This window comes from Phoxinus phoxinus (assembly GCF_949152265.1).
Source record: "Phoxinus phoxinus genome assembly, chromosome: 22".
In the NCBI taxonomy this organism is placed as follows: domain Eukaryota; kingdom Metazoa; phylum Chordata; class Actinopteri; order Cypriniformes; family Leuciscidae; genus Phoxinus; species Phoxinus phoxinus.
Window position 1 is genome coordinate 7341464 of NC_136897.1, and position 72089 is coordinate 7413552.

The window sequence follows — 72089 nt, forward strand, 5'->3', positions numbered from 1 at the left end:
GCTGGTGATGTCCTCCGTGGGCAGATGGTGAAAGCCGATCCATTACTTACCAGCACCCACTCCACAAACGCAGCGAAATCCTCTCTGGGACCATTCACTGGAAGACGTACCTTGGACCATGCGCTGTGGCTGGTGTGGTAAAAACACGCAGAGCGAATAGTCCGGATGAGTTAGGCACGTCAGACCTAAAAACTCCCTTGCACTGATGGGCAGTAACGCGTTACTTACTGCGTAATCCCATTACAAGCCGGCACAGGAATGTGAAACTTACTGAAAAAAAGCCTGAACCCCCATCTGACGTGACCGCTGCGGCTACATCCAATTCCACCGGGCGAACCTACGAGGGCACCTCACCTGCTAAACAGGTGAAAATAGACTTAAAAGCGACAGGGCTTAGTGCCGCTGAACTAAAGAAGCTCGTCGCTGGCTATATTGTCGAGGACATGCTGCCAATTTCCACTGTTGACTCTGAATCGTTCCGATGCAGCATCGTAGAAAAAATACTGACCAAAGTGTGTCAAGCTGCCGCAGAGAAAGTCGTTTGCAGGATACCTTGAGAGAGAATATGACATAATGGACGCTAATTTGAAGGCTGCACTCGGAGATGTAGACTTTGTTTCCACCACTGCTGACATCTGGACGGTGAATAACAAAAGTTTTATGGGTGTAACAGTTCACTGGATTAATTCCACTTTACAGCGCAACAAGGCCACCCTAGCATGTAAGAGAATTAGAGGCAGGCACACCTATGATGTAATTGGAGCAGAGATTGGACTGCATGGCAAAGTTCTTGCCACTGTAACTGATAATGCATCTAATTTTGCCAAAGCATTCAGAGTGTGTCAGCCCTATAATTTGGAGTCTGAATCTGAAAATGAAGAAGAAGGTGATGATGAGTGTGGCGAGCAGGACGTGGTCGAGGGACGTGAGAGAACGGCGTGAGACCGGTGGCGTGATTAATGACGAACGACACCTGCGCGAAGCACCGGTATCGTATCTCTCACGGAGGAGCGGAAGCATAAAAGGAGGAGCGACGACAGTGGAGATCGAGAGAGGACAGCCCTGATTTTATGTTCTGTTTTGTTTCTGTTTTGTGTGGCCAGCAGTTGTGCGCGAGGGGCTGCTGGCTTATACTTTTATTTTTGTATTTGTTTATTTATTTATTTATTAAAGTGTTGAATGTTCGCCGGTTTCCGCCTCCTTCCCATAACAACGAACCTTGTTACAATGAGGAACCGACTTTTACAGATGTCATAGAAGCTCTTTCAACCGCATCTGGTAATGGACAGTTTAGCCTCCCTTCACACTACAGGTGTGCATCACACACAATTAACCTCATTTCAACAAGCGATAAATTCCTGTGCAGACACCAAGGCTGTATATAGGAGTAGTATTGCAAAATGCTCTGCTCTTTGGACTAAAGCAAGTCGATCAACATTAGCATCTGAACAGGTGGAGGAAGTCAGCCGCAGGAAACTAATGGTACCCACATCCACAAGGTGGAATTCCCTGTACAAGGCCATTTCCAGAATCATCACAATTCTGATGAATGAGCTGAATCCCCTGTGCGTAAAACTGGGAATCAAGTGCCTTAAAGGGCACCTATTATGACATTTAAAATGTTCCTAATGTTGTTTAGGGAGTCCCCAACAACAGTTTTACGTGCATGCAATGTCAAAAAACACTTTTGTTTTCGTATAATATGCATTTATTTTTACCTGATTTGTTCACCGACTCCCAAATGATTCGTTCAACGACTCGTTTTTCCAAACCCCTCCTTTGCGCGACGCTAATCTGCGATTGGTCAGATGACCAGCAGTGTTTACAGAGATAATACTTATTGTTTAAATCGGAGTACAATGATGCTTTTATTAAATCGTGTTATAATAATGATTATAGTCCACTGCTTTGTAGTTTGTAGTAAAAAAACAAAAAATAAGATAAAGCATGTAATGTTATGTTAGCGAGCATAGCCCAGAGTTCATATTGTAAAAGCACAATCAGTCTTTGTTTGCATTAGCCCGATGCATAAACATAACGTTTTTACACAAAAAAAAAAAAAGCAGTTACGTTACTACGAGGTATTATTCTATTCTTTAAGACAACTCCAAAAACAACGACAAACACTTCACATATCTCAATACAATTGTCATTGAAGACCTAGAAGCTAAACGGTGCTTACACAACAAACAAAATAATTATTAAGCATGCTACATAAAACATAAAAGCAACAATTATTAATAACACTTACAGGTTGTGATACGGAGAAGGAAGCTGATGCAAATATACACTTAGAAATGAACCTTCCTTCAATATCGGCTCGCGAATCCAAGTTTGATTGCATTTAAAAAGCAATCGTCTTCAAAATGGCGCGAAACAAAGCACAAGGCTCGGACTACACTTCTGTGGTATAGTTGTATATATGAATTGTAGCCACTTAGTCTTCAAATGCTCCATCTTGGGCAGATGAAAAAAGTTTGCTTTTGAGTCGCACTTCAGAACACAGCGTCTCGTCGCCCTGATATTTTCCCTGGCCTTGGAGCGCAATAAGTGGGCGTATCGTATTCAAATAACTTGACAAGTTGACGTCATCTAGTCAGAGAAAAAGCTTCGGTCTTCTAACGATTCATAAAAATGACTCCGAGTCGACTCTTACTTTTGAAAGACAATAACTTTATATACGGTGCACTTTCATATTTCAAACTTTGCAGGATGTTTTTGTTCACTTAGATCTATGTTACACACTACATGAATGGTAAATTTCAAAATTCCATAATAGGTGCCCTTTAATGAAAGGGAGTACCTATTCTTACAAGAGTACTGTACCGTGATGAAGCCCCTGACCGTAGCACTAGACATCTTACAAGGGGATGAGTGCACCTATGGGGCTTTACTACCAACACTCACAAGCCTGATGTCAAAGACACTTGCCCTGAAAGATGACCTCTCTAGAATGACAGCCAGCCTTCCAGATGTTATTGTAAAGGTAAGATTATTATTTGATAATTGATTTGGGTGGATTTGTTGAATTTATTATACCATTCATGGTGGGCAGATCTTACAGTTAGTTTGTTTTAAGCAGTGAGTAAAATTATTCAAATGATAGACTATAATCAAAGATCAATTATTCATCCCCTGTTTAATATCAGGGATATTGATCATCATTAATCATAAATATTAATCTTAACATCAATAGAAGATTGAAATAAAGAGGTCAAAACAGCCTCAACCAAAATTAAATCTCATACAGTATTGATAGCACATGAGATGGTTTATGTCAGTAGAGCCCACAAAATAGTTAAAATAGCCAATTTATATAGTAAAATATATATTCTTAGTTATATCATATTGTATTTTACAGGCCATCAAGATTCGTTTTGATGCTGTACTGGATAGCAAAGAAAGACTTCTTGCAGCGACCACTTGACCCAAGTTCATACTTCAATGGCTGAGAGATGAGCGTAGGAGAGAGCATTTGAAGAAGCTTCTGACAACAGAGTGTCGTAAAGCTGCTCCTGTAGCCGACTGCTAATGTGTCCCAACTGGCAGCCAGCCCAGCTGAAATGGACTTTTTTATTTATTTTGAGAACCAGCCCACAGAAAGCTTCTGAGCAGAAAATGAAGTAACTGACTATTTAAGGTCAGGGTATGAGCTTGAGATTCTGAATCAGTTTCCAAACCTCAAAAAGATGTACATGAAATACAACACTCCAACTCCACCAGTGGAACGGCTGTTTAGTTTAGGGAATTGGTTTCCCCGAAAAGGAACAGACTGTGTGATAGGAGGTTTGAGAAGCTTCTGCTGATGCGATATAACCACTGTTTCACTCCGAAAGAAAACAAAAGAACATAGGGCCATAAAATGAGACTGGACTAACAGCCTAAATGTGGCATGCAACAGCATTTTCTGGTTTGGTAAACTCATTTTTACTCCTCTCTGCACTTTACTGTTAAAAGACCTAAATGTTAATAATTTGGAATACAGTCAGGATAGACTTTCATTTAAAAAAAATTTTATTGCTGTATTTTATTTACATCTATTCGAATGAAGGATTTTACCAAAAAAATTATTTATTTTATATGCTGGAATATGCAGAAAAACAGAAGGACTTTCTTTATTTCATCAAAATATGGTGGAATGTGCAGAAAATAGGTTTAAATGTTCCAACAATTTTCTTCAAGTCTGAGACTGTTGCATTTAATTACATTTTAGCTTGATGCAATGTGCATAAAGTTAAAATATTGAAACTAATAAAACAAGTTTTAAAAAAGAGAATGTTTAATTTGATTACATTTTAGATGATGGAATATGCAGAAAGAATAGAAATGGGGCCCTATTTTAACAATCTGAAACGCAAGTGTCAAAGCGCAAAGCGCAAGTAACTTTGTGGGCGGATCCCGGCGCTGTTGCTATTTTCCCGGCGGGATAAATTACTCTTGCGCCTGGCGCAAATCTAAAAGGGGTTGGTCTGAAGTAGCTTCATTATTCATAGGTGTGGTTTGGGCGTAACGTGAAATAAACCAATCAGAGCGTCCTCTCACATTCCCTTTAAGAGCAGGCGCGCTTGTTCCAACGCGGATCGCTATTATAACGGCGGATTTGGCGGCGCACGCCAGGAGCAGTTCACATCCGAGGAGACCGACGTTCTCGTCAGGGCCGTAAGACACAGAGAAGTGACATTGGGGATGATGGGAGACACCCACCCAAATCAGCTACGGTTAAACAGGCGTATAATTTGGGTAAATGTGTAGCCTAATCTAGATTTAAAAAAAAAAATCTAGATAGATCTTTTTCACATCTTCACGGACACAACAATGATTTCCCTCGTGTGTTAATATTTTTCCTTGTAATAATGATTTGCAAAAATGAAAACTGCTGCGTCTGTTTATAATTATTAGAGAATCAAAGTGTATGCGCGTTAACACGCTACATTATGGCAGAGCACGCGCCCTTAAAATACCATATCACTAACGCGCAACGCGCCACTGTCTTTAGACTGTTTTTTTCCTGGTCAGTGCCAGAATTGCTTTCTAAAACTGGAAAATAGCACCAGGGAAGTTCTGCGCCGGAACACGCCTCCTCTTTGCGCTCAACCGCCCCCGCGAGCGCAAATTCATTCCCTAATTTACCGACGTGCGTCTGTGGAGGGAAAAGTCCGCTGTGCGCGGGTGCAAAATAGGAATGATACATGCGTCGGTGTTCAAAGTCAATTGCGCTGGGTGCAAGATAGGGCCCTTAGTCTGAAAGGTCTATTGATTTATAGCGTTTTCAGGTCGTGCATCATGATTTTGAAAAGTAACTTAGTAAAGTAATTAGTAAAGTAACTAATTACTTTTGAAAATAAGTAATCAGTAACTAATTATTATTTCCAAGTAACTTGACCAACACTGCTCCCTTGTATGGTCCTCCAGTGAACGGGCCTTAAAGGTAGAGTCGCTGGACGGCGAGGTAGGTCCATAGTGAGGGGGAGAGAAGAAAAGAAAGAAAGAAAAATGCAGCAAAAATGTTTTTCTTGGGACGGTGGGGTGCACATAAAGGAGTATCCAAAATAAAGTTCATCCTCAAACTGAAACTCAGGAGATCGCCGGAGAAAACCTTAACAACTACATTAAACATAGATGATACCGGACACTGACCAGAAAGAACTCAAGGCTTAGGCCACATTTACACATAGCCGGGTATTTAGAAAAACAAATATTTCCCCCTTCTCCATTTTCAATAATAACATCGTGCACACAACATAGTTTTCAAAAAAGTTGTCATTTACATCAACTCGCATAAACACGCCGTCGAGTGCCATCATAACTATGCCAAACCTATGGGCGGCAGTGTAGGGAGAACGATAAAGCCATGCAAGCCAATCAGAACAACAAAGAATAACACAAGCGACTTCCTGACCCTTTCATAGGGCGCTCACATGACGTTAAAGAAGAACTCCGGTCAATTTTAACATTGAGCTCATTTTTTTGTAAATTTGGAGTGCTGTCAATACAGAGAACAACGACAAAAATAAATCCTGTTTTCGGTCGAAGTCCAAAGTAGTCGATTGTCGAGTTCACGAGCATAGGTTTAGTTACCTATGATCACGCGCGTGAACTCGACAATCGACTACTGGAAACAGGACTTCGACCGAAAACAGGATGTAAATACAGGTATGTGCGCTGGCTGAAATAACATCATTTTTATTCATATCTTTCACATCTACTGCAGTCAGATTCACTCTTGTTCATTCTGAAGTTATCATCTAACATGGCTGGGCACTTGTAATGACACAGGATGTTAAGAGGCTAAAAGCAGGTTTAAAACTTGCCCCATTGAAGTCAACAGGGTGCAAATTTTAAAAAGAGGATAACACGGTGTAGGCAACACTGATTTTGTCGTTGTTTTCTGTATTGACAGCACTCCAAATTTACAAAAAAATTAGCTCAATGTTAAAATTGACCGGAGTTCTCCTTTAAGCATTTTCTGGCGCATAATGTGACGTTTGAGAACCTAAAACCCCGCTTCTCCCAGTTGACACGGCAACACATAACCGATCATGTGAACCGATTATCAGAAATTTCAACTTTGGCTGGAGTTTTTAGAAATAATCGTTTTCTGTGATAAAAACGGGGGTTTTCGTGTAAATTAGAGGCCAAACTGCAGGGAAATATCTGCGTCTTCCCTTAGTGTAAACGGGGCATTAAATACACAGGGAACGTAATCAGGGAGAACAGAAACAGGTGTGTGGAAACTAATTAACAGCCAGGAAACCTACCTACACAGTGTAAACAAAACCAAAAATCGAATTATAAGTTTCCACTCTAAGTGGTTTAGTAGGCTATGCTAGTCACCAGACTCAACACATCAAAATAAGTGTACTACTTTAAAGCATGACGAAAGATTATTAAAAAACGTATTTAAAATGTACTTTAAAGCCCAACATTTTGTTTCTCATTATTACAAAGTACACTTTTTAAAAGAAAAAGTAATGTAGCCTAAGTGTCCTCTCTTGAACCCTTTCCCCGCCAAACAGGGAATTTTCAGGTATTTGTGAGAAAACGCTACCCCGACAAACACAGTTTCTGTTTTCACTGTTATTATACAGTAGGGGGGTGCTATGACACATCTTCTGAAAGAGTACAGAATCTGCGGATCAAATCACAGACGAAGAAGAAGCAGAATCAAGCGATATCATATGTAATCGTGTAAAATAACGCGATCACCGACATGAACCCATAAGAACCCGGAACAATTTCCCCTTATAGGAAAATTATGGGGGATATAAAACAGACCAAATGGACCACTTAAAACATGTTTCTGCAGTTGTTTTTGAAATACAACCCCTCCTTGTCAAAGATTTGTAATGTTACATATATGTCACATTGGGCTTTTATGCAAAAAATTTTATGCTACATATATGTCACATTGGGCTTTTATTTCTCATAAATAGATTTAGTCTTCTTTGTCCTTAAATGGCTGTAATTCAAGAATGCTTGGAATATAGATGTAAGATTGGTCTTGTTTTATAGAAGACATTTGGCAGATTTTTGTAGAAGTTAAATAAATTAAGAAAGTTAAAAAGAAAAGAAGTTATAGAAGTTTGAGTTCATGAAAATGTACAATATTAAACATTTTATTATAACATTTTATATAAAATATATATTTTCAAAACCTGGTGGACTCTAAAAATGCAACAAATTCAAAGCCAAAAATATGAACAAGTTGTGTTTAAAATTTTAGGTTGATATCTCAAAAAATAAGCTTTCAGTGAGATTTAGTTTGGGCGCAGTATCAAACTTTTCCACTTGACATTACTGCCCATATAAGGGCGCCTCCATTTCCATATGTGGTTTGAGTGATCTGAACCAATATTTTTTACAATTTTCATACAATTTATGAAGTAGACATCCTATTCAGAAGTAGTATCTGGAAGATTTTGAAATGAATTCAACCTCTAAGAAACACAAAAAGATCCCATATGTGCATTATAGCTCGCTGCCACATCACAAATGCGGAATCTATTCTTGTTTTCTTTATATTTAAAACATTTTCAGATCTTTTTTTCTAAAATAATTGAATGGATGCTATCTTTTGAACTCTTGGCATGAAAACAAACTGAGGTTTCTACCATTTTTCATGTTCATCACTATTTCAAAATAAAGGTCTGAACACGCCTTAGGAGTATGAAAATATTTGTTGCAAATTGATAAATTACGGCTCCTCTGTAATTTATTTTGAAAATCAGTCACCAAATATGTAAACTAGAGATTGTAAGCTTTCAAATTATATATAGTTTGTCAAGATTAGTTTAGGTTTAGTATAGGATATTACTGTTTTAAATATGTAATGGCTGTGGGCCCGTGCCAATATAAAACAATGTTATTAATTTGGCTTTTTTTTTAAACATTTGTTAAAATATGCTTTGAAATGAGCAGCAGAACATATATAACCCTAAAATAATTTAATCAGCTAAATTATTTGAGCAGCTCATTACCATTTTTCTTAATGTGAAACAAAAACAAGCGTTATTAAAAATAGCTGACACTGCAACATGTGCAGACCAGACAGGCCACCATTTTGGAAATGTTGCCATGGCAACAAAAATGCACACATTGTCACATGACTGAACCTGGGTGTTCCTTAAATGTCACTTAGGGACTTCCTGGGTTGAAAGTGAGGGATAATGCTTTGAAAAGACCTTTCCAGATAATCACCAGTGTTTGTGACGCCCGCGTCACAGTGGGTTCTTATGGGTTAAGCAGCATATAAATCAAAACTGCCTAATGTTATGGAATGAAATGTCGACCCAGAACTGTTAAATTCTAGGTATGGGAAACAGGGACACTTCCTTCTGAGTGGAAACATGGGGTCATAGTGCCAATAGCATTGACATCTTATGGAGAGAATGGTAATGTCAAGGTTAGTATATTTTATTGAAAAAAAGGGGTTATTTTCACAATACCAGAGTGGTTTTATGAAGGGGCGTAGTACTACGGATTCTGTATAGTCTGGAGGCAGCATTATAAGGAAGGCTTAAGTAAATAAAGAGTAGTTGGAGTGTTCTTCGATATAGAGAAGGCTTATGATATGTTGTGGAAAGAGGGTTTGTTAATTAAACTTGTTCAAATGGGAATTACTGGAAAGATGTATGACTGGATCAAGATTTCTTATTGAATAGGACAATACAAGTTAGAATTGGGACAACATATTCACAAATATATTCAGAAAATTTTTAGAACATCTCCAGTACCATCTATTCAAGTAGAGATGGGAGAAATGCCACTAGAAGTTTGTAGGAGAAAGTTAAGAATGAGATACTGGATGAAAAGATGATGAAAGACATGGGAAAACTGTTGGGAGTATGAGTATGGAAGTATAAATAGTTTTGGCTGGGTAGCAAATAAGGAGGCACAGGAAACGGGTATAACCGAGATAGAAGTAGCTCCTTCTGTTATAATTCCATCTATACCCCCACGGTTATACCCAATGCCAGAAATAGACCTATTCATACATAAAGAGATACACAAGAATGAACCAAATATGCCATTAAAAGTAATCGTTCAACAATACATTAATCAAGCATACAACAACATGACTCAAATATTCACAGATGGATCAAAAGATCCAAAATCAGGTAGAGCAGCAGAGTACTGTATATTCCTCAGTACAAAATTAAAATATCAAAAAGAGCAACAGATCATATATTTGTTTAACAGAATTGATAGCCATATCCTTAGCCTTACAATGTATATACGAAAAGCAGCCTGAAAGTAGTGTGATGTGTACAGACTCACAATCAGCTCTGCAAAGTTTAGAAAGTGGAACATCTTCAGCCAGACAAGATATTTGAAATTAAACATTACAGAAGTTATATAGCCTAGTATAAAGCACTTAGGCGTAAAGGTGAGTTTTTTTGTGATCTACATGTCGGAGTAAAGGGGAATGAGTTCTGTCACTTCTGTCTAGGTTATATCTTGGTTTGGTGACGCTCTGACACTCCCGGTTTGTCATGTGTTTGTGTATAGTCTGGTTTGTTGAGAGCACATGGCTTGTCATGTATTTCCTTGTGCCATGTGCTCTCCTGTCAATTGTCTAGCCCCTCCATCTTGTTACCCGATTATTGATTTTTTGTCCCACCTGCCTTCCTTGTTACCCTCTTTTGTTTGCCTCCCTAGTCTCCCTATGTTTGCAGTCCTGTGCTGGTTCAGTGTCTATGTTCCCTTGTGTTTCATGTTCCTGCCAGATGCCTGTCTCGGTTTACGGGGAGTTTTTGTTTGTAGTTTTGTTTTGGTTATTTACCTAATAAATATCCTTTATCCAACACTTGAATCCTCGCTTCACTATTTTACACTGATAAACTGGCAAAGGAGTCGTTGAAAGATGCTGAGATCAACATCAGACTACAGATGAGTAAAGCGAAAATTAAGGGGCTTATTGGAACTGAAGTGAAAAAGGGGTGGCAGAGGATATGGGACAATGAAATAAGAGGAATACATCTGTATAGTATACAAAGAAATGTGGGAGTGGAAAGAACAACTGTTAATAACAGGAAAAAGGATGTGATAATGACAAGATTACGTATTGGGCATTGATACAACACAATCAAAGTTTATATAAAATTGGTAAATTGTGATAAATATGGATATCCAGAAACAGTAAATCATATATTACTAGAATGTACATACAATATGGCATTTCAGAATGTTTGTAAACAATAGGCACCAAGATATTTCCGGGTGGCAGAACGCGAGCGGTTTCTACTGACTAACTGAAGAGATCCAGCCGGCTACTGGAAGTGTTACATAGTTAAAAACATTGTTGTTGATCAAAGTTGAAACGATGATAAAAACGTGTTGTGTTTGGGGTTGCACTACCAGATATACAGCAAAAGGTGTAGGGTTTTATCGATTTCCTGTGGGTGAGGAGGTTATAGCGAGTGGACGTCGTGTCGTGTCGTCAAAAGAAGTGCTAAAAGTAGGAAATCTTAAAGTCCACATGATATAAAAATTTACCATTTTTACTTTGTTTGCCTAAATTGATCGTTTTGTGGTGAAAAATTCATCCATGCAAGTCAATCCACACAAAAACATTTTTTGGCTTCGTAATCTTTCATCAAAATCTGAAAATGCCCCTCCCCTCTGCATTGGAGGACCTTCCCTGATGACGTAGGTTTGACGGTTTTGGTGTCTGCTTAACATCCGTAACCACGCCCCTCCAACTGACAGTAGACAGGCTGAATGAAACGCCTACTTTTCTAGATCCAATCAGGTGCTAGTAGAAAAATAAAGCCACGCCCACTATTTTTCCTAATTTAGTATTCCGTTTCTCTCGGAAATACGTCACAACACTGAGATAAAGTCGGTTGCAACTTCCGGTTCACGCAGACTTAAATGATTCCCTAACTTATATGATTCATCCAACGTTTACCTTTCTGCTGCCAACCCTGCTTGCCCTTCAACTCTGCTACCTGTAACGTTATTCTCAAAACGGTCCATCTACTGCAAAGAGGTCAATATAACAGCTGGAGAACAATTATGTCACATAACATTTACCTCAGGAAAGCCATTTAATGACCATGATATATAGCACGTTATTTTGGCTAGAAAAAAAGAGCTATAGAGAGTATTTTGCTAATTATGTGTAGGCCTAGTATATTACGTATTTATTATATTATTTACTTATATCATTAAATACAGTTGTTATTATGATAAAAAACGCATTATATTTAATTAAATGTTTTATTTTTATTAAATTTTTACTGCCGACGGTGGGTCTCCCTTCCAAGCAATTTACTAGCATTGCCATAGGAACGCTTCGGCTTTTGCCACCCGGAAGAACGTCTATTACTGTTGTGACGTCATGGTGAATTATCGCATAGATATCATATAATAAAGGCTAGATGTCTCGTCCACGCTGCTTGCCAATGCAGGTCGACGTCCGCACACGGCGGCCATCTTGCCACAGGGGGCTCGCTCACTCGTAACATTGTGTTTTAATGGTGCATGTACTTTTTAAATAACCATAACTTGGTAAATTTTCTACCGATTTTCAAACGGGTTGGTTTGTTATAAACGTCAGAGATGTAGTTATGACACTGCATACTTATGAATAATTATAATATTATATATTTCAACATGTTCAAGCATCCAGAATTATAGCCACGTTAATAATGTTTGTAAGAAACCAAACTGTTTGTAAATCCATCAAGATTTCAGCGAGATAAGAGGATTTGTGTTCATGCTGATCACTCACCTTACTTCAGATACCACAGAGCTCGCCAGAAAGCTTTCCTGTGACAAGATGGCCGCCGGTGATGCCGTTCGAGACTCCGCCTTAAGACATCTAGCCTTATATGGAAAGCACCAGCCTACCTCAATGTGTTTCCTCAACGCGTTTCCACAACGCGTTTTCGTTCAGAGTCAGCATCACGTGACTGAAACCAGCTGAAACAGACAAGGAGATCAGTGAAAGGCGCTTGTCACTGTCCTGGCAAATTTGAAAGGCTGCACTGCACGGTACTTCATAATGCAGGATCCTTATGCAGAGGCACAGGAGAAGGAATCCTCGTCGCCAAAAAAGTGTCGCTTTTCCCTACCGTTGAATCACCTGATGATGATATCTTGCACGTACATCGAAAAATAAACGAATAAAGAATGTATGTATCACTACTAATTAGCATAGTTCATGCTTTTTACAGTCTGTGATTCATACTGTAACATTCATTTGTTCGTTGTGTGTCAAGTTGCAGTTTGTTTGAAATAACGAACCTCATCACCCGAAAGAAAACTCGATGAAGTGCTATTGGAAGACATGTTGTCATAGCTTCTTGGTAGCTACTATTGTAGTTGCAACACGCATTTGAAAAAGCGAGGCACTAGAGAGCACTATCGTTTGAATGGAAGAAACTATTTCACCACTAGATGGGAGAAATTACACAGTGTACCTTTAAATTAGTTCAGTCACAAAATTTAGGCCCTGTCCCAAATGGCACACTTCATATGCACTTTCGGTCTTGTGGACTAAATGGCTGCTGCGTGCGTGTGTCCGTTAAGTCCGTGACACCGTATGGGTGTCCCATTTGTCATTTTAGCTCTCAGAAAGGTGATCGCGAGATTTGCACCCTCGATGCGCACTTTTGTGTGGGCTCCGCAGCAGACTTCTTCCTGACAGTCAAAGTGCCGTTATGTCACGAAAGTGCGGAATCAGAGGAAGACCGCGAGTGTTTAGGGTGCCCTTTGGGACAGGGCATATGTGCAGGCCCGGATTAAGAGGACTTTGGGCCCTGGGGCTATAGCAACACCAAGGGCCCCCTTTCATCTGATTGCCACGCCTTTCTAAAGCCCTATTCAGATGGTAATTGTTTCTCATTTTATTAATACATTTACACTGTATTTACAATTACATAAATGCTATGATTGTTCTTTTATTTCATATTTAAATATAAAATAATTAAAAAATAATAATTAAAGGGTACTTTAATTATGAAACTAGCGAGCCATTCATTCAACCGATTTGTTCACATTTTTTTACAGTCTATGGTTCAAACAAACGGCTGTTTGATTCAACGACGAAGCAAACGAGTCATTGAATCATTAAATGAACCCATTCGTTCAAAACTGCGCTTTTATTTGTGTGATATATTTATTTTATATTATGTAATATTACAATAAGACAAAAAATCATCGGGGAAAAACTGCCCATGTACCTTGGATATATTGGACCTTGATGTTCGTCAAAGACTGCAATAAAATCACCGACTATATTAGCCCCTATAAATATTGAAAATACCTCACGACTCCACGAGAAACAATTACCATCCAAATTATGTAAATCATTAACTTACTTAAACTGCTTGCTTACCCTTTTCGACGTAAAAAACACGCGGATCGGTGACGACGCAGGAGGGTGAAGTTAACTGTGGGCTGCTGCTGCTGCTGCACTCGGGGTCTTCCCGGTCTTCCACGGCACGGATGAAAGTGAACCAAAGTAGCTAGTTAGTTTAGGAATTTTTGCATCCCTTTTCTGCCTTTCGAGTTTGTTTTTGTTTTTTTGTGCACCACTATCACTTTTTTTCATCATTTTTGAAGACTCCAAGCCATTTATGTTATACATGAAAGCACAACGAAAAGAGGCATTTCCCTGGCGCAATTATTGTAGAGTCAATTTGATTGGACGGGGAATTCTATCAGTCAGGCTCATTTTCCAATGACTTCTTGTTATTTTATTTTACACAAATCAACCACCTATGATTTGACAATCTCATTTTCTCCAGCCAATCACGTACCCCCTAATCCCTTGGGCCCTGGAGCTTCAGCCCCACCTACCCTTTATGTTAATCCGGCCCTGCATATGGGCAGTCGATCTTTTTTTTTTTTTTTTTTTGCTTTAAAATCTTTTTTTTTTTTTTTTTTTTTTTTTTTTATTCTTATATTGCAATAACCAATACAGAGAACAATATAATAATACACAATACTAAACAATACACAGTACAGAGGGTTACATAAAAAAGAATATTAAACTAGCTTAAATGATTTACACCATTGTAGAGTCTTACAAGCAATAGAGTTTTTAGAGTTCCTCAAAGAATTTAGATATATATCAAAATCTTTCTTAAAAATAAAAAAAGAAGGAGTTTTCTTTGAAAATTTACACTTGTGAATATAAAATTTGGCAAGAAGAAGTAGCAAGTTAAGAACAAATTTAAAATGATAAGGATCTAATTTCAGAGAGTCACCAAAAAATACAATTTTCTGGCTTATATAGAAGTTTAAGGATATATTCCTTTTAACAAAGTTTGAGAAATCAAGCCAAAATATTTTACAATACACACATTCCCAAAATAAATGAATAATTGTCTCATCAAACTGATGACAGAATGAGCACAAAGGGGAAATACTATTATTAAATTTAGCAAATGTATAATTAACTGGGTAGCAATTGTGAATAATTTTGACAGAGACTTCAACCACTTTATTAGTTAAAAAAAAATTTCGCTGAAGAAACCAGAAATCTTCCCATACTATATCATCAAATTTGTTATTCCAAAAGCTTACACAAGCAGGCAAAGATATCTGATCTCTGCTTAGAATTGAGCGAATTTTCTTGTTTGACAAGCTGCTGAGAGGACATTGATCAACAAATATATTAGTGCTGTCAAAAATAAGTGGAGAGAATAAAGGACCATTAGGGTCAGGTTTGACTAAAGGTATCACACTATCAGGAATTGCACCAAAAACAATGGCATACTCTCTTGGGGGGACTGGAAAAGAGAATTTTTGCATAAAGTGTTCATAAGAGAGCAAGACACCCCTTTCATCTAAAAGTTGACTCACTAAAAGTATTTTTTTATCAAACCAATTATCTAAAAAAAGAGATTTATTTTTATATTTAATATTTTGGTTGTTCCATATAAAATATCTATGAGGAGAAAAATTATAATTATATATTAAAGACCAGCATAATAAAGCCTGTTTATGAAAAGTAGAAAGAGTTAAAGGTATTTTAGAGATGTTATAGTTGCAGCGCAATAAAAAATGCAATCCACCAACTGAATTGAAAATATGATTTGGAATAAAATTCCAAGAAGAAGTAGGATTGTTCAAAAAAGATTTTATCCACTTAATCTTGAAAGAGTTATTAAGAGTGGAAAAGTCCACTAAGTCAAAGCCACCCATTGTCCGATCAGCTATCATAACACTTTTTTTAATTAAATGCTTTTTAGATTTCCAAACAAAGTTTACTATCATTTTGTCCAGCATTCTACAAATCTCCACAGGAACATCTAGAGCCATTGCAGGATAGATAACCCGAGATAACCCATCAGCTTTAGAAAGCAACACTCTACCCGTTATAGACAGATCTCGCTGTAACCAAGAATTGAATTTGCGTTGAATAGAAAGAATAAGAGGTTCAAAGTTAAGTTTTGATCTTTTTTTCTGATCTTTACATATGATTATACCCAAGTATTTAACTTCGGATTTGACTGGAATGTCACAGACTTTAACATCCATGGACTGTTTAATAGCTAAGAGTTCACATTTGTGCACATTAAGAAATAACCCAGAAGCAGATGAGAAGAGATCAATTATCTTTAAGGCTACAGAAACTTGATCTTTATTATTTAAAAACAGAGTTGTGTCATCAGCCAATTGGCTTATTAATATTGATTGGTTTGTAACAGAGATACCTTTCAAATTACTATTTTGAATGTGGATGGCTAATAATTGCATAGGAAGCAGAAAAAGATATGGTGATATTGGGCAGCCTTGACGGATGCCTCTTTCAATATTAAATCTATGAGTAGTACCAAGCTGTAATTTAATTGAAGCATTGGCGTTATTGTACAGAGTTTGAATTGCATTGATAAAGTTGGGGCCAAAACCAAAAATATTCAAAGATTTAAGAATAAAAGGAAACTCAACAGAATCAAAAGCTTTATAAAAATCAAGAAAAAACAAGAAACCATCGTCAGGGATCATATCCGAATAGTCTAAAATATCAAGAACAAGTCTATGTTATTTGCAATTAGTCTGTCTTTCATAAAACCTGATTGAAAGTCATCTATTATATTATCTAAAACACATTTAATTCTTTTAGCAAAAATCATAGCTAGTATTTTGTAATCATTATTTAGCAAGCTTATAGGTCGCCAATTTTCAAGTTGCGCAGGGTCCTTTTGAGGCTTAGGGATCAAATTAATAACACCCTGAGTCATGGAGCTTGGGAGAGTTCCCTTAAGTAGGCTTTCTAAATACACTTGGAGAAGAAAAGGAGAAAGAATATTTGAGAATTTCTTATAGAACTCTGTGGTCAGACCATCATTTCCAGGAGATTTATTTAATTTCAGCTTATCGATCGCCTCAGAAACATCTTTAATTTGAATAGGAGCATCACACAGAGTTTTTCCAATATCATCAACTTTGGAGATACGGTCTGAGTCAAGAGAATTAAAAAATAAATCCAACTTTTGTTGGGCGTGTCTAGAACGATAAAGATTTTTGTAAAATTCTTCGCAATAATTAGAAATTTCTTTATGATCTTTTAAAACCACTCCATTAATGTTAAGACTATTTATAGAATTGAGATGATTACGTTGTTTCTCTAACTTAAAAAAATAATTGGAATTTCGCTCTCCCTCTTCCATCCATCTCCTTCTTGAACGAACAAAAGCACCCTTTGCTTTACCGATATACAAGTTATCTAATGAGTTTTGAAGTTCGGCCAATTCTAATTTCTGGACAAGTGATAAATTTTCAAAGGGGATGCAAGAGAGACAGACAATTCTTTTAACAATGTTAAGTTCCTCTGATTTGTATTGCTTTGCTTTTTGAGATCCAATTTTAAACAACATTAACCTAATATGGGCAGTCGATCAGCAAGGCTTGTCTTTCAGATTTTTGCGTCACTGCTACATTTTTTTTGTCAGTGACGAAAATGTTTCGTTTAACGCGACCTCTGATTCACCCAAATATGAAAATTATTTCATTACTCATCCTCATGTTTGCAAGAGCTCTGAATCTCCTGATCAAAACACTGGCGAAGAAACAGAAACCCGCGTTAAAGGAGAACTCCGGTCAATTTTAACATTGAGCTTATTTTTTTTGTAAATTTGGAGTGCTGTCAATACAGAGAACAACGACAAAAATCGGTGTTGCCTACACCGTGTTATTTCAGCCAGCGCACATACCAATACTGTGAAGATATTTGGGGTGATATAGCTTGTCTTGGGTTGTGGACTCCATCTGTGTTTTGAACACCGTTCTGAATCCGATCCAGACTTGTCAAAAACGCGATTTTCTCTGCTTTTTGCTCAAAGTTTTGCGTTTTAATGAAACTGACCCAAATTCAAATGTTGATAAAAATTAAGAATGCATAAATCTAGAATAAAACCTTTGTTTGTTTATTTAAAAGCAGGGTCTAGATGCTCTGTTCTTTATTGTGATACATTGCAACTTCAGATTGATACATAGACAGTAAGAGGATTTATACAGCAAATGAGCAAAATATTCTGGGGGCCATGAAAACTTTTGTGGCAAAAAAAAAAAAAAACGCTGGCAGGAAAATAGTTAAATACACTCAAAAAAAGTTTAAATGCGGAAGCGATAGAGCAACAACCTCTTATATACTATGTTTATATACTGTCTATGGCAACAACACGAGTAAAATACATACTGTCTATGGTAAAAGTACGATGAGTTGGGAATCTGTCGACCAATCAGAATGCAGTGGGAGGAAATCCAACTCCGCCCCCTGAATATCGTGTACTGCAGTGAGGTGCTACTGCGTTTTCACAGCAATTCTATAGAAGAACCCTTTTGGGCTCTTCAAATGACCTTTCAGTGACCAGTTCTTAAAAGAACATTTTTTTTCCTTGTGTGAAGAACTTTTTTTCCCCACTACAAAGAACCGTTTGTACAAATGAAAGGTTCCATGTAACCATCAATGACAATACAGAAGAACCATTATTTTTGAGAGTGTATCCTTGAAGAAAGATGAAATTAATTATGTTTGAACAAATAAGGCTTTTGCCCACACAGCAAGATTAAATGGATGCGATGACAGGTTTAGATCCAGAGTATTTGAATCGCAGCTATTTGGCATGAAACTGAGAAACTCTACTCTGTAATTTATCCCACCACAGCAAGTTTAGGCATCACCTGTCACACCTCAGAGTGATACTTACTTTGGCATTTGAAAGACACAGAGATAAGAATGGCCTAAATCAATCACAAAGATCTTAAGACAAGAACAAACACGTGCTAGTGGCATGGAACCAACTGGAAAATATGAGCATTTTCTTAGAAAGGCTGAGACCCTGAAAGGCAAACTTACATTATCAAGCCTTTCTCATTAATAAATTCATATTTATTAAGCAGTGTCTCAATTTTTGGTTGTTCAAAATAACCTAATAAAATACAAAATATATATATAATAATATAATTTATTTCGTTTATTATTGATATTATATGCTAGATTATTGTTATAGAAATACCGGTATTACAGAATATTGCACAAGAAATAAAAAGACATGCCAATTTACAATTGCAACACTTTATTATGTACTGAATGCCCTCTTACCCACCCAAGCGTGCGCGCACACACACACACACACACACACACACACACACACACACACACACACACACACACACACACACACACACACACACACACACACACACACAGAGATATATACAGATATAGGCTGCAGTTCACAGGTTACATGTATATTCGACTAAAACATCAATTAAAAAAAATGTATATACAAAGTATAAAAGGATTAATTGTGAAGAATGGAAACAGTTCACAGTTCGTACATTCATATTGCTAATACAATGGTCTGAAGCAAACCAATACAGTCCATTATTAACCTCGGGATGAAGATAGTAATTCAGTTTGAATCAGCAGGAGTGATGGTGTTATAAACTACATATTATAGTGTATTCTAATACACTTTTTAATTTTGTGGTTAAAAATACAAGTTTCGTCTGCAGTGGCGTGATCAAATCTGTCTCAGAAACTCGTACACTACACAGTGCTTTTGTATTTCTCATCTATTTTCCGCATGAGTTGTTGCACCCAGGGTTGTCTTTGATCAGCACAGATCGTCTTTGATTTCTTCAGCTTAAAACTGTTTGGAGACCAGAAAAAGAACAATCAAAAAGACATACATATCTCTGCAACCGTAATAATACCGTGTAATAGCTGCATAAGACAACCCAGTGTTACTGGTACCATGAATTCCAGCTTTCCAAGTGTTTGTGTTTTATGTGCTTGATTTATAATACTCACACAATAGCAGGAATGTTACATCCTCCATCTGTTTGCTGCACTCTGTAACCCACTACATTTCTTCTCAAGGCCTTCCTCACCCCTACAATGTACTTCAAACAGCAGTTTTCATAAGAACCTGAGAATAAATCAAAATGATATATGAAGTTTGATTCTGTGATTTTAAATAATATTCTTGGCTTATAAAACCAGTTAATTTTGTTACCATTTTTTTTTTTTTCAGTGTATCTATTTATGAAAAAGCACATTTCATCACTCTTTCTTCATTTATATTTGTTTATTTCCTGTTAAACCCTTAAAAAAAAAAGCTGAACTGTTTTAGAAACTGACCAGTTATTTGTATATATTTATACGTACAAAATGATTTGTAACTGTATATTTAATATTACTAAATTAATATCACATTATCAATGCATAATTGAAGGGATCTCACTTCATTAATACGTTCTTACCTTGTGCCACGCTGGGATACATGCAAGCCAACAGCAGGACAAAAAACAGGATTTGAAACTTCATGGCTGAATGCTGTGTAGAAGCTGCAAGAAAAGACAAGGACATGCTTAGTAAGCAGTTTTCATTTCATCTTGTGCATCCACCAGCCAATGTAATAAATAGCATGAGGCTCTGATGTGCTGAATAATAGCTAGACCGCATGTCTCTTTACCTCAGAGGTTCTCAGAAGAATGATGTTTTTCCTCACGGCTAAAGCTGCTCTTATCTCCTCCTCTTTTTAGTTAAGACTTTTTATAGCAGCAAAACCTGATCCTTTGCCCCTCCCCCTGTCACATTTTGCCTAGATTTTACATTCTACTGCATTAGACGCTGGGGAAAAGGGGATCCTATTGATTAACTTTCGGTATTGTTTTAACAAATCGCAATTGACTTACTGACTTACCTGCACTACAATCATAAACAGGATACTTAAAGCGATATCTCTAATATATTAAACCTCTATATTTGGTCAGTAGGGAGATGTTTTTGTGTGAGGGATTGGAACCGCTGGGAGTCTGGAGTTTTTTTAAAGCCCCCATTTCTCGCCCCTGTCATTATTGCACAATATAACATCTTTGCCAAATCCTTTTCCCCATCTGCTTTATATGGTTAGTGTGCCAATAAAACAGAAAAAAATCAGATGAAATGTACTATTGTGCAACGAGATTCCCCTAAATGTATCATACTTTTTAAAATGTCCAAAGTATGCTGACATGCTTTTTGATCACCATTCACTTTCTTGGTGCATCTTGGCCCTGACCTGGCCTTAATCTGACCTAAACTGCAGACTTGTGTTTCTAAAAGGAGGTTAAAAGGTTTAGTGACAGGCACATAGCAGCCAGTGATATCGTGCAGGTCTTTGCCAGTAAGACTGATAATAATTCATAGTGTGCCAAAATCTCACTGCTGCTTAGTTTGGGGGAATTCCATTTTAATAAACAACTAAATTGGTGTATCTTATCTTGATGTTTAGAGGCTGTTGTCTGACCTTTAATTAAACCAGAGATTCTGCAGAAAGGAGTTCACTTCACCAAGTCTTGAGGGTAATAAAGCGAGGGTCAGATTTATTTGAAAAGTTCACCACTATTTAAGAGATCTCTACATTTGCTTTCAAAGAATATTGCGTTTTTGTTCCCCTCAACCTTAGAAGACACTTCAGCCTCTTTGGGGACCAACCGGCAACACTGATGGCTGGAATGTTAATCAGTCCCATACGGAGAACTGTTGTTTTGATTGATTAAGTCTTGTAGAACTTTCTGTAAACATTTTTTGTTGTTGTCACTAGAACATTCTGACAATGTTTCTGCATAAGCAGCCTATGCTATTATACTACACTGAAAAAAGGGATATGCGCATATTTGATTTATTTATGACATGCCATCTTCCCCCTGACCACGTTTTTATTAAGTCATATTTCTAGCCCTATGTTACAGATGTTCTTGATTTCATCTCTCTTTTTTTCTGAGGCTTGCAGTAGAATTTATGCGACAGCTTAAACATCCCACTCTCTCGCATAGCTGTGAACATTCCATATTATTTTTGCATTGCTGAGAGTGGAAGTAATGCAGAAACGTATCTTATATAATTTATTTATATACAATTGGCTCATTCCTACTTCACATTTTCCTATTTCACTTCGGTTTCTGTTCTTAGACTCTTTAGTACTCTGCATGACTAATTCTTCAAGAATGAAAAACAGCCAATGAAATAAATATGTATATGTAGGCTACATATAGTAATCAAAACTATTCAACCCCCATTGGCAACATTTACAGGCTTAAAGCTGTTTGTAATAAATCAAATCAAACAAAAGTAATTGAAATAGCTCAACACCCCCAAATTCAACAGAAAATGCAACTTTTAATGACTTCTTCAGTCTCAAAAATATTCAACCCCTTCATGGCAAGCATCTTTAGTACTTGGTAGAACGCCCTTTTGCTGTTAAGACTTGCTGCAAAAGAGATGTAGAACAGAACAGCTTCTGGCAGCGTTTCTGAGGAATCTTAGCCTATTCGTCAGAGCAGGGGGTAGAATCATTTTGAGACTGCAGAAGTCATTAAACGTTGCATTTTCAGTTGAATTTGCGGAAAACACTTGAAGCATTTGTGTTGAGCTATTTTAATTACTTTTGTTTGATTGGTAAATTTTGCCAACCTGATTTGACACGGGGGTTGAATAAGTGTAAAAAATGTAAACAAAAGTGTGTTTACGCCATGTCGTAATTATCGTAATAATTCTGATATGCAAAAAGCCTTCACGTGCTTCTAGAACTTGTAATTACAAAACCTGAATTTAATTAAGTAATTTACAAGGTAATTTTCTGAGAGCTACGACCTGTACCACCGGACCACTGCAGATTTGATGCTGCCTTCACATGCTATTGGAAATTTCCTACTTCCCACTTCTGAAGTCTTGATTACGAGCTTGTCGCATTTAAAGGCTTTGTTGTCTGAAAGAATCATGGGGGACCCCAAGATTATTCATGCTTATTTATTGGGAAAATCTTAGTAAAGCCAAAATGATATTTAGCGTCTCATTCATTGAAACATTCACCACGCTATCTAGGCTAAACGCACGTGCTCCTCACTCATATACAAACAAATAGTCTCCTGAAGACAAGAAAGAGGGTGACATATTTCACAGGATGACCGCATGGTCGCACCAGTGGTGACGTAATAGGCTGCAGCCTGCCAATGCCAAGTTCATTTTCGTGTTTGACTCATGCTTCAGACACCGGTCACACCGGAGGCATTCCCCATAGTGCCCTTTAGGGGATGCAGCGCGAGTTCCCTTTCGCAAGGGAATAACAGACAATCTGCATTAATGGACTCCATTTTAGGTAATAGTGGCCCACAGCTGATTTGCATACATGTCTTTCAGTAAGACAGTAATATGTGAGTTAGCCGGTAAGCTGGAGACCTACACAATATAAAACACAAAACTACATATTTTGAACACCTGAAAATACATCAATAATTAATCATACTTACGGGTTGTGATTCAGTTGGTCAAAATAAAGTGCTGCTTTTGCAGAGCAGAAAACAGCGTCTTCTCAACATGAACCAGCAGCTATCTACAGAGTTTGAGGGCGGGTCAAAGTAGATGTTGTTCGCGAGGAGTAGAGCTTAGATGGGGCCCAAAAATTCAAGCCCAACCCTACCCGAGCCTGTGCACTTTGTGTCCGAGCCCGGCCCGGCACATTAACTGTAATTATGAGCCCGAGCCCGACCATTTTTTTTAATACGTGGGCCGTTATAACGGACGTTCTCAACTAATTCCGAGTTGTTTGAACTAACGTTACAGAAATCTGTTTAGAATTATCCTAATGAATAATGCAACAAGGACGAAGCATGTAAACTGCGTTGTTTGTTTATTCAGAATGGAATGGATCGCAAGTGGATCCGAATGAAGAAACGTAAAAAAAAATCGCAAACAATGATGAACACAGAAGATGAACAAGAATGAACTTTGGACCTATACTCTAATATAATTCAACAAGGTTTTAGAATATAGAATATATGTATAGGCCTATATATATAAAAATTGTCACTGCCAACGACTTAAATGGTTCAATACCTCTGACTTTCCTCCAAACTTACTCAAAGTTAATTCTCCTGTTTTTCTTTTTTTTCTTTACATCTTCAAGCTCCATATTGCACTTGAGCTACACAATACAGCACAGCAGTCCCGGTGTGATGCGTGCGAGTGGAGGAGACACTGCGCATAACACGTGACGTGCTTGATCAAGGGCCCGGCCCGGCCCGAGGATAGTGGCGGGAAATATCGGGTCAAGTTCGGGCTCGGGCAGCATCTGTTCGGGCTCGTAACGGAAGTGGGATTCCAATTCCTGACGACTCGTTTAGGTGGTTCAGAGTCCTTCTTTTGGGAGACATTAATTTTATTTATCGTGCACTTTTGGCTTCACAACTTTGCAAATCGTTTGCATTCACAAGCAGCTACATTACACATTGCATGAAAGGTAAAATTTAAAAAAGTATTGGGGAACTTTAATAACAAATCATATTAAAATATAATGAGCCATGCACAAATAGCCTAATTGTTTGCTAAATTTGTTTTTATGCACATGAAATGTAGCAAATACAATCATATTCACAGTAACTAATTGTGTAATTTCCAGGTAATATAATATCAACATATGGTCAAGAGGAAACAAAAATCTCTACAAAATCTTTGAGAGAAACAACAATCGCATAACGTTGTTCCGGCTCCTCTACGCAAAATGACTTTTCATTTTCATTAACCTCAACCTCAACCTCAACCTCAAGAACCAAAATAAAGAGATCCTATTTTTATCCAAGCAAACTGTGGGAAACCTGAATACACACGCAGAGCTTTCAGACACCTTTATATGTGCGATGTGGCGAGGCGACCCACAGTCAGCTGACCCGAGTCATGTGATCAAACGCGGAACTACAGACTGATAAACAGTTTCCTCCTGTGGTGGAGTTTGCGCTCATTGTTTTGTAATGTACTGTGTGACTAAATCATAGACTGACGGTGGATGATATGTAGTTAATCCGAGTTGTGTCTTTCAAACGCTACTGGACGTGCTAAAATTATTTACGCTTTAACAGTTACGTTTAGAGAGCACATGACTGAATAGTACTTTACACTCGTGTAAGATTATAAAAGCAATGTCAAGATGATACACACTGTATTATTTTTTCTTCTAACGCTTTCTGTCAGTGCGCATACGGCGTTTGATGGTGAGTATAATGTTTTAAATACAAAAATAAGATATTACACAAGGGGAAACAAATAAGTTATTATCATCACTTTATTTACAGATGCAGAAGTGACCATCAAAGCGCCAGCAATAGTGAATCTACAGGAAAAATCCTCTGGAAACATCAACATAACACTAAGGTATGATTTGTGTATTCACTATCACTGAGTAAATATGTGTTTTCGGAAATCATTTAAATTTGGCTTATCTTGTGTTTGCATTTCCAGTTCATCGCTAAACACATCTGTAACCTTTTATTTCAATATCACATATTCATCAAAAAACGTCTCTTCAATAATTCAACTGCCTGATGAGGTATGTGCACTTTTCTATCATATTTTAATACAAATTACCCTTCTGTTTTAATCATATTCAAAAGGTGCTGTTGAATACAAAGATTATGTTATTACAGGTCACTCAGATAGGAACTAGTACATTATTTTAGTTAATCATTTATTTTTGTCCATGTTCTAGCAAAATACTGTTTTATATGGAAGCCTGTTTCCATCACTGAATCATTTTTTTTTTTTAAAGGTAGTTGCAACATTTTTATCTTACAATTCTAAATGTCAGAATTGTGTGATGACATTTTCCCCTCAAAATTGGACTTTATAACAATTACAATCACATTACAAACAAATTACAATTGTTTATATCTTGCAATTCTGAAAAAAATAAAATAATAATCTGAATTGTGAGATAAAAAGTGTATTCCATGGCAGAAACGAGCTTCCATAGTTTTTTGTGCCAATTTACAAAAAAACTAAAGTTGGTTTTCTACTGCATATTATATTTTGACGCCTGCTTTTATATGGAATATGTAAATGTAAAATTCTGGATTGGAGCTTTTTATTACATCTTTAAATTTATATTATAACGCATCATATATGTCATAACATTTCAGTATAAAAATCTCTTTGTCTGTGCCATCCATTCATTCATAATCTAATGATCCTGTATTTTTCTGGCTGATTTATTCATGAATAATCACATTAACTACAACAATTGAATCTATGTTTGTCCTCCGTCATCTCGCACAGGTTGTTGTGCCAGCAGGAAACACGTCTGTGTCTTTTGAAGTGCAGACAAAAGGGGTCGGTCAGTTGACCGCTTACCTTTACAGCAATGACACTCGCATAAAAAGGTGTGTTGTAAGCTAAATTCTCTTAATCTGTCACCAATTGAACATGGCACTGGATGAAAATGAAACGAAAGTGATCTTCTCCTACAGCTTCCTATTGGTTTCTCAAGAACTCTTCATTCTACATTTTGTTCAACACATGGGCATTCTTTATAATGTTTGCATTTTTCCAATACCAACATTTCTTGCTGTCAGTTACGGTATGAAGCAACACGAGTGGATAGATTATAACCAGATTTAGAGACATTTGCATCATCACCTTGCAGAACCAGTTCTATTTAGTTCCTTAATTCAGGGGATTTCTGACTGGTGTTTGTGTGCCATTTGGTAATCGGTGAACTGTATTTAGTGTTAAAAGTGCTATGTAGTGTTAATTTTGTCAGCTATTTTTTTTATTTAGTCTTAGTCCTGTGCCGAATGCACTTTTTTTTTAGTTTTTCTCATATTTAGTGAACCTAGTCCTGTTTTTGTCTAGTCAAGTTTTAGTCGACTATTTATTTTGCTCAATTTTAATCACAAAAGAATTGTTGTCATTTGAGAAATAAATTTTTTACATTTCATCAAAATCGTTTAATCTATAAGCACAAATCAAGAGAAATTTCGACTCCTACGCATGGTGTTGTGGCAAAAAGTTCTCATTAAACATCACTGCGTAAGAGACACTCAGAGCCAAATTTATAAAAAGAGAAGTATTTATTCTAGCAAGAAGGTTCAGTCGCCACACAGTTGTTACGCTGCAGGGTGAGTGAGACATTAGACAGGAGGTAATGGGCAGCCTTTATACCATATTCAAGGTCTTTCTCCAGCAGGTTTCTTTCTGCCATGCCCTCTAAAGATAAGAGACCCATTGTTTTATACGTTTCTGTTTATCACTAAGTTGTCACTTAGGACCACCAAAAGTCAATACTAGGGTCAAAGGCCCTGTCCCATATGCTCCTAAAGTGTCACACTCAGCCACTTCCCCAGGCACCCAAACATATATTTTCTCGTTCACACACAATACAAACAATAGAACATGTGACTCCTTGAGAGAGTTATTTGACCACCTCATCTAGTAGTTTCCTGATTTATTGTAGGCTATTCATCACATGAATTAACGCACTCTCCTCATTATGAAAACAGGCAAAACTAGAAACTTCTCTCAAAAAATAAAACGGTGAAATTCCTAATACTATAGTAATTCCAAATTACATTAAAGGAGAACTCCAGCGCAAAATGAACCTTTGGTCTAATTACACATTGTTACCTAGTCAACCGTTATCTGAGATTTGTTTTCATGATTATCGAATGTAAATAGTTTTATCTCTAAAAACAGTTTAGCCTATAACGCTAGTATAACGCTAGTATATAGGGCGTAGAGTAATGACAAATAAAAATCTCTTGTTAATACCACTAACAAGGCTCAAAATAGCCCCACACTAACACTGTAGCATAATGAGGGTCCCTACCTTCAAACCGAAGCATTGAGAACTTTGACAGTGTCCAGACAGTTTAATAAGAAGATATTTTATACATACAGTCAACTTCACGTATACAAGCAGAAGCCATCTTTGAAAAATAGTCAAAGGCAGTCAATCTGCGAACGCCGATCCAACTGGTGAGATGTGAACGAGACCATATGAGATTCTATATGCGTTCGTAGATCGACTGATAGAGACTGTTTTTCAAAGATGGCTTCTGCCTGTATACGCGAAGTTGACTATGTATAAAATATCTTCTTATTAAACTGTCTGGACACTCTTAAAAGTTCTCACTGCTTCGGTTTGCATGTAGGGACCCTCATTATGCTACCGTGTTAGTGTGAGGCTATTTTGAGCCTTGTTAGTGGTATTAACAAGCGATTTTTATTTGTCATTACTCTATGCCCCATATACTAGCGTTATACTAGCGTTATAGGCTAAACTGTTTTTAGAGATAAAACTATTTACATTCGATAATCATGAAAACAAATCTCAGATAACGGTTGACTAGGTAACAATGTGTAATTAGACCAAATGTTCATTTTGCGCTGGAGTTCTCCTTTAATGTCCCCCTGTAGTCTAGCCTGGGAAAACCCTGATGAACTTCCGGCAAATTTGAGATTCGTCTGGCCAAGAGCCCATTCAAGCCCATTTCCAATTTTTCCAAATCTAGGCACCAATCACAAATGTTGAGGCGAGCTTTACACGATGCCGATAGCGCTGATTGGTTTTAGGTCTATCCAATTGACCCTTCGCAGGGAGCTTGATTGACATGTGATCTGACCAATCATACTTTGCCATCTGCCATTTTGTCCGACAAAGCAATCAGGAGAGTTAGTAGATTAAAGGATTAGTTCACTTTCAAAACATTTTTTGCTGATAATTTACACCCCGATGTTATCCAAGATATCCATGTTTTTCTTTCTTCAGTCGAAAAGAAATTAAAGGACAAGTTCGGTATTTTACACTTAAAGCCCTGTTTACAGATCGTATCTGATGAAATAGAACGGTTAAGATAAAAATTTGGACACATGCTCCTGCCCCGAGATAAACCTAAAATTCTCGGGACAGCAGCATGTGTCCAAATTTTAATCTTAACCGTTCTATTTTATCAGATACGATCTGTAAACAGGGCTTTAAATGTAAAATACCGAACTTACCCTTTAAGGTTTTTGAGGAAAACATTCCAGGTTTTTTCTACATTTAATGGACTTCAATGGCAACCATCTATTCCAGTGTTCAAAAGAAGGTTCAAATGTCCGTCTCAATGCAGCTTCAAAGTCTCTACACGATCCCAGTCGAGAAATAAGGGTCTTATCTAGCGAAACGATCGGTTATTTAAAAAAAAAAAAAAAAAAAAAAACGTTTTAACCACAATTGTTCGTCTTGTGCTGGTCTGCGATGCGCCACGCATTACGTCATCACGTTGGAAAGGTCTCTCGTCACGTCATCTATCTAAGTTATTTGTCTTGTGTACTCCGGTTTAAAAAAGTAGGAAAGGGTGAAAAACTCCAACGTGATGACGTAATACGTGGCGCGTCGCAGACCATCACAAGACGAAGAATTGTGGTTAAAAAGTAGATACTTTTTAATTTTTTTTTATAACCGATCGTTTCGCTAGATAAGACGCTTATTTCTCGACTGGGATCGTGTAGAGACTTTGAAGTTGCATTGAGACGGACATTTGAACCTTCTTTTGAACATTGCGATAGATGGTTGCCATTGAAGTCCATTCTGTGTAGAAAAATCCTGGAATGTTTTCCTCAAAAACCTTAATTTCTTTTCGACTGAAGAAAGAAAGACATGGATATCTTGGATGACATCAAGGTGAGTAAATTATCAGCAAACATTTTTTTGAAAGTGAACTAACCCTTTAACATGAGAGGATTTGAACTTGAAAAACGGAGTGTACTGACGCCTGTCCGCGGTTAAAACAACATTCCTTCTTAATGTTCATTCATGTTTATTTGATGCTATAAATCAACTAGAAGGAAGAGATGATCGGTTCACGAGCAGCTTTAACTGAGGCTCTAGTGTTTTGTCAGACACATTAAAGAGCCACAAAACAGTATTTATTGTTTAAATTTCTTTAAAAAAAATGACCAAAGGTGAGATTTAGTTTAATATCAAAAGTAACCGAAAAGTAACCTGGTATGTCCTGTCGGTCAGCGTATTGTCAGTGTCCTCTCTGCTCCGCGATGTATTTTTTACTGCGTGAGATCATGTAGTAGCTTGTCGGACATAGCGACAGTAGCTAAAGGTCTTTGCGAACGGTCAATTGCACCCAGAGGCATTTGAGTGACGTCTGTTGGTGACGCCCCTTTGGAAATGGGCTGTGAATGAGCCTTCCCCAGACCCACTCTCAGTTACAACTGAGAAGGGTCTGCTGTTACAAGGCTACTGTACCTATAGTCAATAATTGTATTTCTTAACACTCATCTTTGATCACCTAAATTACATATTTAAATGATTTTTCCTTGATTTTTTTTCGTGCCTTAAAATAGCTTGAATATAACTCTACACCCTTGCCTCATTTAGTATATGCGGTTTTATGAATATGCAAATTAGCCCCGCCTCCACTCACTCACACCAGCTCAGATATCCACTCGTTGACGATCACACGTTTGGTAGGTTTTTGACATCAGAAACCGCCAGCGATTTCAAACCGCGTTTTTGAGACTGTCTTTGGTTCACTGCAGTTTTAAAGAGAGAATATTCAGTAATGGTGTTGACTTATTAATTTGCTCATGGTTTGTCTTAAAGCACATTAAAAACACCACATAGACATATAAACAACATTAAAAACACCACAGGGGGACATTGTTTTTAAAAAAAAAAAAAACTAAATTTTGTATTTTTACAAAAACAAAAAGAGATTTTGGTAAAGTTTTTATTTTGTTACCTCATTTTAGTCTCATCTTTTTTCGTCACTGATATTCCCTGTTGATATTGTCACAGTTATCATTTAATGACATTAGTGTCGTCTCGTCATCATCTCAGTCATAGAAAAAAAGGTAATCGACAAACAGATTTCGTTAATCAAATCAACACTAGTGTTATACAAATACATTTACATTGAATTGAAAAAGGTTCTATAATTTCGAATTCCAAACAGCAAAAAAAATATTTTTTGTGAGGGGGAAAAAAGTGCCCGTATTGGGCTATATTTCCTAATGTTGTTTTGGACTTAGCCAGGGTTCTCTCTAGAAGAAACTCTAGGTTGCAGTCTCTATAAACTCCTCCTTTCTGAGAGCCTATTCTGCTCTGATTGGCCAGACGGGCCAGTTTGTTGTGATTGGTCTACTGCTTACTGCGGATGTTGAAAACAAAATGCACACAGTGATACAACAGTAACGATGGCCTTTGTTTTACCATATCAAATCCATCCCGAGACCCTTTGGAATAGCATGACTGCATAACTCCATTTATTGTGATATTTAAAACTTTGCAGACCTTTTGCATTAACAAACAGCTATAATACACACTACATGAAAGGAAATATCTGCAAAAGCATAATATGGGCACTAGATATTTTCCAGATAATATTTTAATAATTTGTTTTAGCTTTAGTGATAAGTAAAAGCATATGTTGAATTATTTGAGAAAAAACAGCTTTAAAATAACGGCTAGCGGGGGTTCTCTTTTTTCCAGCTCTGAAACACGAATCAGATTCCTGATTGTCAGAAGCAACGTCCTTTTTATCATCAACCAAATCATTGGCTGGATCTACTTCCTGGCCTGGTCCGTGTCGTTCTACCCACAGGCGTTTGAGAACTGGAAACGACGAAGGTACAAGATTATCTTTGAGATTTAAGGATTTAGACTAAATGAAAATATGATGAATAACGTGTGTGTTTTGTTCCATACAGTGTGGTAGGCCTCAATTTTGATTTCCTCGCTCTCAACTTGACTGGATTCATTGCTTACAGTGTGTTCAACGTTGGCCTATTCTGGGTGTCTTATATACAGGTGCGTGCAACTGACAGCTTTTAGGTTGTCAAATTTATTTGTAAAAAAATGACACACCTAATGTTTAAAGGTCTTATTTAGTGCTAGTTGTACTAAAGCAGTATACTGTCTTTAGCTATTGTCTGATTGTTTACTAGCAGTTTTTTAATGGAGATGATAAATGCTGCATCTACAGGAGGAGTTCTTGAAGAAAGATCCGAATGGAGTCATTCCGGTCGATGCCAATGACGTCTTCTTCAGTCTCCATGCAGTAGTTCTCACTCTCGTCTATATTTGTCAGTGTGCCATCTATGAGGTAAACATTGAAACACTAATGTGAAAATATTAATATTAACAATATACTATCACACACACACACACACACACACACATACATTAGAGGTCTGCACAGGCTTTAAACTGAATCCCGAACCCGGCCCGTACCCTTGATCGCTTAAAACCCGAAATCCGAAATCCGTTTCTCCTTTTTGAAAATACCTTTTTGCAATATGCTGTATTTTAGAAGTTTTCATGCAACAATCATTAAACCAATACATGTAAACAAGCACAGTTTCATCACATAAACAAGCATCATCCCCCCCAGCAGTCAGCACACCAGAGGAAAATGAAAAGTGATCAAAGTTCTGAAACTTTGCAGGGTGAACGGGTGTAACACTCACATAAATCCCTCTGGAACTCAAACGTCAAAACAAAGTTCGCTCAGTGAGTGTTGACTAAGAGGAAAACACCTGGACATCTTCCATGTTGTGTTTTTCTTGCCGTCTGCTGGGTTCTGACCAAAATAATGTGCGAGAGCACACGCGCAAAACAGTTTTGTATAATTTTTTTATTTGTGCACACATGCTCTTTCTCGCCTCTCGCTCGCTATTTCGGTCACAACACTTTAGACAGGCCGCACACCTATGTACATGCATACAGTATATGTAAATATATAGTTTTAACCCGCTCTATCTGTCAGCTTAAAAGTTTGGGGTCAGTCTTTTAAAAAAAAGGTAATTATTTTATTTAGCAAGGATGCACTCAATTCAGAAATGACAATACATATTTTTACATTATGCAAAAAATATATATTGTAAATAAATTATGTTCTGTTTGGAAGCACATATGTTTTCAACATTGATAATAATAATAAATGTTTCTTGATCAGCTGATCATCATATTATTACAATTTCTGAAGGATCATGTGACACTGAAGACTAGAGTAATGATGCTGAAAATTCAACATTAAAACATATTAAAAAGGAAAAGTTGTTATAATAATCCAAAAATATTTCACAATATTATTGTTTTTTCAGTATGTTCTTAATCAAATAAATGCGGTCTTCTTTCTAAAACATTAAAATATCTTAATACTGACCCCAAACTTTTAAATGGTATAATAATACATTTATGACAAGTAATAATTAGTAAAATTAGTAGAAAACAAAACAAAAAAGTACCGGTATATATTTTTTGTATTATTAAAAAATGACAATAATAAAAAATAAAAGTTAAGAGAGTGAAGTTGCATTGTTTCTTAAACTTTTTCTTTTTTCTTTAGAGAGGCGGGCAAAAGGTTTCCAAAGTGGCCATTGGGTTATTAGTGATTGGCTGGACCTTTGCGTTCGTCTCCCTGTTTGTTGCTGTGGCACAGAAGATCTCCTGGCTGGATTATCTGTACTATTTCTCTTACATTAAACTGGGTGTCACACTTGTAAAGTACATCCCTCAGGTACAACTCTCCTATCTCACACCACAACAGCACAAAATGCTTTAAAGCTACACCCTCAAATACAAATTACTTTATTTTTTTAATGAAATACAAAGGAGATGTATATCATGTTTTTAGTTCTTACAAACAAAAGTGCATGAGAACTGGGGCTGTCAAACTCCAAAAACAACACTTCATTATGTTCAAAATAATGAAAAACGTTGTACATTAGCTGTCAAATCTCATTCAGTTGGAAACATTCAGTGTGTTTTGTTCAGTCATGAGAAACATGAGAATCAAACCTGGCATGACATCATGTTTGAATATTCACATGCGTGACAGAAATTTGAGAGCCGTGGCGGATTTATATTTAGTAAAATGTCAGTTTGTAATGTCATAAGGGTGGGTGAATGAGGACATAATTTTACAGTTTTGAGTGAACTATCCCTTTAAAGATGATGGCTACTGATAGACCAGTGCCGTAGATTTTTGATGCAGTTCACTGCAATGCTAAACATAGATTTCACACTTCCCCTTTTTAACAGAATAGTACACATGCTTTTATTTATGGCTTGTAACCGTAGATTGAGAAAGAGTTTCCAACGAATCAGGACATTAGAAGGGTTACTTGTATTCTAAGAAAGTGTACCTGAAGTCTATCTGTGTCCTGAAGTGTAAAATGTTTGATTGTACATTGGAGTACAATGTACTCCAATGAAAGAAAGAAAGACATGGATATCTTTGATGACATCGAGGTGAGTAAATTATCAGCAACATTTTTTTTGAAAGTGAACTAATCCTTTAAACTAACTAACACTTCTACCAATCAAATGAAATCAGTATAAAAAAAATCATCTTACTACCGGTAATAGTCTTAAAATGGCCATTTAATATAATTAAGTTATTGATTTTGAACTGTTAAAATCAGTTTTGCAATCATACTGATATTGGGGAAAAGACCACTCTTGCTCACGTGATAAAAACACACACTGAAACAACAACTCATACGGGCAATACTTATCTTTTAAGGTAGCATTTCGGACCTAGCATGATGCTATTTTATGCCAAGGAAAAACTAGTTTGCTTATTAATCTTAATGGAGTGCTTTTGCCTAAATTATTGCCTATATTGAGATGAAATATATATATAATATACCGTATTCAAATATGGATCAATTGCATTAAAAACGAAACTTGATTGTTTACAAATTCTAGACATTTCCACAAAGCCTGGTTCCATTATTCAAAAATATGTGGTATTTTTTTTTAGCATATCCTTTATTGAAAACAGGTTTTAATGTTTGATATAACATATTTTACACTTAAATAATTGTGAATTACTTTTCAGGCTTACATGAACTACCGCAGGCAGAGCACAAAGGGTTGGAGTATCGGGAATGTGCTGTTGGACTTCACAGGGGGCAGTTTCAGTTTGATTCAGATGTTCCTTCAGGCCTATAACAACGGTGAGAACACACAAACACTTTCATTTCCTATACGAAACACTAGTGAAGTTAGAATGCACTCGAATAATTGTTTTAATTTATGTTTCCTTGACAGATAAATGGAAGTTTATATTTGGAGACCCCACAAAGTTTGGACTGGGCGTGTTCTCCATATTCTTTGACGTCATTTTCATAATACAGCATTATTGTCTGTATAGAAACAGAGAGCCACCGTATCGTGATTTAGATGCTCAGAACGATCTCCAATCTGATGTTAAAACATGACTGGGAACATGGGCGCTAACATGAAGATTTTATATGGATTTTTATGTCTTTTTGTATTAATCTAATGTGTGAACCATCTATTAAAGGGAATGTGTATCTTACTCCAAAATATGACTTGAAAGCAAAAGAGCATTGTTTTATATGGTTTAGTCTATATTTATAAATATTTTTTCTTATTCCAATAAATTGATGCTCAGGTAAACTATTGGAACTGGTTCTGTAATGAAATGAAATTAATGCAACACAATATATATAATATATATAATAAGCAGGTTTTTGTTGGTTGTTGTCTATATTTCGTGTGTTTCACACTGTCATCTGGTGGCAGTAAGATAAACTACATGAGACGAATCTTCAGTACTGCGTTCTGACTATGGTGTTACTAAAGTTTTGTTCTGTTAACTGTGTGTCCCGGTAGCAGGACATACAGTTAACAGGCTACTGTACATTAAAACCTGTTAGGAGACTTCATTTTTGTGATATCATCAACTTCAAATTTAAGACACAACTTAATGAAAGGGATAGTTCACCAAAAATAAAAATGATGTCATTAATTACAAACCCTCAAGTCGTTCCAAACCTGTAAGGCCTTCAATCATCTTCCGAACACAAATGAAGAATTTTTTGTAAAATCTGAGTGATTTCTGTCACTCCATTGACCGTCTGTGCAATTACCACTTTGACGCTTAAAAAAGTTCATCAACTAATCCATATACTCCAAATGTTCCGAAGAGACTCAATCGCTTTGTATGATGAACAGATTGAATTTAGGCTTTTATTGACATATAAACATTTATCAACACACATCAGTTATGGCAAACGGAAGCTCAAGCATGAGGTTCATTCTCATACGCAGCACCTTTGAGCTTCAGCAAGAAACAATGAGGTTCTGTTTATGTTCACTGATCAATGCTTAAATGTGAATAAATGCCTAAATTAAATCTGGTCATCATTTAAAGTGATCAAGTCTTTTGAAAATTTGGACTAAAGTTGGTTCCGTTAAATTCTTATGGATTATTTTTACGATCTCTTGAACTTTTTGCAACATTTAAAGTGTTGCGTAGCTGTCAATGGAGGGACATTTCATCAAAAAGATCTCCATTTCTGTTCTGAAGATGAACGAAAGTCTTACGGCTTTGGAACGACATTAGTTAGTAATCAATGAATTTTCATTTTTGGGTGAACATACCCTTAAACAAATGGTTTTGATTTTTCAAATAAATAGACTGATATTATTTTGTAAAATACATATTTTGTATACCATTTATTTTTTTAGTTCAGTATATTTGCTTTACTGTAAACTGAAACTTTTATAACTTTTGAAGTGATTAATCTAAAGGGTCTTCTTTAAAAAGACCAACTTTAGGTCTGTATTCCAAAGCATTCATTAACTATTTAAGATCGATGCTCAAAAAGGGGAGTGATAGCTAAGGTTAAATAAAAAATAAAATAAAACAACATTATAACTCTTAAGGCTAATATCACACCTCTAGTCTACTCTGCAAGCGCGCGACAGAACTGAGTTCACGCTCTCTGCGTCACTGTTGAGCGCAAGGGATTATGGTTAGACAGCCGGAAGTAAGATGGCGGAGGTGACAGACGCGTTTATATACTGTCTATGGACAGACGAGGGTAAGAGGTGTTTGTGTCTTAAATACCCGTTTATGTTTTCCATACCCATTTATTAATCATAATTAATCATGTTATGATGTCCTAGACTGTTTGGAGTTTAGAGACCGAGTGCTTGCTTATTGTTGTTGATTTAATTACGCAATTTTATCGTAGCATTTAAACGCACCGGCCTCAGTAAGAGACAGAACTAATGTTTACATACATTTGTGTTTATTCATACTCGCTTACAGAAGAGTTTTAATTATGTACAGGTAACGTTACTGTATATTTGTTTTTGTTTATATGCAGGCATGTGCATTTCTGCTATTTCCATCAATTGTATTCTGAGTGTCGCTGTAAATGCGTGTATTGCAGTTATTTCTATCTGCGGGTTTCTGGTAGTTTGTGACAGTAGTTGATGTGTCAGTTTCAATATACGTCGTTTGAGTAAGAGGTATTAAGGTGTGCTCTTTTTTCCAGCCTAGAAAGTAAACTGTGATGTGTGTACTGAGTTTATGTGCCGTTTTGGATGCCAGTACAGCAAATACAATTTATATTATTCTATTAATAAGAATTTAAATGTTTAATTAAAAAGTATATATTTAAATTAATTTAATAAAATTGTATCTGAAACTAGTTATATTAATGTAGCCTTTTTGATATTTTAAAAACAACACAGTTGTAGCTAGCCACCAATCAATTCCCCATGGAAAAAAAATAAAGTTCCGCCCTACATTTTTTCTTTGAGAAGCCATTTCATTTGGAATATATGTCACGTTTAGGGAAGAAAAGACTATCGTAACTTCTATTTCATACTGCCTTTATCAGGTCATTAAATATGCATGTACACAGTCAAGTCATGTCACCTTAATTTATAGCGCTTTTAACAATAGATTGTTTCAAAGCAGCTTTACAGTGATAATAGGAAATTAAAGTGGCTTTACAGCAGCTCTAGAATAAAGTTGATGTCCAGCTAAAGTTAGTTTCGATTGATTCACTTCAGTTGAAAAAGATCATTAGTTATTAACTTAGGGGCCGCTAACACGACACCGTTTTAACAGAAAACCCTTAATGCCCGCTCATTTGCACAAAACAGTGCCTGGTGGCTCGAGAATGTAAACCTGAAATAGGTTCCAAGGTGCAAGTCTTGAAAAATTATATAAAAAAAGGTTATCTCTGCGCAAACTTCAAAAACAAACCTGTGAAAACACTGACGGCGTGTTTCGTGTTTAGTCTATAGGTATGCGTGTTTGATTATATGTGTGTGCAGACGTGTAATCTTTCTTTACAAATTGACCTCATCAAATTACTTGTCTGGCCTTAAATTTATTTTACAGTATTATTTATTGCTTCCACATAGCCATGTGAACTGGAATTATTTTGACAGTTTTATGTGTACAGAGGTAAAGGGAAGGGAGGGAGGGCTTCACAGGAGAGAGACTAGTGTACACTTCAGGACTGCGTTGTCGTCGTGTCCAGACGCAGGTCCTTCATCAGATCCGGATACGGCCTGAATCCGGCGGACTGCGGTAAACCTCGGTATAAACAATGAGAACAATATTAGCATAGGCGCCATCCTTCTTATGATGTAACAAGTACATCAGGATTTATGGGAAATGTTCCCGGTTCCAGCTGACCTAATCTATGCAGCCTAACATTGAATTTTAGAAGTCTATAATGCATTATGTGAATGCTAGGTCAAAGAGATGTGTCTTTAATCTGGTAGGAAGACTGTTCCAGAGTTTTGGTGCTAAATAGGAAAAGGATCTACTGCCAACAATTGATTTTAATATTCTAGGTATTATCAACTGACCGGAATTTTGAGATCGCAATAGATGTGAAGGACTATAATGCATTAAGAGCTCGCTCAAGTACTGTGGAGCTAAACCATTTAGTGCTTTCTTTGTAAGTACCCGTATTTTCCGGACTATAAGTCGCTCCGGAGTATAAGTCGCATCAGTCATAAAATGCGTCATAAAGAGGAAAAAAACATATATAAGTCGCACCGGACTATAAGTCGCATGTATTTAGACATTTATTTCACAAAATCCAAGTCCAAGAAAAGACATTTAATCTGGAAAGGCAATCTTCCGAGCCCGATATTTCCCCCCGCTATACTCGGGCCGGGCCCGTGATCTAGAGACGTGCGGCGCAGGACTAGATTTGATGGCCGAGCGCGGGCGGTAGCCTAATGCACTCACTATGTGTGTGCGGGCTGCGGGAGAATGAAACGATTAAATATAAATATATATGAATGAAACGTATAAAAACAAATAAATTGTTATTCATCTGTTGCAGAAACGCAACAAGAAGAACTAAAACAAAATAGAAGCGATTTACAGGCCAGAGTTTCTATTTGTAACATGTTTGCAGCGTTGAGAGATGTAGCCAATCACAGACATATGTGTTGATAAAATTTATTTATTTAATAGAACTCTCATGCTTTTGCCACCATATTTTTTTTAGTGTTTTCTCTCTGATGGTTGGAAACAGAAGAGCTTAACTTCATCCTGAGGAGGTATCAGACAGCAGCATGGCAGATGACAACGGTGAGTTGTGTTGGCAAACAGATAAAGAGATGATCTCTTCTGCAGTTCTTTTGTGATACTATTGGGACAGTCATTGCAATTTGTTCAGTAGATTTTGAACAGTCTGATTTGCGCTCTCAGAATCATTCATTCAGTGATAATGGACTGAGGCTTTAAATGGGTCAGTGCACTGCATCAGAGCCGGTAACCAGTAGATGTGTTATATGACATTATCTCTGCAAGCCCATGGTAACAAAAAGAGACCGAAACAATTGAAGCCAAAAATGTTTTCTTTGGGTTTTCACAGTTTTTTAGTCCTTCTGTTTCTAAAGGGTTGTAACTTTTTCCATTGCCCTCATGAGTTGTTCTTCTCTGTTTCTGGGCTTTGTTTGATCTTTCGTATTTGTGCTCTTGTATTAATATAGATCAGCCAAAAAATGTGACAGGACAGAGGCTTTATAATTCTAAAATATTAACTCTATAAAGACGTACTTAATTTAAGGCCTCTAAATTTTAATCAAAACTTTGCCGGAAATCCTGTTGTACACAATCTACTTCATGCCTTCTGTCGTCTGATTGATTATTTATATTAGTGATATTGTACATCCAGCCGGTTGTTATCTCAGAATAAGGACCTTCACGGCTACTTGTCACATAGGTAGGCTAAATAATTAGACACGAAATATTGATCTGAGTTTAAATATTTTATTAGGTCTTTAAACGCAAAACTAACAAAACGCAACAAAAACACATTATTTAATACAGAGTTAAACACCAGAAAGGATCATTAGATAGAAAAATCTCTTATTGTTCTTGTATAATCCCTCTCTCTTTCTCTCTTTTTATATATTTATATACTACATGAGACTCGATGCCGGACTCATCTGACTCAATAAATATTAAGGCAATCTATGGATTATTTACATGAAATTGAATCGAACTGATCACATTTCTTTTGCAAAATAATTGAATAGACAGCACCAAAAGGGGGCTTCAAAAGTTAGTATATTGTATATTTTATTTCCATATAATTATATTACCTACATTCAGCATCTGAACTGAAATGAAACCGCTTGTGACAGATTTGGAACAGTCTTCAGGCAGTAACTCCATGCATTATCAAATAGTGCTATAGGCCTATATGCAAAGCGTACTGGAGATTTAATGCAGTACTAAAAGTAAATAATACTTTGGGCTGTCAATTGATTAAAAAAAAACATTTGAATAATATTCAATATGAAAATGATGATTCAAAGAAATTACATTACTTTGGGAAAATAATTGAGTAGATATTCTAAAAAGTAGCTTCAAAAGTCTATCACTGGCCTACAGGCCACAGCACAATTAATCAATCATTTTTAAAAAGCTCAGTTTTGCAGGACAAAAGCGCCGTCTCAGTGTGGGTGGAAAGCCAAAACGGAGAGAAAAAGATGCCCTTTCAAACGAAAACGTTTTAGTGTGGACAAGGCCTAAATGTATATAATACATTTATAATCAACATTTCTCACACTTTATCTGTTGTAGAGTTTGTAAAACAGAAAGCACTTGGTTTTGGTACAGAGTGATTGAATCATATCCACTCACACTGACTCAGACATCTTGTTTTTCATCTTGCAGAGAAACCTGCTGTTGCTCCTCCAGTGTTTGTGTTCCAGAAGGATAAAACACAAAAGGTAAGACCAGCACCAGTTCTTACTGACTCTGATCACACCTGTCCAAAACTGGCTTTAAGACACTGATTCTGTCCCCAGAGGTCAGCAGACGGATCCAGCACAGAGGATGGAGAAGGTGAGTTTAGGCTTTTTACAGTCAACAAAAAATATTATTGAAACGCTTAATTTCACAAAGAAACAGAATATTTTATAATAGATGGGGGGAAAAAGGAAAATTAATGTTTGTTGTGGCCCAATTAAGCACATTTTAGGGCTGTGCGATTAAACGAAATCACTCTCTGCTCTTGACCGAATTACTTTGGTTGCTTTAATAAAAAAAAAAGATGTTTAATTCTAACAGTGAAGACAATGCTGTGTTTTATTTAACATTTTATTATTCATTTTTTGTAGTAGGCTGTTAGCTGAATACTTATATACTTGAATGAAAAACTTAGAGCACTGTTCGTTTTATTATTATCTTTTTCCTATTGTATTTGTCCTATTGTTTGTAATTTGCTTTTTTTATTATTGTATTACTGACTGTTTACTTATTTTCAATAATTTTAACTTTTTAACTTTTTAACTTTAATTTTAACTTTAAATTTGGCTGGTATCTAAAATGTAGAAATCATAGGAACTTTTCAACAAATACATACTTGAAATATATAGCTTTCGTTAAAGGAATAGTTGACCCACAAATGAGAATTCTGTCATTAATTACTCACCCTCATGTCATTCCAAAGTCGTAAGACTTTCGTTCATCTTCGGAACACAAATGAAGATCTTTTTGATTAAATCTGAGAGCTTTCTGTCCGGCTACATAACCACCACTTTGACACTTCAAAAAGTTTATAAAGAGATCGTATGTGAATAAAATCCTAAATTCAATCTGTTCATCATATAAAGCGATCTTGTCTCTTCAGAAAATTTGGACTAAACCCCCCAATTCAAATGGATTCGTTTTTCGATCTCTTTATTAACGATTATGAAACACTTTATATACGAAACAAGCATTCTTGAAACGTTTAATATTGTCAAAGCTTAAAAATGTATATCTTTCTAAAATCTCGCAATGGTGAAATGATAAAGCCTTTTTTTCAAAAGTTTTTATGGCTTTCTTAAATAGAGATTCAATGCTTTTAAGAGTAGATATGCTAGTTAATGACCAATTTATGAAACAATACTCAATCAATGTGAGAAAAAACCATAGTATGTAAGAACAACTTGGCAGCTTTGGTGTCAAGAAATGGCCTAATTTGTTTAAAATTCTGCAGATTAAATTTAACTTTATTTGCCACCTTTTTTATGTGACGTTTGAATGTTAAGGTCGAGTTATATATGACTCCTAAATACTTAAATTCATTAACAATGTCAAGCTCCTGGCCTCTAAAGAACACATTAGAATGCGACACCTTCATGCTTTGTTTAGTGAACACCATACAGACTGTTTTTTTAGTGTTTAGATAGAGACATGACATGATAGTGTTTTTGCCCTAATCAAGCAGCCCTAGCAAATTTCACCACCCAAATCATCTTGATTTTGTTTGATGGTTCAATTAATTAAAATTAATTACCAGTACTTGCTAAAATTAAATTGAGAAATAAATTAAATTATTTTCAGCTGTATAACTGCAATTTAAATAAGGATGGCTAAATGTCAAAAATATTATTACAGTGCAAAAGATCCTAAAACAGTCCTCATTTTCTTTTTGAAAAATTTAATTCCTTTTTTATTTTGGGGTGGAAGATGTCTTGAAAATGTGCTTCATCCATTGAGTTCTATATGAAGAATTAATTTATACATGTGTCTTTTCTGGACTCCTTTTCTCCCCCAGACTCTGATAAAGAAGATGGCAGATACAGTCCTGCTGCCAAGAGAGGAAGAACATCACCATTTACACAATTCCCACCAACTCATTCCGGTAATCCAGAGATTTACACCTGGAAAATAATAACAGATCTTTAGCCTGGTTTCTCTGACACACTTTATTTTTCTTTTCGCAGTTTCTAAGAATAATGTTTTCATGCCATCCAGTTTCTGTCAGTCACCAACCGGAAACTCCGACTCAGAACCTGGTGAGACTTGCTACAGTGTGCTACAAACTTATACCAAATCACACATTGCAAGTCAGCATGAAATGGCAGCCTGTTTTATGTTCATTATGTGACATTTATGAGTGCAGCAGGATATTCAGTGAGAAATAAATGACTCAAGAGTTGATTTTATCCATTAGGAATTGATCAAAAGGGGTCTGTATTTGACCGACATAAAAAGGAAAGTTGTTTCAGAAATAGAGCTTAGTCATCACATTTTCAAATTTACAAAGACAAACATTTGCACAATACATTTGCATTGGAGAAAGGAAGAAAGTGTCAGTTTTAGTTTCATGATGACAGATCTCATCTTCTCAATTGTTTTTGTTTTGTTTTTCATCAGAAGAGAAGACTGTGGGGTTTCGCCTGAAACCCCCGACTCTGATCCATGGTCAGGCACCGAGCACTGGTGAGTCCGTGTTCAAGCATCTGCTGTTTTGTTGTTTAATGTCCAGTTGTGGTGCTTTCATAAGATTGTTTATTTACACGGTTCCACAGATAGTCACCATTTGAACTTTCAGTACCAGAGACCCTCAGAGGGCCTGACAGCTTGAGGGATGATGAGTTCACAGCAATCATTATTTGATTGATTCATTTCAGGTGTCCCTAGCCCCAAACCCAAAGAAGCCCAGCGCAGCATTCTGCGACCTCCAGTGCTGCAGCCCCCTCCGGCCCGAACCCCCCCCCAGAGCAGTGAGTACATGATGAACATCAGCTCAAGGAGAACTACAACATCATGTAACATGTCTTTTGCTTCACCAGACACGAGCAACAGCAGTTCAAACGGAGTGAAAAACCTCTCAGATGGAGCAACAGAATGTGAGCGTAACTCCGAGATGTCTGCTGCTGGCACACAAGAAAATGATGTGGCATTGGTAAGACATGACTCCAACTGCCGGTTTTACCTGAAAACAGCTTCTTCTCAACATGTCGACAACACAAACCAAACTCTTCCAGTCTTAGCTACAACTACAGTGTTTAATGCTGGGTTAAAGTAGACATTGTTTTTGAGCAGCCAATGAAAGCCATAGGCTGGCATTATGCAAATATGTCACATTGTTAAGTAGGTACAGTATATGTAACTGGAAATAAGACTGGAATTGCTGATGACTGAATTTCTGAATCTGTTTTTCTTTTAGAAGACCATAACTTTATCATTCCCTTTGATTTTTAAAACTTTGCAGACCTTTTATATTTACTAACAACCATATTACACACCGTATGAAAGGTAATGTTCGAAAAAGCAGTGGCTCGTTAAAACGTATCGTCACAAAGATAGATTAATGGCAGTATAATGATTTGACAATCTGTCAAAATTATTTTTGTATTTGTTTTAAACCATATAATAACCTGTTTTATATCATTTTAAGCATACCAGACTTCTTTTTGTGATTTTATTTTATTTCTTTTTTCTTTTTTTCTTCTTCAAATGCTTATTTGTGTTCTATAACATAAAGGAATTTATAGCCTATATTTTGAAGTGAGGCTTTAATTGTCCACATATATTTAGGGGCCACTGAAATGTTTGAACTCTGTGTTTTTCATATTCTACAAAGGAAGCTTTGAACATGTTTGAACACACAGCATGGGCTACGGTCCAAAGGCCATACACGTTTAGTTTTGATTTCCAGAACATAGTTTGTCATCTTGTGCTAAACATCTTTTTTTTTTTTTTTTTTGGCTGACCCAGTATTTTTAGTTAACTCTTGGATGCGTGAATATAGCAAAGTGAACATAGGTCATGTGGTCACATTTTTAAACTTAAAATTACTTGTTGTTATTTTTATTTTAAGGTACAGAACAGCAGCACTTTGGGGGGAAAAACAGACGACAAACCTGAAGGACAAGATGCCCCGGTTGAGGCCAGTTTTGTATTTGGACAGAATATGAGGGACCGAGCAAAGGTTTGATTCATCTGATCATCTTCATACTGATGTTCTCTGTGTGATTTTGTCTCATTTCTATTTCGACTGGGTTATATATTGAATATTTACTGTACAGCGATTTAGCTGTCAATATGAAAATGAAGGATTTAATTGGCTTTTTATTGATTTAGTTTCCCTATCCTTCCCTGACTTGAATATGAATGCATTTAGACTGATGTTTTATTAGTATCTCTTATTTAAACTTCAGTAGAAAATTAAATAAATAGATTAATTCAGTTAATCAGTTCAAATCTTACCAACCCCAAACTGTTGAACGGTAGAGTATATTTATAGTATTGCTGTTTATTACTTAATTTTGCTGGGTAATTTTGCTGTTTATTATTGTCACACATGCATGGAAATCATTAGATATATTTTTGTCCTCATGTAATAAAGAAAAGAAAAAAAAGAATAACAGTTGGGGAGAACATGCCTTTGTTTTGTTTTTTATACTAGATTAGATTTTTTAGTTTTCATTTTTTTTGACTTACAGTATAGTGATTTGAATACAGTTTTTATTTTTATTATTGGTTACTGTTAGAAAACAAATCACAAAAACAAACCGCTTCAGAGAAAATACATGAGATATTATGATTATTTAATCCTTTTCACTATATTTTAAATCTAGGGTAAAGGTAATGATATAATTGGTCTAATTATCACCCTGTCCTAATTCCGAATAAATGTCTGCAAATCAGAACTTTTAATGTTAGTTATTTAATCTGCAGCCCGTAACTTTTGGCGCTCTAGTGGTTAATAAACAGAACTGCATGCGTCTTGCGGAAGAACATTGTAGCCGGAGCTACTTCTCTCTGTTCATGACGAGTCGCGCAGGTACTGGGCTACTCCACAGCAGTGCCCACCCGAACCAGTCCGAATATAAACACTTATTATAGGTGTTCCGTAGTGTACAGGACAAGACAAAAACACAGTTTGGAAAATGAATTCATGATGTACTTGCTCATTAAGTATTTTTGTCAATTTTGAACACAATAAAAGTTATGGACTGCAGCTTTAAATTATGCAATAATTTAGAAGTAAATTACTTTTGTTTAAAGTATTGCATTTTCTGCAGGTGGGTAACAGCTGGGAATCGCAGAATGCTGATCGTCTTCTGCCAGAAAATTCAGAGGAAACAAATTACTTCTTGCAGTGCACCACTTCTAGGTACTGCAGTTCAAATTGTACAGATCTCCTCAGACAGAAACTTGTAACTCTTCTTGGCATCAATATTGTTTCTTTTAGCACACAGAAACCTGACAACAGCAATGCCAACAGTGTGAAGTTTGTCTTTGGGCAGAACATGTTGGATCGCGTCCTGGTAAAGCGATAAATTCCCTTTCTGTTTGTCATAACTTGACACACTCAAGTTATCATAGATCACAATTGCTGAGTATCAAGACTTGTAAATCACTCAATCCCACTTTTACTGCATGCTTCCAGGCGCTGCCGAAACTCAGCACAGAACTGCCAGGGGTCAGCAGAGAGTTTCAGTCTGAGATGGGCCTGTTCAGCCAGCTTTCATCCTCACAAGATCAAACTGTGGAGAAGAGTATGTGTTCCAGACCCACTCACAGCCTGACCTGACAAAAATCATGTTGAGTTTTGAGATTAATAGCCCATTGTTACTATGGCCAAAATGAGAACACTGCTGTGTCAAACAGCTTTTCTGTCCACAGTGGAAGCAAAATATTTTGTGAAGTGACAGTAATGTCATTTTTATTATACAGTTAGATTTTCGGGTGTTTGCAACAAAAGCAAGCATAAAGTCAGAAGCATAATCACAATTTTTAAATGTGATGATAACCATATGCAACGATTTTATGTTTCATAAATGCATTTTTCATTTATAAATAACAATTATTGCTCACCTGCTTTTTTTAGTGCATGTTAGGATAGTGCGAAAATGCATATTTTAGACCTAATTCAGTTTTAGCACCATGACGGGTATGAAAGCGAGGCTGTGAGGGATAGACTTATCGTGTTTTCAATGGCATCCACTGTAAAAGCTCCTAGATAACTCCACAGCTCATATTTCCTGAAGTTTTTTTGTCAACTGAAATATCTTGGAAAGGGTTTTTATTTTATTTTGAATTTGGGGTTTTCATAAGCTCCAAAAATGTGGTAGTCCTTGCTGAATGAAATAATTAATTACAAAAAAATAACTGACCCCAAACATTTGAACTATTATTTCAAAACAATTTAAATGGCCACTAATTTTTAACAATAATAATAATAATAATTCAAAATAACAGCATTTATTTTAAATCTTTTGTGACATTAATCAATGTGATGTTGATCAATTTAACATATCCCTGCTGAATAAAAATATACATTTTAAAAAACTAAATAATGTTAATTACCCCAAACTTTTGTATGGTAGTCTAAGTTACATTTTCTACCATTTCATTACCATTAAAGTGACTCTATAATGTGCTGTAGGTGACAACATGAAAGAGTCTCTGGAGGAGTCGGCGGCGCGACATGAAGCGCACAAGCCCCAGAAGTGTTTATTAGAGCGGGTGGAGGTCAGGACAGGAGAGGAGTCTGAGAGCAACGTGCTGCAGGTGAGGGCAGCTCTCGCATCTGATCGATACACACGATGGAAACACATGAGAAGATGATGCTGCACTGTCCTGTGTGTTTTCAGATGCAGTGTAAGTTGTTTGTGTTTGAGATGACGTCTCAGTCGTGGGTGGAGAGAGGATGTGGAGTGCTCCGGCTTAATGACATGACATCAGCGACAGCGGATGACGGCACCTTACAATCCAGACTGGGTAATGTTGTTGTAAAAGGCCTTGGTTGAATCGCTTTCCATTTAACTGTGAATTTGCTGGTGTTTTGATAGTGGACATCATGATAGTAAAATGGCCATTGAATGATGTTTAAAGAAATAGTTCACCCAAAAATGAAAGTTTTGTCATGTACTCTTCATTGATGTATTATATTATAGGTCTAACGCAGAATATTTAAACATTTTTTTTTTCATACATGTAGTTCCAGGGCTCCAAACTGCGACTAAAATGGTCGCATTTGCGACCAAATATATTTATTTGCGAGTGAAATTTCTGCCAAGGTCGCCATTGGCGACAATACAAATTTACTCCCTTTGATTGTAAAATCTGCATCATACATGCATGTTTTATAACCAGTAGCCTATCGCTTCATTTGTTTTGTTAACGTCATGAAATGAGACGCTTTGTGTGAACTGAGTGAAAGCGCCAAAATATGAACGGGTAAAGCGAATGTCACCTTTCGCGCCAGAAAGCGAAAAATATTGGACTTCTTCAAGCAATCCTCATCTCTGTCAATCACCAGCACGCATGACACACCTCTGCTAACAAAAAATATGCGATATTTTAAATGCGTCATTCTGTTCATAGAACGCTCCATATGAAAGTTTTTTTTTTTTTTTTTTTTTGCAAAGCCAATCTAGCGCTGGCTCCATGACGAGCCAATAATCAGAGTTGTTCCCTGCACCGCACAGCTTAGTTTCTAGATGTAGAAACTAGAATGTTTTGCCGGACTGAACAAAAGCGAAGCGAACTGGACGAGATGAGACAGAGTGTGTCTGTGCGCGAGCAATAGTGCGCGAGAGAGACCGAGGGTGTCTGCGCGCGAGAGACTTCAAATAACAAGAGACCTTTCAAATAACAACTACAGAATTGTATTCACTGACATCGGGATCCCGCTTACATGGCTACCTTCCAAATAAATCAATAATTTGACACAAAATATTGATTTAAAAACGATTGTATTGCTTCCGTGTCCGTGACAACGCTATGTTTTTCATGGCAACTGTGTCTTATCAAGAAATAACATACTGCATTCTACATTAGAATTTAACCAAGCCATGTAATAATAGGTAATAATAATAATAATAACAGAAGATAATATCTCTAGTCTACATTAATAATTATTATAAATACAATGTATATAAATACAATTTAAAATATTAATAAATTATTTATTTTTATTTATTCAGGAGATGCACTGAATTTTGGTGAATAAGAGGACCCATTTTATTTTGATGCACATTAGCAGGAAATGTAGCACAATATGAATGTAAAAAGCAGTTATAATTAGCCTATGTGACAAATCAACAAATAATCGTGATAATTAATCGTGATTATCATTTTGGCCAAAATCGTGCAGCCCTACTGAGGTATGATCACGAGACACAAACCATTTTTTGTGACTTTTGTTCAAGAGCGGGCAAAGAAATAGCGGGGAAAACGGAGTTCATTACAGGAACTAACCATTTCAAAAAAGAGACTGTGAGAAAACACAGGGACAGTAACAACAAGCATAAAAATGCACGCGATCACATAATCGCGAAGAATGCTCCACAGACTGCACCGTTAGCACGTGCAGTTTCTCGTGCATGCAAGCTGCGGGAATTTATTATTTATTATATAAAAAAATTAATTTGACTGTATATAGTTCATAAGTCGGAAGTGACATTCAGTTCCCAAATAAGCTTCAGTTCCCAGAACATTCACAAGATGAAAATGCTGAAACTGTAAGAAGAGGAGAGACATGCACACAACAGGGTGACTAAAAGTAAATGCATTGTTATGTGGCTCTTAAAAAAATTATTTGGCGCCTGTTTTTTTCCCCTATAGGAGCCAATGGCTCCTTACTTGATTTTTTTGTTTGGAGCCCTGTAGTTCTGTGTTTTATGTCTTATGATATACACAACTGTTCAAACATTTGCAGGTTTTTTAAAACATTTTTTAAATAAATCATTTGTTCACCAAGGCTGCATTTATTTAATAAAAAAATACAGTAAAATCTGTAATAATATTATTATAATTTAAAATAACTCTTTTCGATTTTAATATATTAAAATTTAATTTATTCCTGTGATCAAACCTGAATTTTTACTGAACATTACTCCAGTCTTCAGAGTCACATTATCCTTCAGAAATCATTCTAATATGATGATTTACTGCTCAAGAAATCCTGCTTTTCATGATTTCCTGCTTTTTTTATTTCAGGATTCTGTGATGAATAGAAACCTTTGATCAGTTTGGTAGTCCTTGCTGAATAAAATAATTAATTACAAAAAAAGACCTAACCCCAAACATTTGAACTATTGTTTCAAAACAATTTAAAGTGAGCAGATAAAATGCACAAAAACAGCTGAAATGTATTGTATGCTCCTTTTACACAATATTTATGCAAAATACATTAAATATATTAAAAAACAGCTCATGTTCATTAGACAAAGCTGTCTGCAGATTTTGGAACTGTCACAAGGGGGAGCTACTACTTCTGTTTTATACGCCGTGGGTGCTCAAGTCAGTGGCTGATGCCAGTAGTCTCGAAATGGCCAAATACTGGTCATTTAATTTATCTTTCCTATATACCGACCGACCTATAACTGTGTGAAACTTTTGGTTGACAAAAATTTGCAACAAATTCTCATGAAACATGTTTGTCAGACACAAGCTTAAAAAGGAGCATAGGTGTAATTCATTCACAGCGTAGTGTTTCTGTGTACTGAGAGCTTCTGTGTACTGAGAGGTGATCCTGTTGCTTGTTTGTGGCTTGCAGTCATGCGGACTCAAGGAAGTCTTCGAGTGATCCTCAACACTAAGCTTTGGCCGCAGATGCAGGTGGATAAAGCCAGCGAGAAGAGTCTCAGAATCACAGCCATGGACACAGACGAGCAGGGCGTCAAAGTCTTCCTCATATCTGTAAGAATGATTACAGTCGTAATGAGAGGCTGTGAACCGAACCGTGATAAGTGTTAAGTGGTCGGTCTTATGTGGTCTCTCAGTCCAGCTCTAAGGACGCTGCCCAGCTCTTTGCAGCCCTGCATCATCGTATCCTGGCGCTGAGGAGCATTGGGGGTCAGGAGTCTGACGGCCAGCCGGATCTCCCCGCCGGAGAGGTCATCCGCTTCAGCGACGACGACGAGTCCCGCACGCCCCCCAAAGCGGCTTCGCCTGATCCAGGTAATCTTTCATGTCAAATTCTATGAGCTTGTGGTATATATATATATTTTTTTGGGGGGGGATGGGGATGTGATATTATAAGAAACTACTTTTAAGCAGATGTTCCTTATAGATTTGGGTTCAGGACCCATATTTTACAAAGGACAACCTAGCACAAATTTATGTTTTTTTTTTATCATACAAAAACAAAAATGCCCTTAAAATCAAGCATGAAATGTATTCATAGATTACCATGAGCAGTAAAAATTCTAAAAAAATGTTGCCCACATTAATTTATTAAAACATAAAAAAATAGACCTGAATACATCTTTAAATGAGCATGTTTTTAATTTCAATTTATTTTTCTGTTTTTTGGAGGCTTAAAGTCAAAAACATCCAGTTGAAACTGACATCATAATGAAAGGGAAAAAGCCTAATAAAAATAAATAAAATAAAAAGGTACCGTAGTTTGATGATTTTTTTATTATTATTTTTTATTATGGTAATACTTACTATTATTATTAATAATGTATCTTTTTGTTGTCCATCAAATCAAAGTCATGTGGTCTAACCAATATGGAGGAAAAAAGCCATAAAACAAGAAAATGTATGGTCTTTAAATGTAAGTTTGAAGTTCATGAATTGAGACTGCTTTCACAAACTAGATTTTCCTCCACAGAATAAAAAAGGTAATTGTGACTTTTTATCTCACAATTCTTACCTTTTTTTTCTCTCGCAAATGCGAGTTTACAAAAGTCGAAATTGCGAGGTATAAACTATATGAAATCTGTGTTCCTTTAAAATCTAGAACTAAAATCAGGTTTTGTCTATTATTTTCAGGTAACCCAGAGGCTGGTGTGTGTTCGTCCACAGGTGACACACAATGCTGAGCCTGCTGCTGATTTCTATCCCACAATGCCTCACTGCAGCCCTCTGATCAGCTCAAATACTATGCAGGTGTTTTTCTCCAAACTCCTTCAGGTGTACTATAGTCATGTGTTCAGCTGGTTTTATTTATTGCATTTTTAACCGCATAAAAGACTGCACACGTAACACTCTCAACGTCATCATATTGATGAAAATGAGAGGCTCTTAGTGTTTTAGTAAACCATCAAGATTTCTTAAATGTGATAACTCGTTTATGTGAGACTTAATTATTCCATCCCCTCCTGAGTGGAAACAGGACAGCGTGCACACAGAGACCAACCATCTCAGTTTCAGCTGCACTGTTTAAATCTTCCCTCACTCCTCACTTTAGATCTCAGAGGGGTTTCAGATGAGCCATTTACTCGTATAGTGCTGTAGAACAGTACAATGTTAAAAGAGAGCGGATCACTCATGACCCTGCTCTTATCTAAACAGAGTTTAGATAGGAGAGTTATATAAACAATTCAGAATCAGAAACATTCACAATGCAGCTTTAAGTGGACCTCATTTATTACATTATTATATCAAATTTGTTTAGTCTGTTTACTTAAGGAAAAGTTTACCCATAAATGGAAATTCTGTTGTGTCTCTTGTCGTTTCAAACTCTATATGCTGCAAACGTTTCTGAGGGTTCTGGAAGTTCACAGAATATGGGTCTGGCATGACACGAGGGTGTGTAAAACGAAGACAGTTTTCATTTTTGGGCAAAACGTTTCAACTTTTAAAAATCATCACGGCGAGGTTGAACTTGCCAACAAACAAAAGGAAGAGTTGTACAAATACTTACTGTAAATGATCCTCCATTTTAAATGCAATAGTACCTTTTCACACAGTATATTTTTATGAAAATGTCCTGTATATCAAGAGTTAGTATTGTACATGGTTTAGGATCGCAAGTTTTATAGCAAAATGTCTTATTAATGATGACATTTATTATCATAAAATTGGTTCTGTACTGTCTGTTAATACAATAATACTATTTACAGTGTTTTTCATATATAACATATTTTCTTTTTTGAAGAGTTTTTGTCATTAAATTAGTGAAAGAATTTCTCATTTAACAGGAATTTTGTTAAACAATAGTGATTAGTTTGACATTTGGAGTATTTATATTTTATTTTTTAAAGAGATTGGATCACTTTTTGTGATGACGGAGCGTTTTGAACAGGCTGTTGGGTTGAATCTCACAGCAACATATCTGGGTCGCAATTCACACGAAAATCGAATCATTTGTGAAGATCTTATTTTTCTAGATAACATTAATCCAACCTCAATTTTCAGCAGCCTACTTTAATATGAAAGAAAATGCATTTTCTTTATTGTATTGCAAAAGCAATATTATTTAACTGATATACAACATGGTAGTATTTGTTATACTGCCTTTAATTTGTGCTTTTAAAACTCTAGTCTGCTTATTTATCAAAGAATTATCAAAATAATGACATAATACAAAACATATGAATGGCCTTTATTAGGCTTCATTGATGTATTCTATTATATTAGTTATACATACAGGTGTATAACAATAATTTTAATAAGTAATAATATTTTTTGTTGTTTTGTTTTGATTTTAGGGTGAATGTGACCTAGATATTTTTTGCAAGCTTTGCCCTTTTTTAAAGTTTTAAGAGGTTTTTTTTTGAAGAAGCACAACCTGATCTTAAGTTCTCGAAGGCAGGTTTTGTCAGCTAGTGTGGGTCAGACATCATCACACACACACACACACAAGGCGCATTACTACCAAACAACATACAGAAGCCTGACACAATGTAGTCAAAGAAGGGCTTTCCCCACTCTGCTGCTGAATATCCTTAATACACTGCCAGCGATCGGTACTCATTTGTAGCATATTCACAAAATGTTACAATAGACAACAATGTATGGTACACTGTCTGACTGTTTCTGTCAACACACACACTGTATTGTGTCTGAAGCAGATGATCCATTGCTCCATCCTGCCATTCACAGAGAGGAAGAGCAGGGTGTGTAGCAGATGATGAAAAGACTAAAGAAAGATCATCCTAAATGTGTTCAGATGAGAACCAGTTACATTTTGTAGTTTTATAGTAGGACACTCTTCAAATACGCTTTAATTAAAATATTGTAAAAAAATAAAACGAGAGATGTGTAGATACGTTGTTCAAAATGCTAAATAGGCCTTTGTTATAAATTTAGCCAGTTTAAAAGTGAAATAATATTTTTGTCCTGTTTGCAGAGGTTTTAGTGTTCATACCAACTACAGCACTTAACTATTTTATTTTGTGTTCATATTTGTGTTGTACTTGCTTTGCTTTTAGCATTACATTCTGTCGTTCTGCTTCAGAATGAATGTGTTTCTATACAGTTAGATTTTTCCCATTAATATGAAAGCACGTAAACTAGCAGGGCTAAAGGTTTACAAAACAGATGTTTGCTCAGTGCGATTTGATTGCTGTAAATGTCTGTAAATGTTTACATTCGGTGTGTTAGAGGCAGCAGATGTATAGGACACACTCTTTTCTTTTCCCGTCTTTTTTGGGTTGTTTGTATAGACCTTAGAGAGACTGTGAACATGCCGGTGCTATTTCTGGTCCAGAACAACTCAACTGCACTGGTCTCGTGGTTTAAATATACAATTTCACTCTGGTGGAAGCGTTTAAAGATCATTTAGAAGGGCTAGGCTGCTATTGGAATAAACATCTGTTGGCTTCACTGGAATAAGTTTGTCTTTTTGTTAACCACGAATTTGAAACGTGTAATAATGTGGGCATATATTTTGTCGGTTATAGACATTTCTGTTTTCCATTAACCATGTGACAAGTTGCACCATTATAAAAACCCAAACCTAGAATATTCAAATGATCTTGTCTTTCTTTCCTCTTCCTTTTTTATTTCTCCATTATGCATCCAGCATCTCAATCATGTTTGCAATTAAACATAATTCAGACCATTTAACTTTTCCACATACACACATCTGCTGGTTTTACATATGAAATATGATGCTGCTTCTAAGCCACTTGGAAACCTGTACCGCCTTTGTTCCATAAAGTCTTTTTCTGTGTCTGCAATCTCTACACTGTCTTGATTGTTTCTTAAATATGTTACATGTTTCTTTTCTGGTTGCAGTTTTCTGTAAAGGGTCTATAAGGACACCTCAGCGCCAGCTTGCTTACTATTGCTCTTTAAATGCTGGTGGTATTAAGGAGGCTTTCTTGTTCAAGACTTTTTATATTAAAAAGTCAATCTAGGGCCAACATTTCATTATAATCTGTTGATAGTCCGTATCAACACAGTACGTTTATGACAACCGTTGTCCAAGAGTTGGCTCCACATATGCTGTTCACACTGTCAGTCCAAATCCGATTGAAATCTTATCTAAATTATTGACTGTCCACTTTGTGAATCGCAACTGTTCAGATCTGACTTGTGTGTCCTTTCGTCACACACACACACACACACACACACACACACACACACACACACACACACACACACACACACACACACACACACACACACACACACACACACACAGCAACGTGGAAGGGTTTGCAATACAGATGTTGTCTTATTTACAACGTGTAATATCCACGCAAAATCTGATTTTCAGAAATGTGATTTAAATAGGTTTTCAAACCACATATGAATGTAGCTCAAAAAGGATTTGTAAATCGCGTTTTTGCCATTCTCAGTTGCTAAATGTGATCGGATTTCAATTGGATTTGGACTGATAGTCTGAATAGCGGCTACAGTAACAAAGGCAATCCAACACGGAGCAAAATGGCAGGTGCAGTAAACAAGCACACCAGCTTTGCAGCTCGCACAAAGACAATACAGGACAGGGCTGAAGCAAACCAAGGTCCTAAATACGGGAACTAAAGGAACTAAACTAGAAACAGGTGAACATAAGTTACAATGGTAACAAACTAGCCATGCTGAAAAGCTGAGCCCAACTCACATAATCACCAAAACTATAATGTCCCTCTGCCATGATCTTGAGGTTTAGCATCTATATTACACTACATAAAAGGTAATATCTGAAAAAGCATAATGGGGGCACGTTAAAATTGAGTATTCCAGATAGCTGTGTAATAAATGAGTTCATCTGCTGAAAAGTATTATTATTATTACTTTTGTCAGCTTTAGAAGTTCACTGCCATATAGATGACCTCAGTTTCTCAAGCACTAAAAGCCACAAACTCTCCATGTTTAACTTGATTTGAGTTTGACAGAGCCATGGTTAAGCAGAGGCCACACTGGAGGTCTGTGTACTTTAAGACATCCACTGTGTTCTTCCATTCTCTCGCATTTAAACGGTTTAAAGGTCAAGGCCATTTTGAGCAAGTTATTTTTGTTAATGGATGTTTGGAACCTTTTTTTGTAAACTAACTATAGCTTCATGTATACTAACTGCATGATTATGAAACACCAGCAACTCTTTGACGGTTTGCTTTGTGTACAAATAGCTGCAGAATAATAACAGATATTGGCTGCATTCTGTTATTTAGACAAACTACAGGTTAAGTGAAGAGATTTAAATGTTCATGCTCTGCTATTTGCATCATTTTATTCGTGCGGTCCATATAAGCTGTGAATGCTCTGCATAACCAAGGCATTCGTGGACTTTCTAATTAACATCAACACTAAATTACTATAAATTCCCTTGTTTGAGGTGTACCATAAAGCTTACACGATAAAATGTTGGCAATTATACGCATGTAACTCTCCGTCATTTATTTATGTGCCAAACGACGGTACTTTTCTTCCAATCTGGCACTTACTGAGAGTCACATACAAAATGGACACTTCTTATGTTAATGTCACGAGGGCTGGGTTGTCCAATAGCCAGACGAGTTTCAACTGCTCTTCTCCAGCAACCTGTTAATCACAGGAAACGAGCGGAGCAATTAGCAAACGACAACACTTTCTACAACACTTTTTTTTGTCCTATACGATAAGCCGTTTCACTCTGCTATACGTCACAATAGAAAAGACAAGATTTCGGTTTCATGCTGACTTTAAGGTAACGTTACATCATTTTAAATCCTCTGCTGTTTAACTCCTTGATTACAATAAATTTGAAGCACTAAATGCAGAACTAAAAGAAAAGATTGGTTTAATTCTGTCATGAAGGCAAAGCAGCAGCAACTGGAACTGTTCGAAAATGAGATTTGGACGTTTGACAAACAACATGTCAGTTTACACTTTATTTCAATGGTCCACTTTTGCAGCTGCCGTTCAAAAGTTTTGGATCGGTAAGATTTTTAAAAGAAGTCCCTTCTGCTCAACAAGCCTGCATTTATTTTATTAAAAATAATTCATATTGTTAAATCATCGTCAATCGGCTGCGAACAGGGTTGGTTGACAGTCGGTCACTTAATATTATGACCATTTAAAATGACTGTTTTCTATTTTAATATATTTTAAAATGTCATTTATTCATGTGATCAAAGTTGCATTTTCAGCATCATTACTCCAGTCTTCTAGCCTGGCTAACACCAGACCCAAATCTCGTTGAGACTTGGGTCTGGGAACCACATGCGCATTTTCTCGTATTTGAGGCGTGGTTTACGAATGCCCGGCGCCGTTTATTGGGTGCTAAGAATGTCTATCAAATGCGCCTGTACGTAGCTCATAACCAATCGTTTCCATTATACCAGATGATGTATGTATAGACGCCAAAAGCTGCTCTTTTTTCAAAATAAACTTGCGTTCTAAACTACTTAGAACAATATCTAAGGCTGCATCAAAAGGTAGCTTCGCGTCTGCTGCCATGTTGAATCCATAAACAAACTGCTTAGTTGTGTCGCATAGATGTCGTCATCGTCTTGCTGCTCCCTCCCCGTTCTGTGATTGGTTCCCTAAACGAGGCGAAAATCAGGTCCATGGTTTCCAGACTGCCTTTCAGCGAGAATAAAATCGCGCTGCGCAAAGGCAGTCTGGGGAAACCCAGGCTACCAGTCTTCAGTGTCACATGATCCTTCAGAAATAATTTTAATATGATTTGATGTTAAAAAAACATTAATTATTATCAATGTTGAAAACAGTTATGTACAATTTTTTTTTCAGGATTATTTGACAAACAAAGTTCAATAGAACAGCATTTATTTGAAATAGAATATTTGTAACATTATAAATATCTTTACTGTAACTTTTGATCAATTTAATTCATCCTTGAAGTATTGATTTCTTTTATTTCTCCCCCAGCAAAAAAATATTACTGACCCCAAACTTTTGAATGGTATTTGTTACACAAGCTTTCTATTTCAGATAAATGCTGTACTTTTGAACTTTATATTCATCAAAGAATCCTGACATAAAAATGTAAAGAACTGTTTTCAACATTGATAAGAATGAGAAATGAGTGACACATTTTTGAGCATCAAATCAGCATTAGAATGATTTCTGAAGGATCATGTGACACTGAAGACTGGAGTTATGATGTTATAGGATTAGACTGTTGGTTAGGGGTTAGTAGAATAATCTGACAGGTGCAAAGTTACTTATAGTCAACAGAATGTCTAAAGTGGACTATGTATTGAACTTGATGAACTACACCTGTGGTTGAGTGAAACTGACTTCAAACATTTACTAAAAAAACTCCTGAACCCCAATTTGTTATCCAATGTAACTTTTTTGTTTTTATCAGGATAAAGAAGTATTTTGACTATATCAATGTGTTGAACGTGATTCACCAAATGCAACATTCCAACATTGGAACAACATTCGAATCAACCAATCAGATTTGAGGGACAAAATGTGAGGGTTTACAGTTTATTTATTTATTTATTTTGTTCTGTAAACACTGTTTTTGTAAGTAAATTTGAAATGTAAATGGTTAATTTACCTAAAGTGCTTTGGCAATAAAAATCAATAGATGGAATTTTCTTCTGAGAGAAAGGGAGGGCCATTTTACAGTTTCCTACAGAGTGCAGTGGTGAGTTCTAGCTGTTGCATCGGTAATGAAACGTAAGGCAGAATGATACAATACATCTAATTTTTTTATGATAAAACTGAGGTAGAGTGCATATAAATTAAATCACCGTAATCCAAAACTGTTAAGAATGAACTCTGCACCTACCTTTTCCTTTCTGAATAAGGAAACCACCTCTTTAATCTACAATAAAAACCTAACTTAGGTCTGAGTTTTTTTAAAAGGCTCTCAATATGGACCCCAAAAGACAATTTATCATCAATCCAAATACCTACGTATTTGTAAGAAGTCACTCTCTCTATTGGAGTGCCACTTTGTGTTAAAATAGTGAAATCCATAGGAGAATTTGAACGTGTAAAGACCATTAATTTAGTTTTTTTTTTGCATTTAATACCAACTTTAATCTTATCAGAGATTTTTGTATCTGACTAAAGGCAGACTGTAAATTATAAATTGCTTCCTTCAATGATGTAGCAGAGGTGTACAAAATAGTGTCATCTGCGTAAAAATGAGCCTTTGTTTGATTCAGATCTACACCTAAATTATTTATATAAATAGAAAATAAAATGGGACCCGAAACTGATCCTTGGGGGAAACCCATTTTTACTTCTAGCAATGACGAGGTATAGTTATCTAATGTCACACACTGTGTTCTACCACTCAGGTATCAGAAAACCAGTTTAACACAGTGCTACTAAAACCTATGTTTTGCAATCTTTGCAGAAGAAGATTATGGTCAACAGTGTCAAATGCTTTAGATAAGTCAATGAATGTAGACAAGACTTTTTGCCATCTAAAGCATTAACAATATCATTTGTAACAGAGGTTACAGCCGTAATTGCACTGTGTCCTTTCCGGAGCCCAGACTGAGTGGAACTTACAATACAGTTATCAGCTAAAAAATTTTTTAGTTGCTCATTTATAAGAGACTCAAATAGTTAAGACAAAACAGATCATCTGGAAATTGGCCGATAATTATCTAAGGCCGACGGGTCTCCACTTTTTAATAGTGGGAGGACAAATGCAGATTTCCATGATTTGGGATGTCAAGTTTAGGCGTACAACATAATAAGTTGATCCAGGAACATGTTGCACTTGGCAAAACCACAGTGACCATAACAATGTACAGTAGAAGAAAGTACACAAAGAGCAATTATCCTCTGCTTGGTTTGATATGTGAAAAAAATCTTTGTGCTTCTCCTCCACTGTGGGGCATTTCTGTAATTTTCCATAGTTCTTAAACTCGTCACTCATTCTGGACAGCTTCGGTTCAGTTTATTTTAACAGTGAGGGTGTGATATGTCAGCTTTGGTGAGATCTGGGATTGGCCGAGAAGAGTTTGCATGCGTGAGGCCGTGAATGCAGCGTTTCAGAGGAACTGTGAGGAACACTTTCCCCTAAACCTTTCAGAAGAAGTCAGTGTCTCGTGCTAACAGCTTTAGGACAATAAACACGAGTTCTAGAAAAGTCTTACAGTCATGTCTCTTAATGTGAGTGATTCATGTGGACACTTTTCTCTCTTTTTAAAGTTCAAGGCTAACTCATTTTTTCATTTTTTATTTATTTTACTGTGCCACTGACATTAAAAATGACCCTTTATAATATTCCTCTTTGTGCAGCAACAAATAACGTTGTCTAAAATTTTAGCACCTTACTTTTCGTTCTTCCAGACACAATAAGGTGGTGGAAGCCTCCGTGCCACATCTCGCTTCTGTCCGAATGTTTATGGATACAGAAGTTTGAAACGCACGTACATGGACGTAGTCATGCTCGCGAGTGTAATGAGGACGTGTGCAGCGTCTCTCAGCGCTGATTGTGGGTTTCCTCACTGTTCCCTTTCAAAACAAATGTGGTCAACCACAGAAAATGTTCCCTGGATGAATCACCGACAGTGATGATGATAATTACTCTCTCCATTAGCATGCTCGCGGTGGAGCTGTGGAATCCGCTCAGTTTGTACATATTTATTCATTTTGGATTCATATTATGTCGACTGTTCTCTACTGAATCATGTTACTTACATCTATTTTTCTGTATAATCATGATTCTGTTTTTGATACACTGAATGGAGAATGGAGAAGTCTGGTTTCTATCTAATCTCATTATTTTTCTCAGGTCTTGTTTTATGAGATTTGGCTCATTTGTTAAGCGTTTGGAATTGTACTGCTCACATTGAGCCATCATTTAATCTGTGATTATATTCTAAACAAAGTCATTTTTAATCAGCTAAATTATTAGCAGACGAGGGCAAATCTGAGCCCGAATATTTGTCTATGTTCTCAATGCTTTCTGCAAAATATCAGTCATATTTGTTTGAGCTTGATCTAAACTAAATTCTGAGGCAAGTTTAAATCTGATTTAAATCACTTCTCAAACAATTAGATGTTAGCCAGTCAACGGTCCTCTTTAAAAGTCCAGAGAATGACACTCTTCCACACGATCGGTTCTCTCTCTGTAATGTACTGCCCACAGCAAAACTTTATACCACACTTTTCCATTTATGCTGTTGTGTGCGATGAATGTGTTTAGATTTGGATACTGCCCCTGTGAACAAAGTTATAAATAGTGAATTGCCAGTGCTAAGTCTCACACATTTAGAATTGACACAAGTTTGCGTCATTACACTGACAACCAATGTGGACGTGCTAGCAAAAGTGACTGTAGTCTAACTAAACTAAAAATATATCTTGCCACATACATTGGAGTTGGTCAGTCTAATTGACAGTCTAATTGAATACGATCAGAATCAAAGGGACAGTTCACCCAAAATTTTTATTCTGTCATAATTTACTCACCCTCATGTTGTTCCAGACCTGTATACATTTCTGTCTTCTGTTGAACTCAAAAGATGATGTTTTGAAGAATGTTGGTAACCAGACAGTTGACGGTAGCCATCGACTTTGTAAGTCCGTTCCAACATTCTTTCAAATATAATATTTAGTGTTCAACAGAAGAAAAAACTCAACAACTTGAGGGTGAGTAATTGATGACAGATTTTTCATTTTTGGGTAAACTATCCCTTTAAGAAAAAAGAAAGTGTCCTCTGCAATTGCAAAGTTTCTTGTGGAAACACAAAAGCTTTGGAATATAATTTTACTTCCCAAACCATGTCCCTTTAGGGGCTCCGTAGAGTTTTACCAGATTCTCGTTTTGAAAGTATAAAATGGATATTTGGACAGTTTCTGCGTTCTTTGCGGTGTCTCAAGGGAGCACAAACATTTGGCTAAAGCATTGAAATATAATTGTTCCTCCCATCTCATATTTCTCCATCATCATGTCCCCATAGGGCAGGGCTCTCCAACTCCAGTCCTGCAGTGCCAGTATCCTGCAGACTGGGATGGGCGTAACAATTGTATTTAAATGCTTTTGCGTTTACTCACAAAGGTTTTGCAAATGTGAACTTTGCCACTAGTAAATGCATTGAAATGCAGTCGTGGCCTAATGGTTAGAGAGTCTGACTAGTAATCCGAATATATTTCAGTGCTTTTGTGAGAGAACACAAAGTTTCTTAGGGGTTTTAAAATACTTTGGCGAGAGAAAGCAAAATGTTTTGCGAGTGAACGCAAAGTTTCTTGGGGGAACGCAATATTTTGGCGGGAGAATGGAGAAGCATTAAAATATAACTCTTCCTCCCTTCTCAATTTTTTTTCTGTCACTTGTCCTCTTATAGGGACTCTGTTATAGATGTATTTTAGGGCTCTGTAATAGAGTAACTATCTGCTTGAAGTCAGCATGAAATAGAACTGGCGATTGTAATGTATTCTATGTAACGTGTAATACGTAAGGGATGACGTAACAGGAAATAAACAAGAAGCATGGAGTTCAGAAGCAATCTGCGTGTCGTCTGATTTGTTTAAGTAAAACAAACGATAATACAGCGATAGTATTTTCAGAATATATCCGAGTGAAACGGCTTCTGGAAGGGACTTGATTTTGTCCTTCGGGAATTGATCAGATGGTTGTGGTTTGCAATGGCTGTGATCTCATGTGATTGACAGGTTGTCCCGCCCTCGCGGCAGTAAACACATCATTAGAGAAGAGATGTCACTGCAAGAGGGAGGGGAAGTTATTTTCACTAAAGATTACGAGTGCACATGAATTAAATATTCATAATAATATAGCATAATATTCCATTAATTGTGTTATGTTGTGGGTCAATTTGACCTGTTTCGATTTTCTAGTTGTTGGAAATACTGGTTAACCTATGTTTTTTTTTCTTGATATTTTGTGACTTTTTCTCATTTATCATCATGAACATGCATGCAAAGTTTCAACATGCGGATGTGTTTTGACATATACAAACAAAATTACTATTATGTTCGCGGGTCAATTTGACCCACATATTTTAACGCTCTAAGGCAACTGTACTGACCCAAAATAATAACATTGATTGGTTATATTTTGTTATTGTGACTTTTTACTACATTATGAAGCTAAAAAATTAGCTTTTCCATGCTTATTTCAATACAGAAAATTTTTCTTTTTTTTTTCATTTATCATCATGAACATGCATGCAAAGTTTCATCATGCTGATGTGTTTTGACATAAACAAACAAAATCAGGGTGTTCAGAACTCATTGCAAATTACAGAAAAAAATATTTGGTTGAGTCAGAGCAAGCAAGTGGATCCAGAGTCAGACCCACAGAAAGGAGTGAACACAGATGATGGGAAAAACGAAAGCGATGTGAGGTGTGCTCATCCAAGTGCGAGAGCAAAACCAGCACCGTGTGTGAAGTACAAGAAATTAATATGCAGAAAACACACACGTGCTGTGTGCTCATCATGTCAGAAGTAACTTCTTGACTTTATGAAATGAGTCTACAAAACAAAAGTTGAGCCAACTTAGGAAAAGTAAACATTATTTTCATTATACAGCTAAATTTAATTCTTCAGTTATGATGTTCTAAGCATAAAATGTAAAAAAAAAAAAAAAAATTAAACATAAAAATAAAATAAAACAGTATACTGTTAATCAATAATAATCAAACTTTGTAAAAAACAAAACTGTTTTAAAAAATGGTTAAACAACATTTTCATATGTTCATATATCAAAAATCAAATATCACAAAAAATCATATGTGATTTTTTGTAATGTTTGACAAATGTTGATATTCAAAGTTTACAATTTGTACCTGAATCTTTGTTGTTTTTCATAGTGTGATTTTTGAGGAATTGTATTGAATCCAATTAGGGTCAAGACCCGCTCCATAAAGGGTGTACACAGAAATCGAACAGTGCACGAGTGTTAAAAAAATAAGAATTCTCGATTTTGATTTCATGGTGACTTTAAAAAATAACAAGGGCAACGATACTTTTCTGAGTAGTGTTACATAAGCTGAAGTCCTCTCGATACAAAAGTAGACAATCAGAGCTCGTAATGAGACCGTTCTGGTTGAAAACATTCTCATGCACTGACAACCAACTCAGTGATGATCACTTTAACATGAAAACTGAGCCCAAAGCCTTGATTTCAGGTAATCGAGACCGGCTTCGTCACCGGAAATAATGACTCACGACATGTTTAGTCTGTCTGGGTTCACCCGAGTGACCCACTCAGATGGCCAGTGAGATTCAGACATTGTATAATGACAGAATCGAGTCCAGGCAAACAGAAGGGTCTGTCAGTGATGGATGATGTTTGTGTTGAGGAGATAGCGTAACACTCTCACGGGTCAATGGAGTTTACCATCCAAATTACAGTGATCGATTCCTCAAAGCAGAGCAGTATTTGCTTAGTGTGATCACCCTGCAGGCTCGCCAGAATCTCTCGAGTACAAGCTTTCTCATTTCAAAGTCAAACAAGCCTGTGGCCGTCTATTACTGTGTGCTTCTCTCCGTCAATGGACAGCAGAGGGCGCTCAGCACACGGACAATTACTGTGTTGGCTTTCAACTTGTGTTGGAAATGTTTGGAAATAAAGCCTGGATTGTTTAATTTATATTATAGATTACAGGCTACACTGCATGAAACTCTTTTAGCACACAGCAAGAACCACATAAGGGGAAAAAGAAGTCTAATCTTACGGTTAGATAAGCAATATCTTTTCTAAAAATAGAAAAGTCATAAATGAGTCTTGAAAGGCTCTTACGGGCTTTAATGTTAGATCACAACTGGCTTCTCTGCCTATTGAAGCATTTGTCAGGAAACGGCACAGTTTGTGCCTGAACATTTCAGGGCAAAACTTTTTTTAGAGTTTCATTTGAAAACGTACTGTGAATCGGTCAAGAAAACATTCTTGTTCCCCCCCCCCCCCCCCCCTTAAGACATGCATAACCAAGTTAAATCTATACTGTCAATATTTATATATATATATAAAAAAATAAAGTACAAGAGTTATTCCAATAATAATACATTACGTAGAATTAGAACAAGTAGGGAATAAAAAAAATACAAAAATACAGTTTGTTTAAAAGTAGGTCAATGATGTGGGATGTTGATTTTATTAGTTTTTTTTTTTAAAGAAACACTTTGTAATTTTATTTTGTTCAAAATTAACAGAATTCAAATGAGTCAATACATCAATCATTCTTCCAAAATGTGTTTTTGGTGCGTGTGTATAAAACGCAATGAAGTGCGTATCAAATGTAGGCCTGTGCGAAAAATCATATGCACGTAAAAACTAATTTTCGCATTTCACGATAAACACAATGCGTGCTATAGAGACGCATTTTCACGAGATCAGCCTGCACAATGAGTGAGAAAGATTGACATGGAACCGCTAAATCTCGAACATTCGGGGAATCACCCGTTGAAAAAAAAAAAAAACCACAAAACAGAGGAGAGTCTGTTTGCAAAAAGAGAACGCGGCAGCTCGTAATAAAATAAGAATCAACATCGGCTTGGCTTTTCGGAGATGGCGAGAACCGAGGGATTTGAACAGTTGTAAAAGCGACAGGGAGATTGTGTTTTTATAACTCAACAGGTCAGGAAGGTATTTTATTGAACAGAGGAATTGCCATAGGTACAGTTGTGGTCATAATTATTGGCACCCCTGGTAAATATGATCAAAGATGGCTGTAAAAATGAATCTGCACTGTTTATCCTCATTCAAAATTTTGCTAAATAATTCTGACCACAACTAGCTCTCTATCAGAGTTCATTGTAAAGCATTAGCTATTGTGAAGGGTCATATTCATCCGCAGTCACGCGGAGCTGAAGCACAACCTAAACAATGTTGTTCCGCAAAATGCATGCAGTTTTTTTTTAACCACTGGAGGGCCAAAAGTTACATAGTGTACCTTTAAGTGATGTTAATAGTAAATGTAAATCTAAGGCAATTGCTTTACAGTAAGGTTTAACTTTTAAGATGTCTTGCTTTGTGAATGTAGTACTTCCCCATCATACAAACTGTGGAAACAGTGGGGGGAAAAACCTTGACAAAAATGTTGATATTCTGATAAAACATAAGAAATAAAGTTGATGATATTTGAAGACAAAGATGTGTAGTGTAAGGACAAATAAAATAGGTGAGAGAGATTCTTTCACTTCTTGGCAAAAGGAAGACCGTGGTGAAATGTTTTTGGTTGAACTTAAACTTTTATTACAGAAGTAGTAATGATGATTGATTTATAAGCAGACTTATAATAAGCTTTAGTAATTAAGTTATTCATTAGCAGTAATAATTTCACAGAAACTGATTTGTACATTTTATATCGAAAATGCTTGTATAAATGGTTGACCGATATTCTAAATCATATTGCAATAAAATGTGTAAAATATAATCAAGAACTTGTTCTAATGTATGATATTTGTTATAAAGTTATGTTTAGATGCATTTATCCCATATTGTTCTGTCAAATTTCCCACTGTTGCTTACTTAAAGACAGCGCACTTATTTTAAAAAAGTGGATTTATGAGCTGATAATATACAGTATATGGATTCTTTCAAAATTTTACGAGGTGAAAAGTTTAAAGATCAGCTTCCATGACTCAAGAGCTTGCTTATGAAAGTTTGAATGCTTCCTTCTTAAAGGATTAGTTCACCTAAAAATGACAATTATGTCATCATTTACTCATTCTCAAGTTGTTCCAAACCTGTCTGAATTTCTTTTTTCTGCTGAACACAAAAGAAGATATTTAGAAGAATATGGGTAAAATATAAAAAACTATAAAAGTCGATGGGTGCCGTCAACGGTTTGGTTATTGACATTCTTCGGAATATCATCTTTTGTGTTCAGCAGAAGAAAGAAACGCATACAGGTTTGGAACAACTTGAGAATGAGTAAACGATGACAGAAATTACATTTTTGGGTGAACTATCCCTTTAAATTCCTTCTTAAAAATCAAATTAGGCATCCAAATCCAAAACTCATGCTCAACTTTTTTTTAAGCCAATGTATTGTCGATGTCTAAAACATTCAGAGTATGGCTTTATCATAGATTTTCCAGTGATGTGTTCCAGCTTATTTTTCCATATTAACTTATTTAAGAGTCAATAGATTAGTTGTTAAAGTCAACACAAAGATATATAGTTGGATAAACAATGTGTGACATTCATCCAGCTTTAGACAGTAGAATTCTCCCACTGAAGACACAACGGCAGATGATAGTTTCCTAGGAATGATCCCACAACGGTGTAATTTAAATGCAGCAATGTACTGTAAATGCATGTCATTTTTTAAGGACCAGTTTCTCTCTCAGTCTTTTGAGTCTCAAAGTCTCAGTTTGCAAGTGTGTGTTATGTATATATTACACTGGCATTTATTCACACCAAGAGCTGTTGACAGTAATGCATCTGTGTCAGGAATGGCCATTCACTACTGAGACTCGGGAGGGATTATTTATGGGTAATATGTTGTCCTCAAGAGATTCATTTTTCCCAACTTACATTTATCATCCACCAGTGAGGACGAGAGGAGGATGGAAATGTAGTTTGTGAAACCTCACTTTAAAATATACTAGATTCAGAGACCTGCAGCAGACGGAATGGCTTTTTTTTTTTTTTTTTTTCATGGTGTAAAGTTGCGTTTTTTCGGTATAAATGACTCTGACTGATGTTCTTATTTGTGCAGTTAATAACATTGATTAGACAAGTGTAGCACACAAGCATTCAAACTCTTGTCCATATTTTACAATATAACCACACATAATTGCTCCTCTGAAAACAAAACAAATAAAATAGACAAAACCGGAAAATGTACAGCTTTTGTAACTATTTGACAGGTTTTGAATTTTTTTGTCAGAGGCATAAAAGCTCACAATGTTTCTGCTACTGTACAAAGTGCATTGATATTTATTAATTTATTAGTAACATAATCTCAATAAAAAACAAACAAACAAGTAAAAGCATGACAGTATAATAAATCACCAAGGGTTGGTTTCAAAGCTGATACAGTTTATTAAACATGTTATATATCGAATGTAATACATATGAGATCTTTTTGGCACCCAAAAAATTAATAAATAATGTTCTCGTTAAGTCAGTGATTCTACAGCTAAATAAATAAACATACCATAACTTACTCTTTAATAAATATACATAATTTGTTATATAGATGCATTGCATCAATGTTTATTGCAGTTGGTCAACGGGTTCCAACAATGCTCGAGCTGAAAGGCTGTGTGTGTGTGTGTGTGTGTGTGTGTGTGTGTGTGTGTGTGTGCGCGCACTGGGTTAACAGGACGTCCCACTGCAGCAGGTGGAAAAAGACTGAGGCCATATGGATGGACAGATAAACTCTGTTTGCAGTTACTCCAAAGAAAGTAAAAGAACCAATACGATTAACCGCAGAGTGGCAGATTAAGATATAAATAGATTATACAACAGCATTTTTTTTAATATTGTGCTGATATTTAGTTATTTCTCAGCTTGATCATTATTGGAATTATTTTGTACATTGAAAAATGCAGTTAATGTGTTATTCTTACTTGACCAGACCGTGTGTGTGTGTGTGTGTGTGTGTGTGGCCAAATTGAATCAGCCAAATTATTTGTTTTTAACGTGAAGATAATCAGATACTAATTTAGATAATTTTTTTCTAGTGTAAACAAAATAGCTTGCATGAAATATCAGTTAAAGGGATAGTTCACTCAAAAGGACCATTTTGTCATCATAAAGGAAGATATTTTTGAGAAATCATCATCATTATTATTATTATTATTGGGATGCACAATGGAAGTCAATGGTCACCAAAACATGTTTGGTTACCAACATGCTTCAGAATATCTTCTCGTGTTCCACAGAAGAAGAAGAAAAAGGTCATACAGGGTTGGAACGACATAAGGGTGAATACATTATTGGTTTCATTTTTGGCTGAACTATCTCTTTAACTTTATTGCATAAAAGCAATATCATACTAGAAACCATGTAAATATTCAATAAAGCACTCTTGCATGATATTGCTTGAACATTTTTGAGAACCAAACAAATAAAAGTGTCCGAATGCATCGGGTATTTGATTACAGGATATTCTGAGGTGAAATCAGATTCGGTTTCATAACAATTGTTTTCTAGTTCCGCATGCTAAAAGATTCTTACAACCATATACATGCACATTACTACACAAGTGTATTGCATAAATCTTCAATTTGGTTTTATATATATATATATATATATATTTGTTCATATGTAACAACAAAATATATACAAAATAAATCAAAACAATTTGTATCAATGTTAGTTACAGCAGCACAAAGTCTGTAGACCTCTGTAAGCACATGGTTGGTGGAGTTTTAAGGCCGGGCGCGTTAGGGCTTAAGTCCTGTCCTGTAATTACATCAGTGCTCTAATGAACTCATCAGACTTACATGTGGCTTAAAGGGACACTCATCTGCTTCCTGAGCACAAGACAACCACTTCAGCTCTCATTTAGATTCATCGTAAATGTGAGCGACTTCATTTATACGGCAATTATTTTCCTAGTCTCCGAAAAAATGTTACGGTGACTGTTGCATGCGATTATCACATCTGCAATCTGTTGACATCACGTGTACATAAGTGTCTTATTGCAGCTGTAATCCACTAAGTATAGTATTATATAATATTATTTTTATGCCAATGCAAACATGATTGACTACCGAAGTCGAAACGAGTTAGTTGAACTAATATCTGTGCTTTAATGCTTTAATGAGTTCAGGGCTAAAATCACGACGCTTTTATTTCGGCTCGTTTGATGCGTTTGCAGGTATTGTTCTTCCCACTTTAGTTCTCAGTATTTTTGGCCAAGGCTTGACAGGAGCTAAGTGGATTAGACTCATGTGTTATAGGATTTACACAAACTAAGTGGATTTGGTCAGGTTAACTAAGGGAAGACCTCGGGACAGCGCTCTGAGAATACACAGATTGCTGCTGAGAGGTTACCTTCGATTCCAATACACTCACAAGAATCTGAAGGAATAAAACCCCTCCGACAACGAGAGGAACCTTTGGTATCTGCAACTGTTTCTGGAGAGATTCCTGAAATGGCTGGAAGACAAAATCTGGGCTGATTTGGGGTCAATTTGGAGGTTTTCAACATTTTGTAGTCTAATTGGTTAATAAACAAAGCTCAAGTGTGCATGTACTCCATTAAATCAGTCATGACGTTACTAAACACATACACTGCCACTGCAGAGTCGGCTGCCGTTGGTGTTGACGTCGCAGACGAGTACGCACTTTTAGCCAATCAGCGATTAGCAGGGAGACGGGGTCATTCATGAGTGACGGGTATTTAGTGCAATAACGTGTCGCTGTATATTTAAGGGATCGCTATGCCAAATTGGCATAGATTTACAGTAAGTTATATCTGTAGTAAAGGGTGGGAGAATGACCCAACTCTCAAAACGTGGATTACACCTGTGGTGGGAGATGACTCGAAGGCTCTTTATAAATATATATAACTCTGTTTTGGGCTGGAAATCGTCTACCCGACCTGGGAACACTGGACATACTGCTCCTACTGTTTTTAACTTGTTATATATTAGGCAACTAGGCATATGCAGGGATATTGTTTGTATTTGTCTCCTTGAGTTTGTCGTGTTCAGAAGGATCTGAAAGTCTGGTAGTGTACGTTCCTCAGTTGTCAAGTGCATGATTCCCTATTTTCTTTTACAGAGCCATGTTGACTATATCAAAGCTGAGGTAGATGTTTAGTATAATTAATATGTTCGGTTGAACTTGATGTTGGGAATGTTTTGACTTTGAAAGAGACTCAGAACTGAACCCTTTCAGAATTGCTGCGATCATTTACATGTCGGTTCCTTTGCTTTTTCAGCACAACGAGGACGTTTTGTTCAGCATTGAGTGTGCCTTTGTGTATTTTGCTTTGTTTACCGAAGCCCTGAATTCATTTTCTAGAGGTGTTCTGCATTTCAACTCTGAGCTCAACCTTCACCCATCATTTCAAGCTATTTGAAATACCACGAAGGCAATATAAACAAGACATACAGCAGCATCTCATTAGCAATGACTTAACATGGGAACAATTACTGTTTGCATGATACGTTTTCTGTTTCTCTTCATCAGGACTGGCAGACGTTTCTGAGGAGAATCTGCCAGCCAAGTATTTTCCGTAAAGGCAATGCAAGACTTGCGCTCTCGTATGCTTTTAGCCCAAGATGTTCTTCTCAGAATTAGGTCTATATTTTTCATTTAAATTTGTCTTGATTCAAATATTTGATGGTTCCTAAATGTTTTAAGGACTCAGATGAGTTTTGACCCTCAAAGTCAGACGCATCCACATGCTTGGGCCGAAAACTCTTGGATTGTGTGGTATTTATTGAAGTTATCGAGGAAGGAGATGTCCTCCTCGTACGCGGTGGGCCGACAGCAGGGGCTGTGACGAGCCTTGTCCTTCTGGTCCTTTGTGAGCAGCCGCGAGCGCTTCATGAACGCCAGCGTCAGGTCATAGTTTTTGCGGCTAGGGGTGCACTTCCCGCTGCAGTAATGGAAGACTATAGTCTCGTCACTGACGTAGCCTAACCCCAGCTGACTGACCGTCACCTCCACATCCCGCAGCGAGCAGGGTTTCGCTCGCTTTTTAGCCCGTTTAGTCCTTTTGCTCTGCTGGGCATCTCTACGGGCTTTCCTTTCCACCAGTGTCTCAATGACCTGCTGAAGCTCGCCCTCTGTAAAGCTCTGGAACATCTCCATGACTGAGAAAAAAAAGGGGTTCATTATTTTTAGCATTTAGCATGACAAAAACATAAGCATTGCTTGAATTATATTACGCAGTTTTCAACGGGAGTCTATGAGGCAAGACACTGACATAAGCTTTTACCTAAACTTTACAGCGGAAGTAGTAATTCACAAGCTGCACATATTTTGCTTTTCAACCCCTTGAATGTGTCAGACATCCCACCTCTCCTGGAAGGTCCGGGAGTCTCCTGCATGTCGACAGCAGCTCCCTGACACCCACAGATTATATATAATATCCCGGAAATCGAGCGAGCGAGAGAGAAACTGGTAGTCCACCTAGTATTAAGATGCATTACCCGTTACACCTGGTATTATCACGTGTTTCAAATGCGTCTTCTGTGACCACTCGCGTTTGGATTTTGTGGAGACCCTCGCTTCTT

At 36.5% G+C, this 72089-nt stretch overlaps 3 protein-coding genes across 5 annotated transcripts in view; 2 read left to right on the forward strand and 1 right to left on the reverse strand.

The window, feature by feature from the left end:
- Nucleotides 1-24091: 24091 nt before the first annotated feature.
- ctns (cystinosin, lysosomal cystine transporter) lies at nt 24092-35207 on the forward strand. Its single transcript, XM_079597983.1, has 10 exons — nt 24092-24993; nt 25075-25153; nt 25241-25328; nt 26054-26157; nt 31266-31403; nt 31484-31583; nt 31759-31878; nt 33124-33294; nt 34621-34738; nt 34833-35207. The coding sequence occupies exons 1-10, from the start codon at nt 24930-24932 to the stop codon at nt 35000-35002; spliced, it is 1152 nt and encodes a 383-aa protein (XP_079454109.1). The 5' UTR covers nt 24092-24929; the 3' UTR covers nt 35003-35207.
- A 1293-nt stretch (nt 35208-36500) lies between these two features.
- ranbp3a (RAN binding protein 3a) lies at nt 36501-54733 on the forward strand. Of its 3 annotated transcripts, none has more exons than XM_079596937.1 (18): nt 36501-36634; nt 39080-39162; nt 40759-40814; nt 40893-40929; nt 42629-42715; nt 42798-42869; nt 43231-43296; nt 43488-43580; nt 43650-43762; nt 44681-44791; nt 45888-45979; nt 46058-46133; nt 46256-46364; nt 47255-47379; nt 47463-47589; nt 50372-50514; nt 50598-50775; nt 51595-54733. In XM_079596937.1, the coding sequence occupies exons 2-18, from the start codon at nt 39147-39149 to the stop codon at nt 51642-51644; spliced, it is 1551 nt and encodes a 516-aa protein (XP_079453063.1). In that variant the 5' UTR covers nt 36501-36634; nt 39080-39146; the 3' UTR covers nt 51645-54733. The 3 variants fall into 3 exon arrangements, with proteins under 3 accessions (XP_079453063.1, XP_079453062.1, XP_079453064.1); XM_079596936.1 differs by having other exon boundaries at nt 36501-36605; XM_079596938.1 differs by lacking the exon at nt 36501-36634 and adding an exon at nt 38015-38142.
- A 16446-nt stretch (nt 54734-71179) lies between these two features.
- The window catches only part of nrtn (neurturin), a 22009-nt gene continuing 21099 nt past the window's right edge, over nt 71180-72089 (reverse strand). The window contains exon 4 of the mRNA XM_079596939.1: nt 71180-71666. Within this exon, the coding sequence (XP_079453065.1) occupies nt 71239-71666 (428 nt within the window). The 3' untranslated portion in view covers nt 71180-71238. The remainder of the gene's footprint in view (nt 71667-72089) is intronic.

What these genes read in the sequence shown, in the direction of transcription:
- ranbp3a (XM_079596937.1), top strand. An exon ending in AGAAGGATAAAACACAAAAG is followed by an intron (nt 40,815 to 40,892) that starts GTAAGACCAGCA and finishes TTCTGTCCCCAG; the next exon opens with AGGTCAGCAGACGGATCCAG. An exon ending in AGATCAAACTGTGGAGAAGA is followed by an intron (nt 46,365 to 47,254) that starts GTATGTGTTCCA and finishes AATGTGCTGTAG; the next exon opens with GTGACAACATGAAAGAGTCT.
- ctns (XM_079597983.1), top strand. Translation starts at nt 24,930, where the DNA reads ATGATACACACTGTATTATTTTTTCTTCTAACGCTTTCTGTCAGTGCG. An exon ending in TAATTCAACTGCCTGATGAG is followed by an intron (nt 25,329 to 26,053) that starts GTATGTGCACTT and finishes CATCTCGCACAG; the next exon opens with GTTGTTGTGCCAGCAGGAAA. An exon ending in TCTGGGTGTCTTATATACAG is followed by an intron (nt 31,584 to 31,758) that starts GTGCGTGCAACT and finishes CTGCATCTACAG; the next exon opens with GAGGAGTTCTTGAAGAAAGA.